General features: G+C 41.6%; 18 protein-coding genes across 18 annotated transcripts; 11 read left to right on the forward strand and 7 right to left on the reverse strand.

Moving 5' to 3' along the window:
* Positions 1 to 8,245: 8,245 nt before the first annotated feature.
* On the reverse strand, positions 8,246 to 10,493 carry EAF02_011826 (uncharacterized protein; the record flags this gene model as incomplete). The annotated part of the gene is made up of 2 exons (XM_038907873.1): positions 8,246 to 9,675; positions 9,764 to 10,493. The coding sequence occupies 2 exons, from the start codon at positions 10,491 to 10,493 to the stop codon at positions 8,246 to 8,248; spliced, it is 2,160 nt and encodes a 719-aa protein (XP_038752382.1).
* Positions 10,494 to 12,967: 2,474 nt separating this feature from the next.
* EAF02_011827 (uncharacterized protein) lies at positions 12,968 to 13,858 on the forward strand (the record flags this gene model as incomplete). Its single annotated transcript, XM_038907874.1, has 3 exons — positions 12,968 to 13,067; positions 13,121 to 13,314; positions 13,370 to 13,858. 3 exons carry the CDS (start codon positions 12,968 to 12,970, stop codon positions 13,856 to 13,858), a joined length of 783 nt encoding a protein of 260 aa, XP_038752383.1.
* A 1,776-nt stretch (positions 13,859 to 15,634) lies between these two features.
* EAF02_011828 (uncharacterized protein) lies at positions 15,635 to 16,837 on the reverse strand (the record flags this gene model as incomplete). Its single annotated transcript, XM_038907875.1, has 2 exons — positions 15,635 to 16,279; positions 16,367 to 16,837. 2 exons carry the CDS (start codon positions 16,835 to 16,837, stop codon positions 15,635 to 15,637), a joined length of 1,116 nt encoding a protein of 371 aa, XP_038752384.1.
* A 2,424-nt stretch (positions 16,838 to 19,261) lies between these two features.
* Positions 19,262 to 20,528, reverse strand: EAF02_011829 (uncharacterized protein; the record flags this gene model as incomplete). The annotated part of the gene is made up of 2 exons (XM_038907876.1): positions 19,262 to 20,394; positions 20,486 to 20,528. The coding sequence occupies 2 exons, from the start codon at positions 20,526 to 20,528 to the stop codon at positions 19,262 to 19,264; spliced, it is 1,176 nt and encodes a 391-aa protein (XP_038752385.1).
* Positions 20,529 to 23,290: 2,762 nt separating this feature from the next.
* Positions 23,291 to 23,580, forward strand: EAF02_011830 (uncharacterized protein; the record flags this gene model as incomplete). The annotated part of the gene is made up of 2 exons (XM_038907877.1): positions 23,291 to 23,455; positions 23,530 to 23,580. 2 exons carry the CDS (start codon positions 23,291 to 23,293, stop codon positions 23,578 to 23,580), a joined length of 216 nt encoding a protein of 71 aa, XP_038752386.1.
* A 1,235-nt stretch (positions 23,581 to 24,815) lies between these two features.
* EAF02_011831 (uncharacterized protein) lies at positions 24,816 to 25,316 on the forward strand (the record flags this gene model as incomplete). The annotated part of the gene is made up of 4 exons (XM_038907878.1): positions 24,816 to 24,902; positions 24,969 to 25,048; positions 25,101 to 25,157; positions 25,208 to 25,316. The coding sequence occupies 4 exons, from the start codon at positions 24,816 to 24,818 to the stop codon at positions 25,314 to 25,316; spliced, it is 333 nt and encodes a 110-aa protein (XP_038752387.1).
* Positions 25,317 to 33,135: 7,819 nt separating this feature from the next.
* On the forward strand, positions 33,136 to 39,053 carry EAF02_011832 (uncharacterized protein; the record flags this gene model as incomplete). The annotated part of the gene is made up of 3 exons (XM_038907879.1): positions 33,136 to 33,283; positions 33,342 to 33,649; positions 33,702 to 39,053. The coding sequence occupies 3 exons, from the start codon at positions 33,136 to 33,138 to the stop codon at positions 39,051 to 39,053; spliced, it is 5,808 nt and encodes a 1,935-aa protein (XP_038752388.1).
* A 1,109-nt stretch (positions 39,054 to 40,162) lies between these two features.
* On the reverse strand, positions 40,163 to 41,936 carry EAF02_011833 (uncharacterized protein; the record flags this gene model as incomplete). The annotated part of the gene is made up of 2 exons (XM_038907880.1): positions 40,163 to 41,250; positions 41,312 to 41,936. 2 exons carry the CDS (start codon positions 41,934 to 41,936, stop codon positions 40,163 to 40,165), a joined length of 1,713 nt encoding a protein of 570 aa, XP_038752389.1.
* Positions 41,937 to 45,275: 3,339 nt separating this feature from the next.
* On the forward strand, positions 45,276 to 47,044 carry EAF02_011834 (uncharacterized protein; the record flags this gene model as incomplete). Its single annotated transcript, XM_038907881.1, has 4 exons — positions 45,276 to 45,524; positions 45,577 to 45,692; positions 45,757 to 46,370; positions 46,434 to 47,044. The coding sequence occupies 4 exons, from the start codon at positions 45,276 to 45,278 to the stop codon at positions 47,042 to 47,044; spliced, it is 1,590 nt and encodes a 529-aa protein (XP_038752390.1).
* A 2,216-nt stretch (positions 47,045 to 49,260) lies between these two features.
* EAF02_011835 (uncharacterized protein) lies at positions 49,261 to 50,837 on the forward strand (the record flags this gene model as incomplete). The annotated part of the gene is made up of 3 exons (XM_038907882.1): positions 49,261 to 49,348; positions 49,436 to 49,891; positions 49,969 to 50,837. 3 exons carry the CDS (start codon positions 49,261 to 49,263, stop codon positions 50,835 to 50,837), a joined length of 1,413 nt encoding a protein of 470 aa, XP_038752391.1.
* Positions 50,838 to 51,550: 713 nt separating this feature from the next.
* EAF02_011836 (uncharacterized protein) lies at positions 51,551 to 52,987 on the reverse strand (the record flags this gene model as incomplete). The annotated part of the gene is made up of 3 exons (XM_038907883.1): positions 51,551 to 51,928; positions 52,032 to 52,353; positions 52,433 to 52,987. 3 exons carry the CDS (start codon positions 52,985 to 52,987, stop codon positions 51,720 to 51,722), a joined length of 1,086 nt encoding a protein of 361 aa, XP_038752392.1. The 3' UTR covers positions 51,551 to 51,719.
* A 479-nt stretch (positions 52,988 to 53,466) lies between these two features.
* Positions 53,467 to 55,935, reverse strand: EAF02_011837 (uncharacterized protein; the record flags this gene model as incomplete). Its single annotated transcript, XM_038907884.1, has 6 exons — positions 55,889 to 55,935; positions 55,446 to 55,818; positions 54,786 to 55,397; positions 54,518 to 54,736; positions 54,162 to 54,448; positions 53,467 to 54,101 (listed from the first exon to the last, which is right to left on the reverse strand). The coding sequence occupies exons 2-6, from the start codon at positions 55,556 to 55,558 to the stop codon at positions 53,467 to 53,469; spliced, it is 1,866 nt and encodes a 621-aa protein (XP_038752393.1). The 5' UTR covers positions 55,559 to 55,818; positions 55,889 to 55,935.
* Positions 55,936 to 57,254: 1,319 nt separating this feature from the next.
* On the forward strand, positions 57,255 to 58,735 carry EAF02_011838 (uncharacterized protein; the record flags this gene model as incomplete). Its single annotated transcript, XM_038907885.1, has 5 exons — positions 57,255 to 57,597; positions 57,660 to 57,737; positions 57,801 to 58,001; positions 58,229 to 58,533; positions 58,688 to 58,735. 5 exons carry the CDS (start codon positions 57,255 to 57,257, stop codon positions 58,733 to 58,735), a joined length of 975 nt encoding a protein of 324 aa, XP_038752394.1.
* Positions 58,736 to 59,134: 399 nt separating this feature from the next.
* EAF02_011839 (uncharacterized protein) lies at positions 59,135 to 60,502 on the reverse strand (the record flags this gene model as incomplete). The annotated part of the gene is made up of 5 exons (XM_038907886.1): positions 59,135 to 59,222; positions 59,280 to 59,672; positions 59,746 to 60,180; positions 60,230 to 60,320; positions 60,379 to 60,502. 5 exons carry the CDS (start codon positions 60,500 to 60,502, stop codon positions 59,135 to 59,137), a joined length of 1,131 nt encoding a protein of 376 aa, XP_038752395.1.
* A 1,500-nt stretch (positions 60,503 to 62,002) lies between these two features.
* EAF02_011840 (uncharacterized protein) lies at positions 62,003 to 63,250 on the forward strand (the record flags this gene model as incomplete). Its single annotated transcript, XM_038907887.1, has 2 exons — positions 62,003 to 62,740; positions 62,808 to 63,250. Exons 1-2 carry the CDS (start codon positions 62,251 to 62,253, stop codon positions 63,248 to 63,250), a joined length of 933 nt encoding a protein of 310 aa, XP_038752396.1. The 5' UTR covers positions 62,003 to 62,250.
* A 637-nt stretch (positions 63,251 to 63,887) lies between these two features.
* On the forward strand, positions 63,888 to 64,444 carry EAF02_011841 (uncharacterized protein; the record flags this gene model as incomplete). The annotated part of the gene is made up of 2 exons (XM_038907888.1): positions 63,888 to 64,285; positions 64,333 to 64,444. 2 exons carry the CDS (start codon positions 63,888 to 63,890, stop codon positions 64,442 to 64,444), a joined length of 510 nt encoding a protein of 169 aa, XP_038752397.1.
* Positions 64,445 to 66,078: 1,634 nt separating this feature from the next.
* Positions 66,079 to 67,501, forward strand: EAF02_011842 (uncharacterized protein; the record flags this gene model as incomplete). The annotated part of the gene is made up of 5 exons (XM_038907889.1): positions 66,079 to 66,334; positions 66,394 to 66,434; positions 66,494 to 66,644; positions 66,712 to 66,817; positions 66,868 to 67,501. 5 exons carry the CDS (start codon positions 66,079 to 66,081, stop codon positions 67,499 to 67,501), a joined length of 1,188 nt encoding a protein of 395 aa, XP_038752398.1.
* An 860-nt stretch (positions 67,502 to 68,361) lies between these two features.
* On the forward strand, positions 68,362 to 69,402 carry EAF02_011843 (uncharacterized protein; the record flags this gene model as incomplete). Its single annotated transcript, XM_038907890.1, has 3 exons — positions 68,362 to 68,557; positions 69,006 to 69,020; positions 69,167 to 69,402. The coding sequence occupies 3 exons, from the start codon at positions 68,362 to 68,364 to the stop codon at positions 69,400 to 69,402; spliced, it is 447 nt and encodes a 148-aa protein (XP_038752399.1).
* Between the last annotated feature and the right edge of the window lie 502 nt (positions 69,403 to 69,904).

A 69,904-nucleotide genomic window follows, 5' to 3' on the forward strand; every position in this document is an offset into this window, starting at 1 on the left:
TTTTTGTAGTAGATTGTAGGTATGAGTAATTAGTAGCAGATATCTTCTTAGTATAATATTAAATATATAAGATTTCGAATTTTGTAAGTATAGCTTCTAGATATTTTTTTTGATTTAATATGAGAGATTTGTTTGCTTGATTTTTTATAACCCTAATGTCTAGAATCTTGCTAATTTCCTTCAGATTCTTGGTATTGAAGTATAATGAAAGTATTATAGAAAACCAATTGAGTTGATCTTTTGAGATCGAGGAAGCAATTATGTTATCGATATATATTAATAGATTGAGTTGATGAGTAGTGTATATATAGAGATATGGATTAGTAAGATTTTGGGTGAAACCCTAATTAATCAATTGAGACTTTAGAAGTTGACTTCAATCTTATTTAACTTGTTTAAGGCTATATAAGCTTTTCAATGTGTATAAGATGTATTTATCTGATACCTTGAGTTCTTGAGGTGGTGTAAGGTATATCTCTTCCTTGAGATGGGATTCTATAAAAGTATTCTTTATATCGAAGTGTTAGTATTTCGAGTTTTCTTTTGTAATAATCGCTAAGAACAAACGAAGTGTATCGAATTGCATTATAGGAGCAAAGGTTTCGTTGTAGTTTTTTCCGAGAATTTGATTAAAACCTTTTGCTATTAATTGTGTCTTAAATCTTTCAATTTTATTATTCTTTGTCTTTATTGTGAATACCCATTTTGTTGAAATAAGATTCCCTCTTTTTGATAGAATATACTCTTCCCAGGTACCATTTGCAATCAATGAATTAATCTCTTCTTCAATAGCTTGCTTTCATTTTTCTTTATATTTGGGGTCCGAGATCGCTTGATGATATGTAATAGGAATGGGGATTCCTAGAATTTGTTCTACAGAAAAGGCTGTATCCTCGTCTGTAGGGTTTTCTAAGATTACTTGCAGGTTTTCGGATAGTTTTGTCTTAATACTCGTATCGATCCTTGGTGTAAGTGGTATAGAGATCATAGCATGTTCGATAGTATTTCTATCTGGGTCTGCTATGAGCATTGCTATCATTGCTCTGATTAGTTTCTGGATATACTCATCTGATCCATTGTCATCTCGCTTGCGTTTTCGAAAAGAGTATCTTTCAGGAGTATCTATATCTATAGATATGATCGGGGTTTTAATCGAGGGTTGAGTTGTAGGTACAGCATCTAATATCTCTGCCTTTATTGTTCCTGAAGGTAGTATTGGGTCCTTAAATAGATTGATCTCGATGATATTCTCTTCGCTATTTTTATTGAATTCCTGGATATTGTTTATCTTAAATACACTAGGGATTATTATCTTTAGGGTCTTGGGAATAGCAATATCTTGTAATGAATCAGGTGGGCATTCTGGTTTCTCTTGTATTTTGTAAGGTTTATCTTTAGGTCTCTTATCAGGAACAATATTCTCTATATCTTAAGGATTTAATACTGAGTTCCTTATTCTCAAGTCTAGATCTTCTCTCTTTTTGGATTTGTTTATAATCATTCGGCTTGTTTGTATAATATAGTCTAGTTCCGGTAAGTACATTTTAATGTGTTTATTAGTTGTGACCGAGTATCCCACAAAAATACCTTTTCGAGCTGTATCTCATAATTTATCGTATCGTTGATCTTTTGGGATTGTCTTTGAATTGATATATGTATAGCATTTGCTTCCCTATATTCTATAATGATTAATATCCGAGATTGATCCTGTGAATGCTTCGATCAGACTGATCACACTGTTGTTGATAATCGATTCAATATTTGTTCTGTTCTTACAGTGTATATCATATTCAATAGCTTTGTCCCAGAATTCCAGTAGCAATCCGGATTCCTTTAGTATAGCTCTCATATCAGCTTCAGCAGTATTAATATTTCTTTTGGTAGTTCTGTTCTGATGAGATGATACTATAGTTGTTAATTCTGATTGGGTTCTAAAGTTCCATTCTTTAACAACTTGAATTAGCTTTAATGTATTATCAGTCCGAGCAGCTACTATCTTGTCATCAATATCGAATTCCAATTCGATTTTCTATTTCTTCAATCTTGATATAATTTCATCTTTTGTTTTTAGGGTCAAAATCCAATTCACTTTTGTTTAGCTATCTATAATCAATAGGAAATAGCGGTTTCCTTATAATAATCTTAAAAATAGACCAGCAATATTAAAATAAATGAGCTCTAATCTTTTTGTTTTATAGGAATTGAATTATTTCGAGATTAGATTCTTCATCTTGATGAATATACAAACTTTGTATACAAAGATCTTAAATAAAACTTTGATTGACTTTCCTAATATAATAACTTTATAAAGATTCCGTATTTTCTCTAAATCAAAATAATTAAATCGTTTATACTATAATAGATAAGTTTCTAGATCCTTTTTGGTTTTGTTTAAGAAGGTATCTAGAGTAATCTCATTTAACTCAATATCACTAATGATCTCTGTGTTTGGTAGAGCGATATCTTCATATCCTTTTGCAATATCCGAGATCATATAAATTCCTTTATCCATTTTTGCTTTGATAATATTTATTCCATTCTTTCGAAAGTATATACAATCTGAATTGAACCTGCCCTTAAATCCAGTTTCACAGATCTTTTTGTCAGAGAGGAGATTAACTCCTAATCCCGGTACATACAATGTTTTTGAGAATAAAACCATGCCCCCATTTTCCAGTTTTATTGTAGCAGTACCTATCTGATTACAATATATAACTTCCCCACCAACTTTTATCGTCTTTCTCTTTATCTTCTTGATATTTCTAAAGAGAGAAAGTTGATTAGACATATGTGAGGAAGCATTAGTATCTGTATACCAATGAGAAGGGGTAATCTTATGAACAAGCTTTTTGGATATACAGCATTCTTTATTATCAGATTCTTCTTCGCTTTCTGATGAATCAAGATTAACTGAAAGGCTCTCGCTATTTGTAAGGTAAGCTTGGTTGCTCTTCTTAGAGAATAATACTTTGGTTGTCTTTTTAAGTGTTGCTTTTCGTTGCTGGGCTTTGTAGTATTTGCGGATCAAAGCTTGTACAAGTAAGAGATCTTTGCAATCGCGTAAAAAGTGTCCTTTTTGCTTATACAGGTGACAAGTAGAGGATTTTATATCATCATTTTGTTTTTGTTTTCCAAATAGGCTTGATCCTCTGTATTCTCTTTGTCGATCCGGGATTACATACTTTCCACTAGCGATGTAAGCTTGTTCTGTCTTTTTGATACTAAGTTCTTTAGCTGTAAAATACTTAATCTTATCTTCGATTATTAATATGCTTTAAATGCTTATAGCATTAATCGTTGTTTGGTAATCAATTGATAGGCTTTTTGTAAGAACTAAAAAGAAAACTTGATCTTTATATAAATCTTTGAATACAGGATTAACTACACCAAGCTTGTATCGATATTCTTTAAGCTTATTTCAAACTTTAATAATAATCATCTCTAATTGATTTGAGAATTTGAAAATAAATATCTAGATCATCGTCAAATACAAGTTTACTATAATATCACTTGTTCTCGAATATTTGGATTTCAGGTAATTCCATAATATATATACTATATCATATTCATCGATTAACACTTTATTATCATCACTAAGCAATCTACACATATATAAAAGTACACTAACTTCGTTCTTTAAATATACAGTTTTCTTTTCAATATTGAGTTTGATATATATTATTATAATACCTTCAATGATCAAAAAGATCTCAATGCCATCAATCTTCATCCCAAGTTCTCTAATCCTTGTATAATCCTGAAACATGAATTCAATTGTATAAAACCAATCCTTTCCTTTCAATTATATTTTCATTTACTGGAACCATCTCTCGTAAATCTCTTAAATAAGAATTAGAATACACTTGGCTTGCTCCTTGATATCGTCCATTTTAATATCTGTGCAAAGAATTTGTAGAGTTTTTCCTTTTTTTTTTTTTTTTTTTTTTTTTTTCTGTATAGATAATGCCATATAGATTTGTGATTGTAAATATATAAGTATAGATAATATTACATGCTCTTCAACTCCACGAGTTAGTAATAATGATCGATTATAATACCACATACTGATCGTAAGATAATGCCATGCACTCTTCAACTCCGCAAACTAGATATAAAGTAATACCGCGTACTCTTCAGCTCCACAAGCTGGATATAATATTGATCACATCAATTCTATCCAGAGGCTATACTAACCAAGTCTCATAACCTATTAAAAGATTAGGTAGAAGAGGCTTTTATATTGACTATATAGTTACACATATAAGCATATTGATCTCCCCATAGTATTATATGAGAAAATCAATATGCCTGTCTATGGTTCGTCTAATCTAGCCCGTTTAGGTAGCTGTATTACTAATCACTACACGTGCTTAGCACCGGTAACTTCTATTCCTTTTAACAAAAACAAATATATTCAATAAGTATATCGAAAATCGATCCTACTTTTAGGTATATTGCCTTTAATATCTATAATTATATTTATTAAATAAGTTGATTGCAAGCCAGAAATACCAAAAGAGAGCTTTACTTATATATATCTTCATTGTCCAATTTATCTTTCTTATCATCCTTCTTCTTGCCAACAGAATCACTATTATTTTTATTATAGCTCGACTCCTCCTCTTCCTCAACAAAACATTTGCTTTATATAACAAAAAAGATAAATGCTTTCTTTACTACAAATTATAAAAAAGTATATCAATAAAACAAATATAAAAGAAAAATAAACAATTTATTGCTATATGCGCATTTTCCTATTACTTTAGCTATATTGATAACAACTTATTTTTGCTATTATATTTTCTTAATAATATAAAAGGTATATTGATTATTAATTGAGAAATACAAAAAAGATAAATAATCAAAAAAGATTTAAAAGAAAAAGGGAAATTCGGATAATCTATATACTTCAAAGGCTTCACACTATTACTAGGCTATAAAATGGTTTCCTCCATTTCCTATACACTTTTTTATTACAAAAAAAGTAAAATTTATACACATATTTATTTATTACACTATATTATAATATAAATAACAATATCTTATTAGGATTGTCGATATATCTATAGATTAGGTAATTATAAAGCTTAAAGATAAGCTTTTTCGAAAGGGGAGGTAGTATCACAGATTATATCTAATTACAACTGTGATCGCTTATGTATACATTTGTGTATATACACAATTATATATATATAACGTGTTTTATCAGCATGTGGCCCATATCAGCATGTGGCCCACTTTCACCTCAATTCACACCTTCAAACCTATATTATTCAACCATTATTGAATCAATTGATTAAAACTATTAAGAATCTAATAATCTAGGATCTATTACATTGTTTTGACAAGTTCTTGAATTGTGACCTGGTTTTCCACACTTACTACAGCACCTATTAGAAAATGCTTCCCCATTAGGATTTCCCTTATTTTGACGCTCGTCGCGTTGAATCTGAATATCAACCTCTTGCTGAGATAATATATCAAGAGCCTCTTGTCCAGTAAGTACTCCTCCTTGGCGTAATTGGGTTTTTTTCGCGCGTCGACGCTTGCTTAATGCCTCATTTGCCTTTCGAAGTGTACGAATCTCAGCATTCAAAAGTGTATTTTCATGAGCTAATCTCTCTGTACCCTTAGCTAGAGCTAATACAGTTTCGAATATAGGTGTAGGGGAGCTTGATTGATGACGAGTTATTCGAGATTTAACTAGTGTTGATTGAGAAAGAGCTTCAGTTGGATTGTGAGGGGTTTGAGAGATCCATTGGTTTAGATCGAAAAAGGGGGGAGTAGGTGTACGAATTCGAATATCTAGTTTCGAAAGCACAGCTTCAGGATTAAAGGGTATTAAACCTGCTCCTCGAAACCCTGATTTCACATTCTGAATTGTGATTGATTCTTCGTATGCAGCTTTAAAAGCTATAAAGAATTCAACCTTCGAAATATGATTGATATGTGCCTTGATAAATCCATTAATTTGACCACCATATGAACGTTTCAGATTGCCAAAACAACCCACATCAAGTGGTTGAGTTAAATGACTTGAATGCGGTGGTAATCCTAAACATACAATATCATTCTCTTTACAATATGCCTGAAAAGGATCTGATACATGGCTTTCATGCCCATCTAGCACCAACATTCGATATTTGCCCTTTCTTCGATTCTTAGTATGCTTATTGAAGTGTTTCAACCATTCTAAATCTGTTTTATTGTTTGTCCATCCATTAGATATAGGTTTAATAGCCCAATCTACAGGAAAACCGGTTTCGGTATACCAATTGGAAAGATGGACCTGTCCCTGAACCACTAGAAATGGGGGTATAGTTTCACCCTCCCCATTACCACATATGATCGCTGTAGCCCATTCTCTATTGCCTGGTTGTATTACCTTGCTTCTGCCATTTCGTTCAGCACTAGTTACTACCATTCCGGGGCATATTATACCCATCATAAAGCCCGTTTCGTCGAAGTTGTAGAAATCGCAATCGAGAATACCATATTTCGCTCGCATATTCGAAACTAATCGAAACCACTTTTCAACGAGCTCAGGATCTTTGTAGAGAGCTTTTTGAAAGTCATAAATACGATTAAAACGCGTCTTTAATTCGATTCGACGCTTTACGAATTGATGCGCTCAGAGCTTCCCAATACACTTTTCATTTCTCGATTCAAGAATATGATTCGCTATATCTTCTATATTTCTTAATTTAGGTGGAAATCCTTTCTTGTCCATATCAATTATATATTCAGAAATGATATTCTCTTCTAGTTCTGAAAGATTATAAGATTTATATCGATATTCAATACGAGGGGATAAACCATCAATTCTATGCCGTAGTGTTGTACGCAGAACATTGTACATATTAGCGATCTTTCGAATGCTTAGTTTTTTGTCTTTTTGAATAGCTTCGATGGCAAGGAGTATACAAGCTTCTTGATTCTTCGAATTCATCGTGGATTGTTGATAAAACGCGTATTGAAAGAGAAAGGTGTGAATTGAGGTGAAAGTGGGCCACATGCTGATATGGGCCACATGCTGATAAAACACGTTAACTAATATATAGAAATACTCTATAAACACTTTGCTCCCAATTCTATAATTGTAGATTCTAAGGATAAATTGTACTCTGCTCTCGCAGTTCTTCTAAGGCAAAGTGTCACACTTATATACTATATACTCATATACTAGCTCATGACCTACGATAAATATTCTTAGATAATCAGGTGTATTCCAATATAATCAAAACTAATCATATACTATAACTAATTCCAAGCATATATTAGATTATATATGATTTATCTTTTATGATATAAAATCACTATTCTCTCTTGAATACATAATTCTGTAATATAAAGATTTTTTGTATATAAAATTATAGATATTTGTTTATTCCAAGTCAAGTCAAATCTATCGATCACTTTGAATAAGAATCATCTAATTATTTAAGTTATAGATCTTTAATCACTTCATCTTTAATAGCCTGGGATTTATCTGGCTTAGTAACCATATCCCCGTGGCATAGTATCTATCTCGAATCTTTCATCCCGTCCCACCCTCTTCATCTCTCCTCCTCAGTCGTTAAAGCCTCATTTCCAATTCAAACCCCCAAATTCTCCAAATCTCCGCATCCCTCTCGCTTCAGAATTTCCCTGATCGATATACAAAATCTAACCTACCTACCTACTTCGTCTATCCATCACTCGACATCATCACAAGGAGATACTACTCACAGATATACAAACGCCTCGGTGTATTTTCTTTCGGTTTATTCATCATCGTATTCAATATCTACATTTAAAATCCACCACCAAGTCCCACAACTTGACACTCATTCATGCTTCGTACTATAGTACTAACTCAACACTCCTTCATGTTCACCTTGTTCTCCACCTTCCATTTCACCTTGAGTGTTGAGCCTGCTCACATTCTCTTGACTGCACTCGGCTAATTTCTTCCTCTCCGCTTCTTCTCATAGCAGCTGAGGTATGTACAATATGCTGTGGTATGTTCCTCTCCGGTTCCTCCTCTCCAAACTCGTTGTATCGCATCATATGGTATAGCATCGTATTAGTGATCGTTCCAGTGTATGTAGTAAATGCTCAAATCCGAACGCCGCTCTCATGCATGTTGTAAATGTAAATGTAAACTCCCTCATCATTTCTATTCATCACTCAAACCATCCTCGGTTCCTTTCTTCCATTTCGATACTCCACCCATCATATTAATTTGATTTCTCAATCCTTCAGATCACTCAACAATCTCCTTGCCCTTTCCTTTCCCATCCAAGACAGGAGAAATGGATAATTCTCCACCAGCATCATACTCAGACCAACTTAGTACATGATTTCGTTTTTTCTCCACTCCTCCGGACATCTCCATCATCTGAGGAGGAGGTGTAGGCGCCACAACTTTACATTCAAATTCAAATCCTGGATGTGTATACACAGGCTCTGGGTTCCATGCCCCAACATTTGCAGACGTCGAGCTGGGAGATCCCATGCTAGATACCGAGTCGGTGTTTGCGCGATGAGTTTGAAAATTCTGCTTGGTTGCATTGGATTGCGTAAGTTGGGAGCCTTGATGTGAGAGAGATTGAGGGAGATCTTCCTTTTTTCCGTATAAACTGGCGTGGACATGCATCTGTGCATTTTCGTTTTGTGAATTTGTGTCTCGTTCTGATTCCCGAGGAGCGGGTCGCGCATCCAAGCCGAGTCCTATGGGGATACTATGGGTGCTGCTTTCTCTTCTTAATTCCTTACCGCCATTTTCCTCTTCGTGTAATTCTTGGCTTGTCGAATTCATCCTTTCTCGACCCTTTCCTTTTTGTACGTTTCTTTGTCCTAGAGTTTGGCCGTATCCTTGTCCTTGGGTCTTCAAAAGAGCTCTAGCACGTTCTTCTTGCGCCCTGACCAACGCATGTTGATATCCCATATTCTGTTGATGCTCCCTACTATCTCTATACATTTGATATGGATTTTGATGTTCATTTGTGCTTGCATTGATACCTTTCCCATGGCGTGCTGAAGCTAGCTGTTGGGCATATTGGTGTTGCGCTTGTTGACGTGAGTATTGATTCTGTGCGTATTGAGATGCTGGTTCTTGATTCATATTTGGTTCCGGATTGATCGAAGAGGAATTTGACGAATTTGAGGAGTTTCTGCGGCTGTGAGATTGTATAGGTCGACCGGATAGAGATAAGGGTAAATTAGGAGGCGCATTTGGATACCAATATCCTTGTGCCTGTCCTTGAGCAAGATCCGTCGATGCACCCAGAGTCACACTGTGGGAGGGCGTGCTCATCGCACTGACAACACCCTCACTTCCACTTCCACTCATTCTCTCACTTCCTCCGACAGAAACACTTCTTCTTCCGATTTCCCTTCCGTCTAACTCACTCATGGTAATACCCATACTAGATCGATGTGTAGGTCGCGGACTGGGCATTCCCGGAAGTGGATGGAAGGCTGGATGGGAGGATTCGGGAGGGGGTGCCAGGGATGATTTTTCAGGGTCGTGGGAAAGTGGCCTGTCATTTTCGTCATCTTCTTGGGGCTTGGGAATGAGCGAGGGATGAACCGTTGGGATCGAGTGGCTTGGGGCAGAGACTGGAGATTCGCTCATTACTGGCCCACCCGGTGGTGACTTCGGAGGTGGAGGAGCACTACTGGTACGAGTTCCTATTTTGGAAGGAAATGGTCAGCGTTCATATCACCACCAACGAGGCATCATAAGAGAAAATGCGACAAATGAAAGTGAATAACTTACTTCCACCAAACGGTGCGAAGACATCCCCCAATCCCAATCCAGAAAATCCAGGACTTCTCGTGCTTGTACTACTAGGTGTTTGTAGCGTCTTTCCCGTCGTACTATAAAACTGAATAGTCTCTGGATCTGGACTTTCACGATCGACAAACATCCTTTCTCTATCCTGCCTTTTCTTTTGGCGAAAACAGAAACAACAGAATGCAGCCATTGCGAAAAAAATTAAAGCGACACTACCAACGACTGCTCCAGCTATGATTGGCGTTGAATTTGATGACGAGGTGCGAGGAGTAGTTTGTGCGACAGTGGTGGGGGAGCTGGATATGGTTTGTGTAGGTGCACTGACTGGATGGTTGACGATTGTAGTTAGAAGGATGGTGCTTGGTGAGAGTGTCTGCGGAGTAGTCTGTGGAGTTGTCTGTAGGATTGATTGTGAGGATTTGGTAGCTTGAGATGATGTGGTTGATGTAGTAGTAGAAGAAGAAGTAGAAGAAGTGGAAGATGTAGAGGATGTAGATTTAGAAGAAGGGGTAGAAGTAGTTGAAGTACTCGATGCGCCAACTGCAGCGGTATTTGAATCCGGACATTCTGATACTGAACATGCATCTACAGAACAACAGCCATGGAAATCATTCGCCTTGCAAACATACCACAGTTGTCCTTGTGCACATTCTCGAGACTCTCGTATGAAAAGGGATTGATTGAAGTTTTGAGCATCTTCATTGAGATACATCTTGCAGACTTGACGGAGAAGATACCTGGTAATTGAAAGAAGAAATCAAACAAATATGAAATAAAGTCTTGAATAACCTTAGAATCTCAAACAGGATCAAAGAAGAATTGAAGATTTCAAAAGTTGTTAATAAGTGTGTGACTACATGGATGACTTTTCCAAAATATTTGTGTGTTGAGTTGAACCGATATGACTGATGATATCAAAATTGAATGAATAGAAAGGTGAATTGAGAAATCATGTACTAACCGACCTTGATTGATCGATCAAATCAGGCAGTGCTTCTCCAGGACTTTTCCTGTTCTTTCAATCTCCTCAAAAGTGAATCTCCAATAACCAAAGCATGCGGAGTAGGTATGAGTACCTAGGTATGGTTCAAATGTAAAATATAATGAGTCCTAGATATAACGTGATATGAATATATTGAGTCAGACGCCTCTATGGACCAAAGACCAAACCTTGGACCAACAATAAAATTCAGCAAAATGATGGAAGAATTTTCTAATTGTAAATACCTAGGTAGGTATGTAAATAAAAATGAGGAAAAATCCAAGGCCGAGTCAGGCTATGATTATGGCTCATGAGACAAATATCTAATATATACCTGGGTAAAAGGTCTCTCGGTAGGTCGTTGGCATGGCACAGCACAGCATTGTGCCACTACTGACTTTTTGATATCCCATGTTGAGAGTTCTTGCCTCGATGCTACTCTACAGATTCTTACATGGGTGGCCATTGGATATCCTGCATATGCAGTGCCGTAATAAATACAAATTTATCCGACATTCATCAAACAGTTGCCGATGGATCTCTAGAGGGAAGAGTATTGATGTGATCAAGGGTAATGGATAACCTAACCACGTCTAACTTCCTGTCATCGATTTGGATATCTGCCGTTGAATTGAATAAGAGCACAGCCCGAAAATTGATCAACCCTCAGTCGATGGGAGCATGTTCAATCGGAAGAGATCCCCCGCGCTCAGAAAAAAATGGCTGAGCGGACATAATCGCCAGATTCAGGTACAGCTAGTCTACATCGAGTAACCATGGCGCTTAATGCACGAGAAAATGATTGGCTGTGGAATTTTCCCCAAAATAATATTGGCTCAGTCCCCCCTTTTTAAAATGTTCCTTGGTAGGTAATGTGGCACAATATATCTCAGCCTCTGATGTAACGTGGACCTGGGAACACCGGGCAGTCCAATTTGTGGCAGATAGCTTACTTTCGTATGGAATTCCACTGCTTGCCTCATATTTACAACCAGATATCGCACTTCTAGATACCCATCCGAGTACACAAACTAACGAAAGCCAATATGAAATATAAACGAAATCAATTCATAGAATAGACGCATCTTCCCCTCATCAAAATAAGCACAGCACTCAATCTTACCAATGCAATCCATCATACTCCGCGCATCTTTATGACTACCTAATCGAGATATAGAAAATACAAAAAATGCATCCATGGATACCCATGACACCTACCCCTCTAATTACATATATAACCGCATCCCGGCACAGAAGCGCAGCAACTATTTCTTACTCCGCGTTTCAGTCCCATGATTTTCAAAATGTAAGGGTGACTCTCATTGGATATCATCAAATGTAGAAGCGCTGTGTTCGCCGAAGTATACCGATAGTTTGGTAGTGTACTCTGTTGATTTTGTGCTTACAGTAGATACATAAGTAACGCTACCTAGGCTGTGTTCATATATTGTATTATGAGGTACAGCATCTAGAAGTATGCATGATTATATTGCGAGCTGCGCAAAGTTCTGGGGAGCGGGAGGTCCCTATAAGGTTCTGAATACGAAGCCCAAGACATAAATCCCTCCGAGGTCACGCTCCAGGTTCTAATGAGAGAAGATCATATCTGAGATATGGCATCGAACGGTGGAAGTTGGACTTTGAACCCTCGTCGGTTTCATTTCTGAGTGTCATCTTGTCTTGCCAAAAGCTCTGATCCCAACGTGACTTTATCACTCATGACATTGAGCTTATAACCTCACCCTCCAATCGATTTCCATGATGTCGCCAAATCGACCAAACGGAAAACCCATATTTGAAAGAGAGGAAGAAGATGTGGTTAAGGAAAGCGGATGAACTGAGGTGAGTTGGTAACTAATCATTGCAATTGGCTGGTAATATACAGTTGTATCACGTGAATTTCTACCCAAGGATCACATCACCCCAACATGATCTGATCCAAAGCAAAAAACGAACCACTCTGACAACATAGCGAGATAATTGACTGCCATCATAATGCTCAATACTCAAGTCTTCAATTATTTTGAAATCGCAATGCTCCGATGGGCTGATATTCATCATCCTACGTGATTAGTCTGGAGTGTATATGAACTTCATGTCTACCCAAAATGTCTGTATTTCTCAAACTATCTAGTCTCATATACCTAGTATGTTCATGATTGCTATTTAATTCCACGTCCACACACATTTTACGACACATAATCATGGATTCAAGATCTAGACTACACATAGATCGAAAGGAGCTTTATACAGATCTAGAAACACGAATTCATTATCTACACTCTTTTCTTGACTTCAGTTCACGTGAGTACACAACACTCCATTCCTCTTGAAATCTGCTCAAACTTTCGAAATAGGAGACATAGAGGCCCTCATTTATGGCTCAAAATACATCAAACAACTCATACCAGCCGTCGTGAACATCGTATACAGAAAACTTCTTCAATATGACATTACATCACGAGCTTTTACCTCTCGCAGCACAAGCTATGAGGGTCCGCTAGACGAACTGCCGGATGAGAATAGTCCTCAAATCTTACACAGGAAGATGGTTTGTAGACCTGTATTACCATGCAGTTTGTCGATTAGGCTGACATGCTTCCTAGTTTCTGAGAGGCTATCTCCAGAAACTCTGTTCGGATCCAAGCCAAATGGAATTCTGGGAGTACCTCGACAAAGTCGGGATGATGCACGTAGGACGTGGTCGAAAACATCCTCTTCATGTGGAATATGTACACATAGGAGTTTGCTTGGGTTTTGTGCAGGATATTATTTTTGAGGCGGTCCTCTCGCACCCGAAATTGAGGATGGAGAAAAAGATAGCGATTGTGAAAGCGATTGGGAAAGTGTTGTGGATTCAAAACGATCTTTTTGCAAAATGGTATGTGAGAGATGGTGATGAGTTTGCCGAGGAGATGGAGGAGGTGATGGTGGAGAGGGAGGGCTGGTTGAAGGGGAAGAAAGTCATTGATGGAGAGGATAAGTCGGATGTTGAAGACGAAGGGAGTGGCGAAAAGACGCCCCTCGAGGATGAGAAAATGAAGGAAGCCCCAGCTTCTTGTCCATTCTCTGGGTTTCAGTTCAAGAAACAATGATAATCTCCTCAATCTTTAAGTACCAGTGGTATAGTTTGAGACTCTCCTCCTAAGATATTGTGCTAGCACATCTCGAAGCCTATCGGAAGGAAGAAACTAGAGAGGTCTCTCCTTGACATACCAGACAATTCCATCCAAATACCCCAGTGAACCAAAACACCAAGGGAGGTAGCACAGATAAACCATGAAACATCCGCCCAACTTCCCTCAAACTAGGAATATTTTTCTCCGTCCATATGCACAAGTTCACGATTTGGCCGTGCGGTTATCAAGTCATTTTGCACAGTCTCATGAAAACCAAGATTTGATCAACGATCATATCGATGCTTCAAGCAGTACAATTCATCCAATGCTACGTTTCTGCTGCATATTTAGTCTTCCAAAATTTATTGACCATTGTATCAGCAAGTCATCCCTCTCGATTCATTCCACGAACTCCAAGATTCAATCTCTCTAGCTGATTTCTATTGAGCCCTTCCTATCTTCTTCACTCTGTAAAAATATCCTTGTTGACATCATCGTTCATGCTCATAGACAATCTAAATCAAGACATCCACAGCGTGATAGGAAAAGGACCTGAAAACATTTCGAAACATGTGTCACAGCTTACAGATTAAGGGAGATAGAACTGTCAAAGATCCAATCGGATTTATAGTCATATAACTATAATCAGAATTATGAGTCTGATACCGCGCCAGAGATTGCAAAACTATCGGAGAAACTTAGAGAGTGGAAGTGTAAAGCAACACAGTCAAAAGGTAGGTACCAGATAGATCACAGACAGGAGAATACTCGCCGATGATCTGGGAGTATGGTCGACGTGCTAGCTAATGCTGCTTAACGAGTTACATGAAAACCAGGCGGTAAGACCACACTATTGTGCGAATAGTGAGGAAGGGGGTTGCGCTGGAAATGAGAGGAGAATAACGATCAGTATTGCGGTGGGGTTTAGCGAGGGGGTACGTCCAGTCCGGGTTGAGGGATCTTTTTGTACATACAGATACCGTGGTATACATAGATACTTTTCTTTTACTACCTACCTAACCTAGGTACCTTTGTATACGCAGATTCTCAATCATCCCATGAAGTTTCACTAGTAATTCATAATTCAGAATGTGGTTTGTGACTCGAGTGATGTATATTTACTTGTAAGTCTCAACAATCATGATCAATGTCAGATGACCTACCTAGTAATCTTACCTAGCCTAGTATGTCTGGCGTAGAATTCAATATGAAATCCTCGATTTCCAAATATTGCACCATACGTAGAACTTCGTCCGCTGTCACTATCTTCCCTCTTAAGCTTGCTTTTACTCTTCATGTCCACCATGTGTATACATTGCTACCTGATTCTATTAACCCGATATTGCACAATACGCTCTTAAGCTTCACTCAAGTCCAGACATTTGAAAATTGTCTTCTGATTTTGTTAGCGGTACATGATTTGATCAAATCAGCCAGCATACGGACTTGCGATCGCATGTCTCGTGTATGCCTGCAGAGTCATCTTGAGTTGGGGAGTCTGTAGGATATGTTATTTTTTGAATCCCAGTAGAGCACCAATAGCAAGACATTTAGTTTAGTTTAGCATCAGCGCCAGAGATATGATATCGATGTGAATTATGGTCTATGACAACTAAGAAAGATGACTGAGGGTATCTCTCGGTCTTGATTAAGCTTTTCAAATAATTACAAGTTGTAATATTAGAGTTATTATGTGAGAATACATGCCCAAAATGTCTGGAGTATAAATGAATCTGCCAGCACTTCAATACCTCATTGGCTCTTTTTCTCTCCTTCTTTCGCCCTTTCTTCCTCAAAATGCTTCACCGTAATCTTGATACCCTCATCTAGCGGAACCAATGGTTGGTACCCTAACCTTCTCCTCGCCTTATCAATGCTGTAGTATCTTGTCATACAACTGAACTGAACCTTCATTTTTGTTAGATTTGGTGTCTTTCCAACAATCCAAAATAGTCCCTCCACAAATCCTGCTAATCCTAATCCAAAGTCCTTTCCAATAACCCACACATGTTCTGTTCCCTTTGTGGATCCCGCGGCTGCCCATACTGCTCGTGCCATATCCCAGAACGGAACGGGTGATCCATTGGTGATGAAAAATGCTTCACCATCTACGCGCTCAATATCTAATGGAGTTGTGTTGAGCTTAGCAGTTGCTAGTAAGGCAGCGGCGGCAAGGAGATGCGCGTGTGCAACATTTTTGACAAATGTAAAATCGAAGAGGTTGGTATTATCGCCTAGTTGAAAACCAGTGCGATTGGTGTAGTGAACATTAAGGAGGCCGGGTATTAATTGAACGTCTCCAGGACCGAAGATGCCAGAGGGACGAATGGAGGCGGTCAGGAGTTGGGGAGATTCTGGTGCGCGGTTTGCGGCTAAAACTATAGCCTCTGCTTCGGCCTGTTCGTGCCATTATATTAGTATGGGAATTTGAGAGTAAAATTGGCACAGCTGGGTAAAGAAATGGGAGGAATTGAGAGACCATACCTTCGTCCATGAATAATATTCGCGTTGTAATTTCTCGGGTATGACGGGCCACCTCTCATCTGCATTAACCAAATCGGTTGTGTTATCTGAGATGATACTGGCACTGCTTGTAAAAACTAAAGCTTTCACTCCAGTCTTTTGACACGCCTCAACTACACACTTCGTTCCTTCTACATTGACTTTGTGGAATAATTCTCTTGTTCCAGTAATTGCGACAGGCGATGCTGTGTGAATAACGACGTCTGGCTTGATGGAGTTGAATATTGAGAGAAGAGATTCGATAGAGGTTATATCGCCATCATGGTAGGTAACCTCTCCTGATGAATGTCGATTTCGATTTGTACGTAGGTCAAGAACGGAGATTGTGCAATTGTATCGATCATGGAGGAGGGATACAATGTGGTGGCCTAGAAAACCGCAGCCGCCGATCACAAGAACGCGACCAAGAGGGGCTCTCTTTTGAATAGACATTTTTGAAGTAATTGAGTCAATTGAAATTCAAAGGGGACAATTAGTAAATGTGGAGATGGAAGTTAATGTTTGTTCATGGGGAAGAAACTGGGGATCGGAAGACGGAAGAACAAATCCCCCGGAAGCATGTACCTGACTCTACGTAAGCGAAAAAACAGGCGGAAATTGACCTTTTTGAACCTATCTCAATATCATTTATTTATCGAATTTTAATAAATATTAAACCCTAAAAAAAAACTCTATATAAATCTCAGCCTTCTTTATATCGATGATTAGAATCTTTTAGTTTTAATATTGTATGAAAAAGAGATTCGAATTGTTGAAGTTCTTTCGAATGTTAATCAATTCCCACCTGTTATTTCGCTGATGTAAAGCCTGACTTTCACAAGACAAGCTTAAGGACTCAACTTCAACCCAGTCATCAGTCAAGCTCCAAATTCACTGGTATGGAATATCCCTTAATTATGAAGACTATAATGTTACCTTTCAGTTCATTGAATGATGATGTTATCTCTTCAGAATTATAAGAAGCTTGAGCGCGAGGGGATTGCCATTTCCGAGTGGAAATATAATCAAGTTGATTGACAGTACCGTATAATGAATGTCGTTTACCATTAATGCTGCCCGTTTGATGCAGATTTTACGGCTTATTTTCGAAATCGATGACCATATACTCGACTTGGAATATAAAAGGACTCGATGTCCTTGAGACCTTGTCACTGTCTGAAAATCGGTCTTTTGCGTACACTTCGAGCGAATGAATGCTGCGCACATATTAATCCAATTCACGGCGCGTTCAAGAATTCTAACTCTAAGGACATGAAAAAAGAACCATGAACTCCATGGAAAAGACAAAAGCGATTGCGAAGCCTTACCAGTTCTCTGATACAACGCGGGTGTATTGTGAGAAATGCATCCTTCATAATAGACAATTTGATTTGCTGAAGCTCTCCATTTTCTTAACTTCATTTTTGCGTTTCATGAATTGATTCCTCAAGGCTTCTTTTCGGATTTCCATCACGTTGGAAATCCCCGCAACCAGGGAGCCCTAGGCAGAGAATCATGTCCCAACCAATGCCTGGTGGTCGCTAATGCTTTATCCATCTCTGTCGTAGCTGTTCTCGCTGCTTCAGTCTCCGTTCAAATCCTAAGAAGCTTTGGTGTTTAATTTAGTATGGTGAAAGTGGACTGGGGGCTGGGGTGGGTGATATCGTTGAAGAACGAAAGCTACAGAAGACTGCCATTCTTTATAGCGACTTGCAATCACTTTTTATTCTGGACTCATCGTAAACGATGCTAGTAGCATCTGCAAGTCAGAGTAATGTCAGTTAAGCGAAACTGGAGAACTATGTAGAATTATGATACTCATGAGATTATAAAATACATGCTGAATTACTCTAACTGATGATCTGAGATATTTATAGCTTAATCAAAATAGTGCTAGTCAAATCCGTCGTTTGGTGCGTGAGTACTAATTAGCTTGTATTACCTACATCACTTCCATCGCTTCCGTCGCGTGACAGTGTTATATACACGAGCTATTCCCCAGGACCCTCTCCTTCTATTAACCTTTTCCATTTTCACTGACATTGAGACACGAGTTGTTGGCCCCAGGTTCAAATATTCATAACTAGAATACTATCGAATATGCGAAACTAATGTATTGATTTATTTTACTGGAATTTTAGCTCGAATGTATGTTCTAACATAATGAAAATTAACGTCTTGCCTGTACATGGTACATGAATCTTTATTCACTCCAGCTCCATAGACTGCATAGATGACCTCAATTATCATAAATTACCTATCCCACCTCGCTCCAGATTTCAATTCATTCGTTGAATTGTCATAAACACTTTCTCTCCCCCCCGAGCGCTGATTACCTTGGTGGGAACACCCGCACACTCATACTTTGTTCAACTAGAAACCAATTTTTGGGCCCGAAAACTATCATTTGGTTTCTATCATACAAATTAACACTGCATAATGATTCAAGGGCGCAGATTTGAGTATGAATATGTTCACTTCCACAATAGCAAGAAATCAAAGCACGTTCCTCGAGAAATATCTTAATTCATTTATCCTAATCCATTAACCCAGACCCAAATCTCAATTTTATCTTCTCAATCCACCCTCCTCCCCTAATCATATGTGCATGTCATATCATATCATACCCTCCCGCTAGATGTTTATTAAACAAAAGTACGCATCGAAACAAACAGAACACCTCCAGAATGTTATGTGAATATGAAAAGTATACCTATGTAGCCCAATGCCCGTGGACCAACGCCAAAGGGTCTCCAAAGAGTTACGCTTGGTAATTAGACCCTATCAATAAAACACGCTCGTGATATCTCATCAAAATGACCACCTAAAATTCAGCCTAAATCAAGCTCAAACGCTCGTAAATTATCGTGTACGACTTCAAGCAACAATACTCCTAGCAACACTGCCACCCCATTTGAATCTCTTCAATCCGCCAGTCCCGCTTCTAACCACTTCTCTTCCGCAGCTACCATCACTCATAGAGCCATTCCATCCCCCGAGGACCGATGCTTCTTGCCTTCCCACTTCTCGACCAATGACGTATCCTGCACCAAATCCAACTACTGAGACGAGAACGACTACGCCTGCACTCATAACCCAAGTCAGTAGGGTAGGCGAAATAAACGCCTCCTCGCCTTGCACCAGTTCTCCCTTCTTCTTCTTGAGAGCTCGAGTGTTTTGTTTTGTTTGACTAGCTTTGCGTTTGATGGCTTCATCTTGCGAGTCTTGTGATGATCCACTCCTTGAACGACTTGATGATAAGGGTCGTGATATATTGGCTGTCGTAGGAGGTGCCGTACCAATGAGTTCTGATTCAGGAACTATTCGGAGTCCCATTGGTTCATTACTGGTGGCGTTTTGAGCGGGAGACTTGGGAAGACCTCTTGCCGCAGCTGCACAAGAGAGTAATGTTGTGAGACTAGCGCGTAGAGCGGCATCATGATCTATAGGGAGTCGTGTGTGATTGTTGAACGACGTATTCCGTGAAGTTGCGTGGTTACGCGATGGATAAGGTTGTGGTCGAGGTTGTGAATGAACTTGTCGGGGGAAATATGAGCCATGAGCAGGAGCTTGGGTTCGATGACTCTGGGATTGTGAAGAAGGAGGATGAGAGAAAGCATTCGGCTGGGGTGTGAATGGTAATGTTGTCCCTCTTCCTATTCCTAAAGCTGTACCATTCTCATCTTCATCATCTTCGAATTCTGCATCATATGTTGCGTGAGTCGTTAATCGTGCTGGAACGGCGTCTGGTGGAGAAATTTCATTGGAACTGGTTATGATATCTATATGATCTGGTTCCGATTCCGATTCTTCATATTCCTCTTGACTACTCGTGCTTCTTTGTCTGTTGCCATTTGTGATTATTGGGGGGCGTTGTTGATTATGAGATCGTCTGCGTCGCCGAGTGGTAGGATGTTGAGATACGCGGAGACCGGTCGTTACAATTTCGTTATCGATGGAGGAAATAGAGGACGAAGATGGTTGTGAGGATATTTCGACCCACGATTCTGCTGTTTTACCAGATTAGATACGAGATTAGATTAGATTTGTGGAGAGGATATGGGGAAATGGAGAAACTGAAATTAATTAAAGTCGAAATACCTTCACTGCGCAATCGATCTGATACAGCATTTGATCTCGCCATGTTGTTCCTATTTTGCTGATTCCTAACTGCGTCTGCGTGTCGTGAATGTTGATTAGAAGGTTGTAATGTTGGCATGGCGAGGAATGAGGTTGATAATGGTGATGTGATATGATATGATGGCTGAGCTGATCAACACCGGGCGGGGGTCAGGGTTCATAAGATAGGCACGAGAAAGTCAATACGGTCAGATGTTCGGTATATGTTTCAAGTCGATTTTGTTGAGAAATGAATATTTATTATTCAATATCTTTGAAAATCATCAAATATATCGTAATAGTTTTCTATCGACAGTAATAGGGGTTGTGGAGATGGAGACCGCTTCTTGGAGGGGTTGGAATCTGGAAACTAGAGCCGGGAAAAGGAGTGAATGCTTTGTTGCCTTTGTTCTTGACGTTTGGTATTGCAGGTGGAGAGATAAGTATCCAAGGTTGGCGAGGCACTTTATTAGATGGGTGCTATACATGTACCAGAGTGGGCTAGATTCTTTCCCGAGCACAAGCGGGAGCGTATGCGAAAGATTAGATGTATCCGAGAACTGCAAGAGAGTGGATTTGATGTACAATTGATAGCGGGTGTCTTATGAGGATATATTTTTAACATGTGGTACAAGAACGAGAGTGGAAAGTGTGATAAAATGGTCAACCTTATGTAATAAGAGCAGTGAACGGTGTATGTGGACAATATCGGTGGCTGTATATCCCCCTTTTAGGGTCAGATGTTACCTTGACTTCCTCCAACAATAAAGCAATACTTGTTATCATCGATTTTGATGAGACTGAATTATATAGATTGGTTGGTGCTGAGTGAGACATTGAATCATGAGCTTATCATCAGTAGAGAACATGGCACTTTAAGTATTCTTGGATCTCACGTGGTGTGGTTGAAGCCTGGTGAGTGGAAGTGAGTACAAACTAATCAAAGTTCTTGACGTTATGGGTGAGTAGCGAACAAACTTGACTTAATCCGCCCTCCCTCTCTCAATAAATCGACGACAAACAGATATACCGGTATCATCGACGTTGTCTATGAAGATATACTCGTATCTAAAAATGTCTAATGCCCATTGTCTTAAAGCAGCGTTTGCTCTGGAATGATTGCTACCCTGGCCTTGATAAAGAGGCGGGCAATTGCGATAAGCCCACCGAATCTTTTCTCCATCCCCTTTCTCTTCTATCTACGTAGGTACTTCACACCAAATCTTGATATACTGATTGATTCAGGATGCGGGCTTGAAACCCATTCAACGCAAATTCTAGTTGTGCGTTTTGATTTCCATCAAACCCACGACTTAAAGATACAATGTCTAATTCTCTTTATTTTCTATTTCGCCATTCATACTTCATATCAGGGGATCACCCGTCGGAGAACCACATAAACTATAATTAGGGTCTAACCTTACCGGAATGATCAGATGTATGGCCCGGTGTTCAGTCTTCGTCACATCGTGACAGATCAATCACCAAGGAGTGAGTTTGGATAGAGTCACCGTGATTATATGAGTGACAAGTATGAATCATCACATGTTTCTGCCATGTTTTTGGGAGTGACAGTTTAAAAGATTCATGTTAGATTCCTTCACAAGACATCATGTTGAAACAAACCGAATTTTAATTTTTTAATCCATTAACTGTAAAACGCAGTGTGCAAGTGCAAGCGCAAGTGCAATGGCGATATATACTACGAGGTTGGCAGGATGGTATGATAATGCTAGGAAGGCAACAGTGTTTTCATTGTAAAGTTTTGTCTACGGAATTTCAAAGGAGGTGAGAATAAGCTTAAATTGTGGGACTATCTTCCACGTTGTTTCTTTTATCTGCAGCGCCATAAGCGTTTGCGTCAACACAAACTTCCTGGTTCGAACCATTCCTTGCAAGTTGTTTGTATTGTCTGCCATATCTCCACCCACGATCAGACGATATTCCCACGCCAATGAATACCTTTTCACCGAGCTCTTCTTTCGCAATATGTCTTCGAGGCCAGGGTATGAAAACTATGAGGGAAGATTAGAAGATAGAATACCTCCAAAAACCAATTTCCGAAGACTTACCTGCGCCGGAATTGCTGGCTACAACTGAAAATAGTCAAGCGCCCTACTGAGCCTTTGCTTCTCAACAACTCAATACATTTTGAGGGTCATATAGCCCGAGACCATAAGATTGTCGTCTAAGCCAAAGAATAGGCGGCTTGTTATGTTATCGCTAGCTGGAACCTCTCATTCACTTCGGACTGCGTTGAGCTGTGGTGATTATTCAGGAGCTTTCATTTTGGATGGCTATAAGTAACGATATGTTCTCTTCCCTCAGACTCTCCTCGGTATTTTATGTCCCTTGTTAGGTTCTTGGTATTTCCCAGTTTCCCAGTTTTCCTGTAGCATTTACACAACCATATACTACGATTGTCGGTAAGGTAAAAGTTATTCTTCACATTAGTCGCTCGACGTCGTTCATATCATTGTATGCTAGGTAGATGCCTTTGCAATTGGTGTAATTCGTTTCCGTGCCTTGTGTTCAGTCCGCAAATGCACAACCGTGGTTTGCCACATGCCGTGTAACCTTTGTTGCAAGTTGCATCCCCGCTTCTGTGCTACCCAAAGTCAGTATAGTTCGGCATGTTGTTATCATTAAAACCCAGAGAATGCATTTGTGTGATGGATAAATGGAACAGGCGAAACAAAATTGCATAAATCTGCTCTGTGCAGCATCCTGTTGTGCACTCGACCCATTGAAAGTAGATTATCTATATAGGGCGGTTGTTTTAAGTGCATGGCATTTAGTCGATACGCACTTGTAATTGTGCTTCTCATATTTAAAGCCCAACATCAGATCAGCCCAGATGAGCCCGGTGTTATGAATAAATACGTTATCACTCCGCAGTCGTCTTGGGTTCATGGTGTTCGCAAAATGAGTGTTGTCTATAATGCATCTGTAGTGAGTCCTCTAGATTACTGTTTACTCGAGAGACTTTATCCAAGCATTTGCATGCTAGTTTCAATTGATTATAGAGCTATGAAATCAGCTTTGAATCTGTAGCAAAAGTTGCTCCAAAAAAATGAGTATGGGGCAGTGTATAGATTTACCTTGATGCAATACGGCTATTTAATCCAGGCAATCTGAGATCTATCAGTGGAATCTTCAGAAGGGTTTTTGCCGTCTAGAATATCACAGGCAAACTGTACTACTATTCTGGGCGTTTTGAGAGAGCTGAAGATGTCTTGCAGTCTTTACTAGCTGCACTGATATGTGCTCATTTCCCCATAAAGTAATTTTTTCTGCTATCATTAATAACATTATGTCTCATAGGGACTGGTACGAGTCATAGACACCATTCAATATGCGATATGACATCGGTAGGTGTGATTGACAGTGCTATGTGGCATGTAACATGAAGTAAAATAATTATGAAAATGGCTTAGTGCTTCACAACCGATTTCAAAGTGATTGCAATCAGAATTAGACTCCACCCATTTTAGTGAAATGGAACATGGTCGAAAAGTAACAAATCTAGAAAATCCTGTTGCAAGCAGGGATGCGCACCGGGGTTAGATCATCCGGGCTCCCTGGGTTTTCGGGTATTCGGATGGATATCCACCCTGTCACATATCATAGGGTGACACAAATATTCTATAAAATATCGCTGGGTAGTTACTTAAGTACGAGTATATCCTCAAGTACGATTATATAATACTCATAAGATCGAAGAGTCTTAATGAGAAAATAAAATTTCATGTAATCAGTTATATGTTATTAGATTATTTCACTGTGATAACACCTCAATCAATTTAAGAATTGGATGTAATCTTATTCTTAGATAAAAACTATAGGATAACTGTATAACATATACTTCAGATCTCTCAAGTGCCCACCATATTTTCCGCTTTTTACCCGGCTATAGAGTAGGGTAAATACCCAAAGACGCCGAGTAGTATACTGGTGTGCATCCCTAGTTGCAAGCTTGGAAAACATCACAACTCTGCATTGAGCTGATTGCTTCGAGTCGAATTAAGTACAATCATGTGTTTAAACTGCATCAGAACGAGATATCGCTACAGAAAGATCTCACGGTTAGTTTAACCTCAAAGGAGATGTCACTGCAGAAAATTCTCACGGCTAGTTCAACCTCAAAGCTGAGCATGAAATAGACGATCGACAGATTGACGAGTAGAAAACACATAAATACCTCACTTGCACCCATTCACTCTTGCTTCTCCAGAGCATTCCAAACTCATAAACAAATACATTTCAAAGTCAAAGATTACAAATCTTCCTTTCACTTCATACACCTTTCAAGATGGCAAGCGAATCTTCTGCAACCGGAATCGAGCCTCGAGAGTATCCACATGATTTCGATGCAATTACACCTCAATCCACAGCTTGGGTATGCCAGCAGCTTGTCTTCCCCTTATTTCTATGAGTTACAGCTCAAGATTAACATGAAAAACAGGTCAAGTGGGACGTTAAGGGTGGCGGAGACCGCACTCATGAACCAAACATCAACACCAACTACCATCTCGAAGGTAGTCCGTAAGTTAGGACCTTTCCAACAAACAAATTTCGTTGGCTAACAAGCTGGAAGCAATATTCAAGGTATCGAAATTAAAGCTACTGTCGGAGTCAAATTGATCTGTTGGTCGTAAGTGATCCTCAAGAGTTGTCGGGAATGAGAAATAACCGTTGTTCAAGTGGTGCCCCTGGAAATGGCGCTCCGAATATTACATTAGATGGACCTACCAATGGTAAACACAAGATTGATCCCAGAAGACTTGGGGGCTACCGCGTCGAAGTTAGTTGAAACCCTTTTCAACATTCCAGTAGACACTATTTGGTGCAGTTTTCGATAGGACTTGCTATTGCAGTGTCACTGAGTAAACCAAAACTTCTCGCTGCAAGCTGATCCTGGTTATCATATTGATCTTTTTCTTTTTGATCTCCTCGAATCATGTCTGTCATATCGTAGCTAGTTGTAAGACCACTGTCATTACTGAATTAAATTCACACTATTTTTGAAATCTTACTTCCATACACTCCTGATATTGTGCTCGATGGCTCTTAAACGAGAGTTCATAATAGGCCGGCGAAACAAGTAAACCTAGTGATATCTCGGCAGCTCCACGTGTGTGAAAGAAATACGGACACATTTCCGAGGTATTGTTGGGTTATTATATAAATACCATACCTTGAGAAAATGAGTTACTATACGGAATTTTGTAAGTTTTTTCCATTCCTGCCTGTGTTCTCTCCTCAATTGCAATCTGAACAACTTACTTCTGTTCAGTCGTCCTGTTTGATAAGCCAAAAGATCTATCCTGAAGGGGAAGGCGGATGAACGAACTATCAATTTCAGACATTCACAGCGAGAAGGACTTTGAAAAAAAAGACAGTTGTGTTTCTCTTCTAGAAATATGACCTGACAGCCGAAGAATATCTTTTCTCTGACCGCTTCCTCTTAAACAGCCAGCACATCGATATCCATCCCCCCCTCTATTTCCGCCTGTTATACTAAGAAATTACGACTTGCGAGAGGAGGGAATCCCTTACCATGAGAATAGACATTAAATTTCCAACATTACTCGCCCAAAAATCGGAGGAAAATTAGACGTCGTTAACAAAGTCACGTAAGAGAAGAGAACTTCATTCAACTTCTCACTCAGCCAAGCTGAATTGAAATTGATCAGACATCCATTATGCCACTTTATCCTTCTATTCTCATCAGAATCTTGAAGACCTCAGCTCTTTCAAAAGTCTGCAATATGGCACAATATTGCCGACGTATCTTTAGAAGTCGGAATCTGATTTACTACTGAAATCTATACAGTATAATCATCACATACATATTTACTAATCTCCATCTTCTGCATCTCTGATGCCAGGGATTCTCGTTCACTTCCATGGAGAGTAATGATACTGCTGGGAATCACTAAAAATGCGATTTCCTCTTTCGTTTTATGGAGTCCTGGATATGCCAGTCAGTAAGGGTTAGATACCTAGATACCTAGACACTCATCACTCTCGCTTTCCAATCGACTCGAAAATAATGATTTTGTTTCATCTCGATAAAAACACGCCTGCTACTTGACCTTTCTTACCAAAACACATTTGAGGGATTCGTCCTCGCAAAATACAAAGCTACAATGATATTTATCTCAAACGCCATTTACACACCCTTACCTTTTCGAACGCCCCTCACTCATCCTTTCATTTGAACTATCCACATGAAAATGGCTGATGTTCAATCATCTGGTGATATTAGAACTCGATACACGATCCCAACCCCTCTGAGGTTTCCTCATCTCCTTAAAGACTCGAATTGCAGACTTCTACCAAAGTCCGTACGGGACCTACATATACTAGACCCCAAACAATCTTTGATAATCGAGTATATGGAATGTACATAGTTGAAAGTTTAAAGGTCTGTTTTGGGTTTAGCTTATGTGACTTGGAAATAGCTTATCAAAACCTTTGAGTTTTAAACCACATGATTATAAGCTATTCACAACCTAATAAACTTAACTTTATAGTAGCTTCCTGTGAGATTCGCTATGTTCATCAAACGAGTGATGATTAGACTAAGGATGATCTCAAACTTTACCCCTCGCTGTCTGTATAAGAACTACAGTGTTCGAGTCTCAATCATGGAAGAGAAGGTAAATACAGTCCGGCTGTAGAGAAAAGGACACTGCAACCTCGAAGTAGATATTGATATAATAATATGAGAATCAAGATGTATTATTTCAAGCGATTTAGACGACTCTTATCCATTGCCCAACGAAGCGCGTACCATCATTCTCCACTGCTGACTAAATCACAATGATGGTGCTGCATTGAAATTTAACATAGATATAACCCACCGAATCGATAAGCCCCCATTTCAACATGGAAATCTTGATCTAGAAGCTCAATTCACTCGCCCGATTTTCTGTTTACCAAGGGCTAATGTCAAAATGCACACAATGTCACTATTTGGCGACGCATTATCAATTACTGCACGATTCTCCCATCTCTGCTGCGCTATGTAGCGGTTCTAAAAGCACGATAGCGAACTGCTACTCTACTCCATGTGATTAGTGCGCAACTCCAGAAGTTGAGAACAAATCTTTGGCTCTGTTTCCCGTTTTCTGAATCTGAATCTATTCCAGATCTTCCTTCCTTGATACCGAAAAGCCTCTTGAGCTACCTATTCACTTGTCAGAGAGTGGAATGGAGGATATTCATCCGAGCTATCCACTTCAGGGGTCTCGGGGGAGAACATTCATCGGAAGAACATTGAATGACTAGGAAAGATAGTTCAGGTAGACAGGAGCTAGAGATTTGTTGCAGGTGGGTAGTGAGAATGGAAGATGGGATAGGTTTGATTTCCAGAGGTAGATAGATACATAACGTCGGTATTTGTTTAGAATTATGAATGTGTTAATCAAGAATGGTTGTGTGTAGGGTTCATAAATAAATATATTGCAAATTTATTTAAGATAATATTGATTTTTCAGGCTAACATTTGTATCCCGATAAAATTCCAGACTTATTAATAATTAGGGGTTTCATCTGATTCGAACAACGAACCATCGAAGTTGTTCTTTGATCCGAATAAAAATGAGGACTCGAAGGTATATGAGTCTTGCTACATTGCAATAAGCATGCGCCATGGAAGCAATAAAGTCTAGGTGAATAGGAATGAGAAGATTGTAATGCGATGACTATTTTTGGTATAGTACACTGGTTTCACTGTGCTAGATATTATCAAGTTAGGAGTTTATTCGTTCGGAGAAATAGAGATACATCACTAGACATAAACACTAACACTAGCACTAACTATAGAATACCGAGTAAAGGTACTAGGCATTTACAATAATGTACATTGTCCCAATGAAACGACAAACATCTCTGAACTTTCTACCTGGGGAAATTTGTGATCTATCCCCTATCCTCCGCAGGCGAAAATTTGTGCCATTCTGTCCTACCCAAAGATTCGGGCATCGATTACCAAAACACAAATATCGGAGCTTTCGGCTGACCCTAAATCTGAGACATTCAAACTATCGGGGGTGACATTATTAGTTGAAAAAATACCATACCCGAATGATATTCTAGACTTTGCCGTTAAGTCAATGCTGAATCATTATACGATTATAAAATTAAACCCCTGGAATAAGTCATCCCAACTTATACCCATCGATCCAGGACAGTCCACCCATCCCGTCGTACCAAGAAGGAGCAAAAAAAAAAGAAACAGTTCGTCATCCGGGAGTCTCAGCCCCAATTCCCAACTTTCAAAAATTCGAGCGACGAGCTACGAATCACGAGATTGGAAATATATGCAAGTATTTATTTGCCTCACTACCCTATACTCCACTCTACTCCACTAATCAAAAGCTAGTCAATGAATGGTATGGGATAAGAAGCAAGACATCGAGACACTTGAGACATTGTACTACTCATGCCTTGGGCCCTTGAGCCCTCAAAATTCAATTCGGACAGATTGCATGCAGAATATCGAGGAAAAACAGCGAAAGAATAGTAAGCATGCCAAAAACAGAGTTTGAAACATATATGTTGTCAAACGGTGAGTTTTTCATGCATCACCGTCCCCTCGTCCTTTCCTCCACATTCCATCCACAAATTACCTAGACCTTCACCCTCAACGCATTGGCACTTCCTAAGTCTGACGCACGTGACTCAACGATCTTCATGGCTATCACCACGAGACCAATTTTCGTGGTACTGTCGTACCCCACATAAGATCTTACCGGCCGGGAAACAGTGAGCATGTTCCCCGGTTCGTTGGGTTTGTGATGTTATTAATTGATTTTGATCCAAGTGCGTGGGATGGATTTTGGGGCTTGGAACGCGTGGGTTTCCAGGGTTTGGAAAAGTGGAAGGGGGAGAGACAGTTCAAAGAGGAAAAAGCTAAATGTGAATGGGAAGATACTCGTACACTAATAAAACAGCAACCAAAAATGCGGAAAGCTAAAAGAGAGGAGTAGACGAAAATCAACACTAGCACTGGCATTAGCTAAAGAATATCGCGCAAAAGTAGTTAGAGCAAAACTTAGCCACGGAAGTATCGGTATTGCTATAAGGTGCGAACTGTGCATGGAGTGAAGAACCGTTTGGATGTGCGCGAACAATTGAATCAAAGCCGCGAACTCAAATTCCGATATTCTAGACTCAAGAACCTCGTTGCTCGTATGCGTATATGCGTATACCGGTATGCAAACTCCCACAAGACCCTTAGAAGATCATTCTCGAAAACTACTCAATGTAGATTGATCCCCAACAAAAATCCAGAAGCACTTGCATAACCTTCAACTGACTAGATCTCAACCACCCGAGCCACCCTCTGTGTTATACGTAGTGATGATGGTGATGATGATGGCTTAGGTAGCGCATGCATCTAAAGTGATCTGATTGACCAGCTGACTGTTATTTCTCACTAGCTCTGGTAAGTTTTGGCTTCTTTGAATTTAGTCTGGGGTCTTGAGTGTACAACTTCTTAGTTCCCGTTCAGAGCTCGAGTGGCTAGTTGCTAGGGAGTCGTATAGATTAGTTGCGGCTTGCTCTAGGGTGAAGGGTAATATGTAGTGCTCGGTTCCAAGATTTCTGGGCGGAAGGAGGTTATGTTGGTTGGATTGGCGTTGCGAGTGAAGGGTGGTAATTGGTAAGTGAGTGAGGGGAGGTAAAGTAAGCTTTGATTGAAAGTGTGTGGGATGATGATGTTTATCTTGAAGACGGTAGTGATGTGGTAACCTTTGGACAAGCATAAATAAATAAATTTTCAAATATATGACATGGACTCGAGATGGGTAAGTTGTGGGTAAAGATTGTTGCTGGGCGAGCTCTCGGTTGCTATTCTTTGGAATTTGGCGATTGTTAGACAGGGGTTCCGGGGTTGGGGGTTGTCAGAAGCTTGATCAGGAAATGCAACGAGATGCTACTGAACCCTCGGGATGGATTTGTTTGTAATTTACCGTAAACGTGAATGAAAGTAAGCAGGGTTTGGTAAGTACTTGAGTATAGTCGAATGAAATGTTTTGGTAGTGACAAGGTAGGACAGCAACTCGAATCCAACCTGTGCTTATATGCAGAGCAGAGAGAAAAAAGTGGAAAAGGGTAGAATCTCTAATGTTTCTAAATATCTCCAGCTAGTACAAAAATCTTGGGTCAGGTCACCTAATTCACAATCGAACTAATTTGGTTAACATTACCATACGTTTCTGTAAAGTGGTGCGAGTGGCATTCCTGATGCCCCTCGTCCAATCCACGGACCTGGCCGAAGTCGTAAAGGGATCGAAGAATCAATCATTTTATGACCAGCATGCAGATCTCGAAAAGGATATGGAAATCGCAGATGACGAAGAAAAAGTTTCAAAATGGGTCGAGAAATAACGTTGTGATACGGCAATGTAATTTGGATAATAAGTGGATGGATATATGCGAGGTTGCAACCAACTCGTCTTTTTTCCCTTTCAGGGATCTAATGAGCAAGATACCGGTATGCAAATGGATAGATGATTTCCTTGGGGGCGAATTGGCTTTTGAGGATTGAATGATTGAACTATGGTTATGTATGTGATACTCCGTGTGTGTGGGAGAGCGCCAAGTGAGAAGTTGTGGTCGAGGTTGATGGGGGTCATCGTTCGGTTGTGATGGAGGGAGGGGCGAGCTTAATTAGATATGTATTCTCGACGTGGTTATATGTTTAACGATGGGTTTGGCATATCGGGTATACAATTGCCAAGTGGTGAAAATTTTTTTTTTTTGTTCGTTGTGTAAGTTTGACAGTCGAACGGTGAAAAGAGGGGGAAAGAAAGCAAGAGTGGTGACGATGAGTTGTGGCTGGAAAGGACTTCAAGGGCTGACAGCGAGGTAGGTGAGTGAGTGAATTTGCGCGTGTGATGGAAGAAGTCAAACCTTATTGTCGCTTTGACGTAGCATCAAGACTCAAACACTTTGACTAGAGTGAGGGGAAACAGTCTAGAACAATTAGCTGGTAATGGTGAACAGTAGTATATCTTCAAGTTTTATGCACTGTTAACGGGGAGAGGGTATGGGTAGGTAGGTGATGGGGTTTTGTGAGGTTCTTCGAATTCCACTTCATGTCATCTTACATACACGCATTCTGCTCGTAGCTCGTGCAACAGGAATGCCAACGGATAGTAGGACCCTTTTTACTCAAGAATCATCCATAGGTGGTAAGAATACATGCTGTGTCCACTCCGGATTCCCCAAACTCAATATTGTAAGATCTTAGCTATTCTTATAGATATCCACATCGACATCTAGGGTGAAATCACAAGCCCAGCTATTTCATTTCCTTATATCTACCAACCATATCTATGAATATACGAATGTACGAAGACTAACCTCAATGCCAGATACTAATAAATACTAATTATCAAATACCAAATACCAAATACCAAATGCCAGAACCGATATACCTTCTCGCTCACCCCATAGTACAGAGTTGCATTGCCCTTTTGTCCTGGTCTCGGTAGCTAGAATTCACCAGCTCAACTCCATCCAATTCAATTCAATCCCGTTCAATGTTCAATGTTCTTTGTCTAAACTTAGGTATTAATTGGATTTGTTGTCCTTCGTGATATATTTTCTTCAATCCAATTGGTTACTTCCCCTCACCTGAGATCTTATGGGTACCGGTATCCATATCATATCTCATCATATCGTAAAACGGAGTAGGTAATCAAGCAAATCAGATCAGATCTACGAGCATTTTTGACACAAGGGTTCAGGACAAGTCAATATTCTATAGGACCTAGTAGTGAAGGGGAGATAATACCTAGGTCCCTACAACGTAGATCGTCTCAAAACCTTGCTCTCAAAAGAAATCAGGGCAAGAAGAAAAGAAGAAGGAAAGAAAAGGAAAAAACATTCGATTCTCATACTCACTCATTTACTCACTCCCGAATTATACAATCAAATCAATTGGGTGGTATCACGATAACCCAACTCTCACACATTCCTGTGGTGTTTGTTTTTTCCTCACTTGGACAAAGTCGATTCAAAGCGTTGCAACCAACACCACCTGGGCAGTCTGTACCATAATAAGCAAATAAGCAAATACCTAGTAAGCAAGCGACCTTCCAATGCTCTTCACTTACCTATGAAAGAGAAAGAGAAAAAGTTAAAAAAACGGCATCTCAACCTCAGGTTTCCCGCTTCAAATCACACTCACTCCATACATCCATATACATATCACTCTCTCACACCAAACTCAAACGGATTAGTTCTGCCGTAGTAGGATACCTAGCATCAACCCCGACCACGCCAGATAAATTTATCCCCCCCAACTACAACCTCTAAACCGTTTTTCAAAAAATACTTCCATCAAATCCTTTTCTCCTCCCAAAATTTATAGAAAGAGACATCAATATCAACTGTTATGATGTCTTCTTTCAATATTGATTGCTAGCTAGGTTCATTCCTCGCGGTCGAGTCGACTGAACGCTTTTTCCCCTCCACGATAACACCCGATCTCAACCAACGAAGACGCGTACAACATCAATGAAGTTGATTGAAAGTCCAAGGGCACCATTCAATAGTCAATGTTGACGCAAAGGATTGATTCTTAGGAATCCTTAATTTATAAACTACTCAAGATGGAGGGCGATCAGAATCAGGCAATGTTAGCACCACCTGCCGTGTCGCATCTGCGTGCAGAGGCCGGTATGATGGAACGATCACTCAGTGCGGATATTCGAGAAGAGAGAGAAGATCTCAGACAAGCAGCAGAAGAAAACTCTCAATGTCATCATGGATCTAAGTATGGATGGCACAATAAATTGGGTCAGCCCCTCATGGTCAGATGTTATTGGTACAACTTTGGATTCTGTTCAAGGGAAACCAATCGCCGACATCTTGATTGGAGACAACAACCGGAGTGTATTCACGGATACTCTGGAGGAAATGAAGAAAGATGATTCTCGCAGTTACATTGTAAGATTCGCCATTGAGCTGGGTCCGGCTTCAAGGTTATTACCACTAGAAAATCTAGAGCATGTCAAAGAAGGCGAAGGCGAAGGTGCGGCGATTTCGCAACCGGGACCTGCTACAATTGATCTGGAGGGACAAGGTATCATGGTACACGATCGAGGATCCGAAGCAGGCAGTCATGTAGGTTCTTGTCATAATCTTTGATCGGAAATGGACAGCTAATATTATGCAGACAATGTGGATGATCAGACCTTGGATAGCGCCACGAGAAATTCAAATAGACCTCGCCCCAGTTATCGTCGAATCTTTAGGTACTGGAGCACAAGTTCTTGCGAAATATCTCACTACCGTTGCAGAACATGGTCTGGATGACCCAGAAAATCATGCCCCGCCATTACCACTTCTTTGCCGAATCTGCGAACGTCAAATCCCTCCTTGGTGGTTCGAAAAACACACCGAGTTGTGCCTCCAAGAACACAAAGCTGAGATGGAAGTACAAATGTGTCAGGATAATTTAACGGAACATCGTCATGCTATCGTTAGAGTTTTGGATGCGTTAGAAGCTCGTCAAGCTCGGCCGAGTGCGGGAGAACAAACTGTGATGCCGACTCCACCTCAGGCTGAATACAAAGGATTACCGATTGGTGCCAACTCAACTACTTCTTCTGGTACAGCTTCTCCAGGGACACCCACATCGGGTAGATCTCGATCAAGGTCTACATCAGGATTTGGTCATGCAAGAGGACGATCCTTCGCTCAAAGGCGACCTCATGCTCGAATCGTCGAATTGTTATTGGACCTTTGTGATACAGCCATGGAAATCAACACACCCGCGATCAAAGAACCATCCCCTCAAGCTCCTGGAGAGTTTCGTACACAATCTCCTCAATCGGAATCCCGCATATCTCAAGTTATCCAATGGCAATCACCAAGTTTGAACGCTGTAGATCAAGAAGGCTTATCGATGCTTTGTGTGGATAGTGAAGCCGTTGCGCGTGCAAAGGTTGAAGCTGTCATTCGTCATCGAAGAATTATCGAATACTCAGAACGCATCCGTATGGAATTTTCGGCAATTGTACAAGATTGTATAGATGAGGCTATCAACAAAGCTGCCCGACTTGCAGCTGGTCAACTCAGTGATTCGACAGAGGAACCCGAAGAAACAACACCGGCTAATGAAGAGGGATTTTTTGCAGGTTCTTTTGACGGACCACATGGACCCTCATCACTGGCAGCAGCACTTCGAGCTGCTGAGCTTGGGACGAGCATGGTACATGAAGGTCGGCAATTATCATCTGCTGCCATTTCCTCTACCAGATCTAGTAGTCCTAAAGAATGTCCAACCCCTCGTTCACACCAAGGCGCTTTGAGTAGCATACTAGGACAATCCCGGGAAGCAAGAAGGGAATCGATCTTTTTCGAAAGTGATACGGGTGCGGAGAGTGATGGTAGCGTCAGATCATCATCGGTCATGGGGCGTCCGCCAAGAACGGAATCGCCAGTTTCAGAATTTGGAGATCTGCGTCGACATGCAAGTTCCCGACAACAAAACAGGCGAAGCATGGTTCTCGGTACTGGCACACTTTCACCCCGAAGACAAGAGTCTCCCGTTCGGATGCCACCTCCATCATCCCCATTGAGAATTTCCAAACCCCGCATCTTGCCGATCGCCCACGAGGGTATTGTTTCTCCAACTGCATCGCCGATGCTTCCCGGAAGCGAATTCAGCTCGCCCGCATTAGTTCCGTCACACCATCGACGTCAGTCTTCGGCTGCTGGATCAGACCCACGCCCACCACCATCGCCCCGATTAAATTCTGTTAGCGCTCCACAAGCACGTGCCGTACCACCATCGATCAAAGATTTCGAGATCATCAAACCTATTAGCAAGGGAGCCTTTGGTAGTGTTTATCTATCGAAGAAGAAGTCAACTGGTGATTACTACGCTATCAAGGTACTTAAAAAGGCCGACATGGTTGCCAAGAACCAAGTCACAAATGTTAAGGCTGAACGTGCTATCATGATGTGGCAAGGTGAGAGCGATTTTGTCGCGAAGCTCTATTGGACATTTTCAAGCAAAGACTATCTATATCTAGTGATGGAATATCTTAATGGTGGCGATTGTGCATCTCTCATCAAAGTTCTCGGAGGTCTTTCGGAAGATTGGGCGAAGAAATACCTTGGTGAGGTAATCCTTGGCGTTGAACATCTTCACAGTCGTGGCATTGTACATCGTGATTTGAAACCTGACAATCTTCTCATTGATCAAAAGGGTCATCTCAAATTGACCGATTTCGGTCTGTCGAGAATGGGCTTGATTGGACGTCAAAAGCGTGTATTGAGCAGCGTAGCGAATGAGTCTGCTCCAGATCTGCTGAAACAAGGTCCTTTTGCCCGAGCTACCTCCATGAGTTCCTCTCGTGCCTCATCATTCGATTATCAGGGCCATCATTCACCCGGTTCAACACCTCAAATGACCCCAGATGTTGGTGGTAGCTTAGGGACACCCTCGTACTTCAATTTGAGTCGTGAAAATACCATCAACAAGGATGCCCGACGAAAGTCTGGCCATAGGCGTGACAGCGGCGGCAGTGATGCATTAACTTCTATGTTCAACCAATTTTCTTTGAACGAGTCCCAAAACCAACAAGCGCTCAATCAAAGAAGAACACCTATTGAAGAATTGAGCGAGAACGAGGCTGCTGGATCACCAGACTTGTGCCTTCAACCAATTACGAGCCACAGTTCTGATGCTAGGCACAGTACACCACCACAAACTAGTACAGGTATGATGCCACCTCCAATGGCTCTTTTCGATCCTGATGATAGTAATCGTCGGTTTGTTGGTACACCTGATTATCTTGCTCCCGAAACTGTAAATGGCCTTGGTCAAGATGAAGTAAGTGATTGGTGGTCTGTAGGATGTATTATGTTTGAATTCATTTATGGCTATCCACCTTTCCATGCCGGCACACCAGATGAAGTTTTCGAAAACATCTTGGCTCGCCGAATTTCATGGCCGGATGAAGGTGACTACGATGTCTCAGATGAGGCTAAGGATCTCATGAATAAGCTTTTATGCTCAGACCCGCAGAAACGACTTGGGGCCAACAAAGAAGAGAAGTTTCCTACTGGAGGCGATGAAATCCGAAGCCACCCTTGGTTTGAAGGCACTCAGTGGAACAAATTACTCGAAGACGATGCACAATTTGTTCCCGCTCCGGAGAATCCCGAGGATACCGAGTATTTTGATGCGAGAGGAGCCACTCTGCAATCTTTTGCGGAAGAGATGGAAGATCAAGCATCTACTCAGCATCCCACACCTGGTGCCGAATATCCCGAACGCCCTCATGATGCTTTATCTCGAGTTCGGAGTCAAGTCAATAACGTCAAACGAGGTTTGATGCCATTACACATCCCACCCCACGTCCGAGATATGAAGAGCAGGCGACTGAGCGAACCTGTTGTAGCAGATGACTTTGGCAATTTTACTTTCAAAAACTTACCAGTTCTAGAAAAGGCAAACAAAGATGTTATTCAAAAACTACGACAGGAAGCCATGTCTGCCACAAGCAAGCCAGTTGTCAGTCCTGGCGGTGCTAACAACGTAGTCACATCCCCAGCTGCATTAGATGGAAGCCCTGTATTGCCAATGCCAATGCCAATTCAAAGAACCTTGTCAAATGCTAAAGCTACTGCTCGACCTTCGTCTCCTTCTGGATTTAGTCAAGCAGATGCTTCTCCAAGTAGGGCTTCACAACCTTCATCGCCGTTACTTGTCTCATTTATTGCAGGGCAGAATAACGAAGCTAGACGTAAAACTTCGAGCAATTCCTCGAGCTTATCACAGCAATCGAGCAACAACCTTGCACCACCTGCTAGTTTTATGGATGGGCCTAGAACATCGCCTGGGCTTCATAAGACCACTAGTTCTGCCGCTTCATCGCCTATTAAGATACGTGGGTCTGCACCTCCACCACTTTCATTATCATCGCCAGCAAAACCACCTGCCACCCCCCGACAAGGTAGTGGTACCTCATCATCATCTAGAGCTCGCTCGCAAACAGTTGGATCACAAGAAGGAAGCCCTTTACCAGGCGAGTTTTTATCCCATCGCAAGCGACGAAGTCAAGTATTCGATATGTCACCTTCTTCTTCAGACAATGAAGGAGAAAAGGCTAATGCATTACTTCGCGTTCAACGTCGCCGTCAAAGCTCAAGGCGGATGTCCCAGATTACCTTATCTGATGGTCCTGCTTTTAGACCTTTGGATGTGCTTATCTGCGAAGATCACCCAGTATCACGAATGGTAATGGAGAAATTGTTGGAGAAATTACGTTGTCGCACAGTTACGGTGTCAAATGGTGCTGATGCATTGAGATATGCCGTCAGTGATATTAAATTCGATATTATCATGATGGAATTCAAATTACCTCAACTCAATGGTGCAGATGTGGCTCGAATGATTCGCGAAACAAAGAATGCCAATTCTCAAACTCCCATAGTTGCCATCACTGGATACCTGAAAGAACTTCAAGCACCTCATCAATTCGATGCTTTAATTGAAAAGCCACCGACAGCGTCGAAGCTCACCGAAGTCCTTTGTAGATTATGTCAATGGAAAGAGCCTATATCAAGTTTGAACTTCTCTCCGGCATATCCTCCGCCGTCTGGTCTACGCCAGGAGAGTTTACGTCTTGAAGACAGCCCTACTTCTGCTTCGTCTGGTTTTGCACATATGCCAGCTGGTAGTTTTAGAGGTTCAAGTCGCGAAGATTCTATCAGCTCGAGTCTTTTTGAGGATACCGAGGCTTTTCCAACTGATGATCTTCCTGTTGTCATTAATAGGAGGCCTACAGGCGATTGGGATGAGACTGGACTTGGTATCAGTAACGAAGTTGACATGATTGAAGATAATGAATTACCTAAACTTCCGCCACCCAACCTTCTTCCAAGCAGCCCTTCTCCAGTGCGATTAGAACACCGTCGAAATCTTTCTCGCCAACGATCATCTGAAAAAATGAAGGCGAAACGGGAAATTTTGGAGAAGAACCGCCATGAATGTGCAGAATCTGGTGATGATGAGGATGAAGTTTTGGGTGATGTTGCTGTAAGAGAAAAGACCAGTCCAAAGGCTACCACTTCTCCAAAAACACATCGTGGCTCTAAGCTTGGTACAGAAATGATGCGTACGAACAGTCGTGGTAGTGTTGTGTCTGGGACTGAAATGTTGAGTTCTGACTCAATTGAGCCTCCACCTACCGTCACTGAAGAAGCGATTACTTCATCACCAACGTCAGAAATTCCCCCAGCATCCGAGATTTCCGAGGCCACTTCAACACCTCCAGGTAAATCTCAGGGCACCGGCGATAAAGAGGTTGATTTATTTAAAACGCCAAAACAATCACAGTCGCAATTCTCATTTATAGATGAAGAACATACTCCTCGGCCTACTTCAAAGTCATCACAAACAGTTGTCGATGGTAATTTCCTTCCTACGCCTCGACCTACTTCAAAGTCTTCGAAAATGGGTGAAAACGACGATTATCTTCATGTGGGTAAAAGTTTAAAGAGAGATCGGTAAACCTTATGTGGTAACTTCTACTGCAAACACAACTCAGCTTAAACAAATATTTTCTTTTCAATATCATATTATTTGCCTTCACCAGGCACATTACACCTCTAACAGACTTTTTTCTTTGTTCACTTTGTTAATTTTATTCGAAGCGTACGAGCTTCTCCTTTTTGCCTCTTTGGACTCGACATGCCGTAGTCTACATTAACTGAACCTCATGACTCAAGCGTGGCGTTTGGGAATGGGTTGGGTGGGAGATTATGCATATCATAGGGCGTTTTTTTGTATTTTTGGCACTCTTTGATCAAACATGAATGGGCTCGACTTTCACAGAGCAGATCGGATTGTGGGTTGATTGATGTTTCTTTTGTTAAGGATGTGGGGGATGGATGGTTGGGGAATTGGGGGAATAGGGAGAAATTCAAATGTTCACGCGGTTAAGTGGTCAATATCTTTTCATTTGACGAGAAGAATGAGATAAATTGCTGCCACTGTTACATCTGCCTGGGACGTCAATAGCTGCTGACAAGGAAGATTTTGTAGATTTGTTGGGTTTTGGAAGAGGGTCAGTGTGAGGAGACGGGAGGGGAGTGTATCGATGACTGAATACATCGATTGGCGATGTAGACTGGGAATTTTACTTTAACATAGCCACACATAAGACACGAGGAATACATATGAGCATTGGCATTAACAACCACTAATGAGCTTTGTTAAGCCTGGATATCATTATTTGCTTTGAGGAACACGAAATTTAATGGTTGGTAACAGCGTAGAGGATGATTCAATATTGTCGTTTCTACCAAAGAGGTAATACAGATAGTTTTCTTAGGTGATAAGCATTAAATAGCATTGGTGGCAGAAATTGTATGAGATACAGGGTACGAGAAGATTGCATGATTTAGTGGAGCTTGTTTACTAACACAATCATCTTTCTCTAAACCCCGCTACCATAGTTTATGACACACCCTATGTCATTTATGTATTAGACACCATCCTAGAGTTTTCATCAATACAAAACCCGTTTCGAAGTTATGTTCCCCCTGTACTCATAGATGGTTCAAAGCAGCTCACCTCCTATGAAAACCTCTAAACTAGCCCACATACCAATCCTCCATCTAAGCACCACCCATAGCTGCGCTCATGAAAAGCTTCTCCCTCTTCATCAACAAGCTCAACACTACAGTCAACGCTCCCGCCGTAATCACCATAGCATAAGTCTTACTCATACTCTCCACAATCGCCTGAATGACCTCCTTTTGCTGCATCTCTGTCAAATTCTTCACAAACTCACTACCCGCCCCCGCAATCGCCTGCTGAATTTCCGCAGCCGGCAAATCAGGCAGAATCGCTTGGATTTTCTCCTGACTTCCATTTAGGAAGACGGAATTGGCAATCGCGAGAGCGATAGTCACACCGCCCACTTGTGCACAGGTGATGAAGCCGACGGCGGACGAAACTAGTTCTTCGGCAACAACGGCTTGGGCAACGGAGAAGGAGGCTTGAGCGAATAAACCGACGCCGAAACCGATAAGGATGGTGAAGCCGTAGATTTTGGCAATAGAGGTATCGGGGGTGACGTCGGCGAACATGAGGGCTCCGCCGGTGAGGACGAAGACTCCACCTGCAGTGTACCATGGCATGTAGTAACCGTATGCGGAAAGAATGGCACCGTTGGATATGACGGCAAAGATCATCAGGATGATGAATGGCAGAAGACGTACGCCTGCTTCGAGAGCCGAGTCGTTACGGGTGAATTGGAAGAAGATTGGAATCATATAAATAGGGATGAAGATGGCGGTTCCTCCAGCAGATGTCATGGCGAAAAGAATAAGCATTGTTCTGCTCTTCAAGAATTCAATAGGGAAGATTCTGCGGCTGGTCGTGGTGAAGATAGTAAAGACTTGTTGGATGCCGAAGATGATAAACAAAATCCCTGAGCAGACGAATAAACCGATGATCTTCCCAGAGTTCCAGGGGTAAGTTACACCGCCAAATGAGACAGCCATCACACCAGAGACAAAGGCTCCAATAATAAGTATGCCACCGAGGTAATCAACCTCTTTTGCGCGATGGAGGAGTGGAACACCCGGGCGGGGATCATAATTTGGCAGGAGGAATAGGTAGACTGGAGCGCAAGCTGCGCCAATGCAAAGATTGATGTAAAAAGCCCAACGCCATCCTGCAGAGGAATCTGTGAATGCACCTTTGATATTGTTAGTACACTTTCCTCGTATCAGTCAATGAAAGGATGAGCATGAACCTACCTCCAATAATCGGACCAATTACAGTGCCTAAACCCCAAGTCATTCCAGTACCTCCAATATAAAGCGGTCTCTCATGGATAGTTGTAGAAGCAGCAAGTAGTGTCATAACACCCACATACGCACCACTACCGCCGAATCCACAAAGTGCCCGTCCAACAATTAGAGCAGGCATATTGGGAGCACCACCGCACAACGCAGAGCCAGCCTCGAAGATAATAATCGAAATGATATATGTCCATTTCGCATTGAACTGACCAAAGATCTTTCCCCATACTAGATTCGTACTAGCTGCGCCAATAAGGAAGCCCACACTAAGCCACGAAAGTTTACTAACATCATTGAAGGTAACGACGATGTCAGCTTGGACAACTGCCACAATGGTGTTATCGAGAGCGAAGAGAAAAGAGGATGAGAGTATTGCGGCAACCACCAGGGCCCACCTCCAACCTGTAATCTCTCGTACTGGAGGAGCATCCTCGGTTTGTTTAACTTGTGCTTTCTCTTGATCCATCTCCGAGATGGATGCCATCTCAGAGGAGATGCCAGTTTGGTTGGGTCGAACGTTTAGAGACTTTGCTGAAGCAGCAGAAGACTCTGCAAGTTTCTCTGATGTAAGATCCGACATTGTTTGAATCTATCTGAGCGTGTTAGTCCATTACATCTTGAAATTTCTAGCAATGAAACATAACTCACCTCTTAGTTTAATAGTTAAAGAGACTTTTTGAAACTATGTTGAGAACCACCTACCATACATCTCAAACCTTCAACATGGAGATGGTCACACAATATATAAAATTTCAAGGAGAGCCGAGAGGTATGCTTAATCTTGGGAGACAAGGGTCGGACAATGAAGAAAGAAATACTTGACTGTGCTTCATAAGCCGTGAGATTCATGAGAAAAGCCTTGCCGTTTTAGTCGGCATGACTCTTAACTTCAATTGAGAGTTCTAAGAAGCGTCTACTCAGCGTCAATATCAATGTTCTTTTCTCCATAATAGTTCTGAACTTGAGCTAGTTGCCATCCAAACATGGGATTAATAGTCGTAGAGGATCAAGGGTTAATGCATAGTGCTTACACTGGAAGCGACAGACCCGCAAGGCCATGGCTATTGACCTACGATGAGCTAGGGAACACAATCAATATCAAGTTATCAATTGACCCAACTGATCGGACTCCATAGACTAGAAATAGTCCGCGCGGAAGAAATGTTAAGCCGGAGGTGATACCGGATTTAAGAACAAACACCAGAAGTGGAGGAATTAAAAGATATCTGATCGGATTTTGGGCTATATCCGAAATGCGGAGGAATTCGGCGGAAGGATTGAACAAAAAGAAAGTAATCATTAAGCAAAGCTAGAATAAAAAAGATGCTTTCTCAGCAGGCAGCGGCTACGTGTCTAATTTTGTCTAAAGAAATATCACTTTTGCATTTACGATACAACTTCCATCACTAGAGGCAATTTCGCTGGAGCCGAGTAGGGCTGACATTCATATCAGGACCAGATCCACAAAAGACAACTCCATGAAAGTCTCCTTAGCACGTGTGTGAGCGATATCGTCCTTTATTCATACTCCCAATAGCTGTGATACACATTCTCATCGGTGGCACTATTCTTGATCGAACATCCGTACAACGTCTAGTACATTGCCTCGATTCTTCTGCCGGCACCTTGATTCATCGTCATTTGCTAATAGTTTCAAACAATGAGGCGCCAGACTTTAGCATGATCGAATTTTCCAATAAATGTACCAGCAACTTTGTACGTAGTTGATACGTGTGTTGACTCCACGCATTGTTGCTGACTGTGTAGGTAAATTTCTGCGGCTCGTTGTGAAAGTATGTGGGGGATGGGTGGGATCATCTCATTAACAGCGAAAGGGGGCTGAAATGGGGGGAGATTGTGTGTTATCATGGTTAATAACCAGAGAAACGAACCCAATAGCTTTCAAGATTGCATTACAGCATTTCAAACATGGAGAAAATAACGTGAAATGGGCATCAGACTCTCCACTAGAAGGGCTAGATTGCTCAAGATTCTTTAGATATGCCCCTTCGTGCGGAATTTCGCAGCTAAGTAGATTATCGCTACCATGCAATTGGACCTTGATACGCCAAGTTTGTAGAGATTCATTGGCCATTGACGCTGGGAAGGAAAATGTACGTGTTATCATCTTAAAAATCACGTCAGCACTATCAAAAATGACGGATCCTTTTGTTAAATTCAAATCCAGTCTGTCATTACCTGACTTGAACCTCTTCGCTACGAAATTAACCTGCCATTGATATGCCGATTTAATAAATTTCGAACGTTCCCGGAATTTGTAATTCATTCGATGCCAAAATCCAGCCCAGATGTGAATCAACGCGTCCATTATTTCCTTATCGCCATCCTTAAACAGCCAACTGTGCTGGACTCTCATTATTTTTTTTGAGATCTTTTGCTTGTAAGAGACTGTAAGCCATTCTTTGTAGTAAGGCGAATGTTTGAACGTCGAGGGTCTGAAGGCGTTGAGTATTTTCAACCACATCTGCCTTGTACTACCTACACATTGCCCCGGATCCCCTCACACACACATCAAGTCCTGCACTTGTGTAGAAACCCTCGACTTTCAATTGTATATTTTGTACTCGTAATAGCAGTTCTGGTATAATTTCAAGCTTTGTGAGAAATTCAAGTGAGAAGGACATTCTGCAGATCGAAAAATGGGTGGCTTTTCCAAATGAGCCGCTTCGAAGACTCAGAACTCAAGTCCGGTATGGCGATTGATATCATGTCGGCGTATTTCTCTACCGCCAGGCCAAATGAGAATGTGCTAATATTGAGCGTTGAGGCCGTCGTGTTAATAGCAGGAGGATGTGGGTGATACCGCTTGATCGAATATTCGTTCTCCATTTTGGACTGCTGTAAAAGCGTAGCAAAGCTCTTCTGAGGCCGAACTAATACTAGCCATGAACGATTGAGGTCCTAGATCGCATGCCTTTGTCTTTTCGCGATTAGATTTTTGGGCTGTCGCCCCTTGAGCTCACGCTCATAGAGCTCTTCGTGATTAGCTTCAATTTATACTATGAGCATTCACCCAGGGTATGGTCGTAGTAAATGATCATTGTCTTGCAATGGCAGACAGAAAAGCTGGGCATCATATTGTTGATTCATAGCTTGTTTGTGAAAGCAATTGTTTGTTGATGGAAAGGTACCTGCCCAGTAATACCTGAACGAGCTGAGGTAAAGTCTCCAAGGTGGATAACATAATCACGTGGCTTCTTATCGATTTAACATCCCAGGTGCCGGTAGTTCTAGACAGATGATGAGGTAATGAAGTTCGAAGTTCAAAGTTCAAAGCTTATCATCTGCCGACGATATCCAAATGTAACCTTCCCTTTTGACCTTGTTGTGATGAAGATTATTTCCTCTTTAGTATAATTCTCGAATCTTTTCTCCAATTGTGTTCAATGTTCCCAAAGCCCGATGTTTTCCCCTCATTTCATATCTCTTGCCCCTCCCCATTGATGAAGAAGAACTGATAAGAAATGATAAGATATGATCCAAGAAGCATATACTATCAACGTATTATCAAACTGTATCGAATATCTTCAAACATGAGGGGCTTGAGAGGGGAAAGAGTGATGATAACACTTCCATTCATAGTCAATTTTGTGGACTAGTGATGATCTTCAGATAGCATAGACCTCATACGTGCATGACCTACTTTGCTGTCGTCCAGTATTTGTACTACAGCTCCATCACGGTGATGTCTGTAATCCCTTCATTTCTTCGTTATTCGTTCAATCAAATTATCACCATACATTACACTTTTTTTTTAGCCGACTGCATCTTTCACTCTTCGACACCATCGCCAATCAAACATTTCTTTCGTTTGTTTATCACTAGTAATATTTGATCTTTTCTTTACTTGGGACAGTCGAAGTGTTAGTGACTACCCATTAAAGTTATCATCTACACTATGGTGGACTTAATCGATGAAAAACATCAATCTACCGACTCTGATGATATCAAAAAGAAGTCACAAGACTTGGAGCGAAATGTTACCTTGGGTGAAGGGGAATTGCAAGATCCCATGTTCAAGCATGCTGATCCCAATGACGGCGATGAAGCGCTTAAAGCTTTTGCTGGACATGACGGTGAAGTTATTGTCATGACGCCAGAGATGGAAAAGGCACTGTTGAGAAAAATTGATTGGAATTTGATGCCGGTATGTCTCTTATCGAATAATTCCCATCGGAGTACTCATCATACATTCGCAGATGCTCTGTGTTGTGTATGGGCTCAACTATCTCGACAAAACCACACTTTCCTATGCGAGCATTATGGGGATGAAAACCTCGCTGGATCTTAAGGGCGACAATTATCAATGGCTGGGGTAAGAGCGTTCTTAGTTCGGGTTTAATCGCTTTGAGAAATTTGTTGATTGATCCGTTGTACAGATCAATGTTCTACATCGGCTACTTGGTCTGGGAGTATCCCACCAATCTTCTATTGCAGAGATTGCCACTCGCTAAATGGTCATCATTCAACATTATAGCTTGGGGTGGGACCTTGTGTTGCATGGCCGCGACAAGCAATTTTGCGGGTGCCGTCGCTGTGCGCTTCTTTCTGGGAGTCTTCGAGGCTGCCGTGACTCCTGGTTTTACCCTTTTTACATCCCAGTGGTATACGCAAAGAGAGCAAGGCCTACGAACTGGAATATGGTTCAGTTTCAATGGTTTCGCTCAAATATTTGGTGGTATCGTCGCTTACGGCATCTCAGTTGGTGTTAAAAAACACGGATCAACCATTGCTTCATGGAAGATTGTGTTCTTGGCCATTGGTCTGTTGACAGTAACTATCGGTTGCATATTTCTATACTTCATGCCGGACAATCAATTGAATGCCAAATTCCTTACTCCGCAAGAGAGACTTATGGCTGTTGAGCGTATTAGAAAGAACCAACAAGGTGTGGGCAACAAACACTTTAAAATGTATCAACTGAAGGAAGCTCTTGCCGATCCGGTAACTTGGGCGTTCGTATTTTATGGATTAGTAGCAGATATTCCTAATGGTAAGAAGGACCTCAACGTTGAATGCCGTTCGGTTACGGTCAATCGAAACTGACAAAATGCAGGTGGAATTTCCAACTTTTTTTCCCAGCTCATCGTTTCATTTGGCTACACTCCCGACGAATCACTTCTTTATGGAACTCCGGGTGGTGCTGTCGAAGTTATAGCCCTCATTGCATGTGGTTATCTTGGAGATAAATATGGACACAGACTTCTGATCTCCATATCTGGTCTCTTGATAGCGATGCTAGGCATGATGCTTATAGTTGCCCTCCCTTTATCCAACGACAGTGGTCGATTGGCGGGCTACTACCTAACACAAGCTTCACCAACGCCGTTCACTGCACTTCTCTCCATGATATCGAGTAACGTCGCAGGTTACACCAAGAAAACAACAGTCGCAGCTCTGTATTTAGTTGCTTATTGCATAGGGAACATAATCGGCCCCCAGGTATTCAGACCAGCAGACGCGCCACGGTATAAACCAGCGGAAATAACCATCATTGTATGTTATGGAGTGTGTGCCCTGGATGTGGCTTTCATTTCTTGGTACTACAACAGGATGAACAAGAAGAACGAAGCGATCAGAGCCGCGCCAGGTTACAAAAAGCTAGATAAACAAGAGTTTCTTGATTTGACGGACAAGGAAAATCACGAGTTTGTCTATGCCCTATAATTCTATTAAGCTCATGATGCCCTTGAATTCATATTCAGTGCATAGACTTTCAGCTCCAGTCTCATTTCATTCTTCTATTGCTTGATATCTTTGGAGACGTATCGGGGAAGAAAGATAGAGCGTATAATTAATCAGAAAGAGTAAAGACAGAAGGCCAATTTCAATAGGCTGAAGGAAAGCTACGACTTAGTGCAACCTACCATATCAATTGGCATTGGTCACTGCTTATGTTGGGAAAATTTATAGGAGTTAGACAACACACAAACTATGCCAGTGTACCATACCCGTGCGTGCATCTGCCAAGAATCACCTCCTCGTCCGATTCTAAGCTTTTATGCCAGCAAAATTGTACCTCGGGGCATCACCATAATAACGAGAACAGCCGTTAAGATACAATGGAATGTTACCATTCATTGCATAGAATCTCGAATGGGGCACAATAATTTTCGCTCAAAGTGGGAAAAGGTTGTTAGCATTAGATACTCATGTTGACGAATTAGCATCAAGATAATGTTGCAGCCTGTGTTTCGGTGTAATCCCATAGAGATTATAGGATCTGTGAAAGTCGTATGAGTCTGAGTAGTATTGGATCCTAGGTGGCAATCATGAACAAATTTTGCAAAAGGAATCCGGGTCTATTCTTCCATTTGGGCACTTGGTAGGTTTCTCATATCACGCGGCGTTTTGGTTTGGGATTGGGATGACTGCATCGAGAAGGAAGATATTCGCAAATGCTGGGCACTGAAATAGATCGAATCATCTAATGGAATTGGATAAGGGAAGAACAACCACACCAGGAAAGTCCTAACGCGAGAATTTCACTTGATTCTTTTACTGTGGCCCCGGCGAGCCGTAGGTTCAATTCACATGGAAAATCGAAGACCTAGAGACATGCAAATGTTCAATGTTGTACAATCTTTTTCAAATTCAACACAGGCTAGAACTCCAAAATGTTCTAAAAGTGTGGAGAAATGAACTACTGGCCCGGTACAACGCGATCAACCACTGTTTCTTCTCTGATTTATGTCGCGTACAGGGAAATGATCCATGTAACCATGTATTTAAGCTCCAATCGAGCATCATCTCAACACTGATGCCGAAACCATTCCTCTTTCAAACAATTTCTCCGAAGCTTTAATTCTGGCATTCCCAAAAGAATTTTCCGCTCAAACAGTCTTTCAGATGCAATTGGACCGCATACGACAACATCTTGTTTCTCGTGTCTTCTTCAAGAGACATTCGTACCTGGAGTATGATTTTCTGATGCCAAGTCGAACCAGTGGCTTCGAACAGGATAGCTGAAAAGGCGTCGTTAATTCAAGCCTCATTCAACTAGTTTTGGGGTTGGTAGGACCTGGAAGCGGACTATGCTTGTTTGGCGCAGTATCAATCATGCCTTTTTGGTGGATTTGGACAGGGGGGTGGATATCATCCAACCAAAGTTCTCCAATTGATCGGGCATCTCGTTTGGATAATATATCTACGAGGTACGAACCCTACTCGTCTGCATTTTACTCCTGTAGGCCGGCGAAGTGGTAGTTGGCCCCCGGAAAATTCTTAAAAAATGTCGGATAATTAGGACTATAGAGAGGAGGATTTCAGCAGTCATTGGCATGCAACTGCTTTGTGCAACTTACCAGTTCCGGTATTTTACTGTCTTTGAAAGGATCAATGACTAGGAGGGGTAACTGTAATCCACTAAATCTAGAATTTGCTAAATGCATCCCCATGCTCGTCCAGACTTTCGGGCAGGATGGTCTGTCGGAATATTTACCAGGCACTTCACCCTTTACCATTCCTGTCACTTTCTGAGCATCTTTACTAGATCGTTTCGAGATTTCCCCGGTAGATACACTTCGAAACCCCAGCACATACATATTCAAAAGCTGGATGCCTACCCCATGCCTGTAGGCCGAAAGTAAAACGCATAACACACATCTCGTTTGATTTATTGATATGCAAAGCATGTATACCTGTATGATGTATCTTTTTTCTAGTAATCTAAGGTTGGTGGTAGTTCCTTCATCTAAGCTTTGGTGTCCTTCGACTCCAGACTTTTCTCTCGTCATTAGTGAACCACTATTTCAGCCTCAACCAGCAACTAAAATGTATTTTCAAGACAAAGTGCATCGTAAGACATTGGCCATGTGACGATTTTGAATGTGGTTTTCGTCAGTTAAGATTTGGTATTGGTACTGGAAAGGAGAGAAGAAGATATGCATCTTCCTCGATTCATTGCTGCAGCTCTGGTAGCAAGACAATCTGTGATGGTGTTGCCTTCATCATATTGTTCTCCTGACTGCCGTAAGTTTGATTTACTATTATCAGATACTGTAAACAGATCAAGATAGCATTGAAGTAAAGGAGGTCACAAAACTGATGATCATGCAGCGAAATGCAAAATCGAAGCGTTGGCATTTAATAGCACGACGTCTTGTGCAGAAAACTCAAAATTTATCACCAGCTGTGGAAACTGTCAAACTTGCGTGTTGACCTATTCAATTGAAAATCCGGACGTCAATACCGATCAACAAGAGATAATACCTCTCATCTCCACGCAATTGAATAAATGTCTCAACACGCCGGGGGGTGGGGAGATACAGCAGTACGCATTGCAAGTTTCAAACTTAACAGCTTTGTATTCGCGAATAGTTGGAACTGGGTCTTCCACGACTTCTGGAGCGACGGCAACAAAGACGAGTTCTTCGACTACGACTGGACTAGTTAGTTTGGTGACAACGCCTGCTAGTAGTTGGTCTGGGAGTTTAATGAGTGATTCGGGGGATTGGACAACCGTTTTGAGTACAGCTACTTGGGCAAGTGCTTATTTTAGTGCGCTCTCTGAAGGTATAGAACTCTACTCTCTCTCTCTTTAATCTTAAGCCCATCTTGATAAATGTATCTTACTCTAATTCTAAAAACAGCATCGATATCTGCCATGAAAGCATCCTCATATTCCAGGGCCTCCATAACCTCTATTTTATCGACTCCAACCTCAGATTCCATATCAACATCAATTCCCACCCCAACTCCAGCCACTAACTCCGAAACCAACATCACTTTCAATTCCACTATTCCCCAGACAACTGCCAGCACCACGCCCCCTTTAAACAAGACTTGGATAATAGGCCCCATAATTGGCTCACTTCTCGGCATGTCTACCGTGTTCATAGTAATATTTTTCACTCGTCGCAAACAACATCGCGAATTTCTCTTTCAACAACATCTTCTCCGCTCACGCCATATCCCAATCGATATAGAACCCTATAAAAATTTCGGCGGTCTTCATAGTCCAGCAAGTACGAGTAGTCATAATAGTTATGGTGATGGATATTTGGGAACCGGAGGAAAAGCGCAATTACACGGAGAGAGTATGGAGATGAGAGAGTTGCAAGGGAGAGAAGTAATGGCGCCAGTGGAATTACCGGCTAGGGAACCGGTGGGGAGTGAACTGTTGACACCGATTGGGAAGAATTTTAGGAGGAAGAGGAAAAGGGAAGCGAGTCCTGTGTCGCCATTAATTTCAACGGGACTTGAGGATTTAGGCGAACAAAAATATGAAAAGGGGGAGACGGATGTAGGGACTTTTAGTATACCGCGGATAATTTTACCCAAAGGAAATGCCAATGAAGTAAGAGACGAAGGGGAGGAAAACGATGAAGACGAAATAGTCGAGGAAGTCGAATGGCCATTGCCATTGAGTCCTTTACAAGCATTGTTCAAAAAGACAGAGATGAGGGATGGGAAGGCAGACGCTGATGAGGTACGGCATGAGACTTATTACCATCCCTGAATAAGGCTTGAGGTGAACTACCGACAGCATGAATGAAATAAAATCAGAGTCTCATGAGGAGCGAACTGCGGCTCAAAGCAGGCGCTACATGAAATTCAGATCTCTCTTGGTTCTGGGTCCCGCCGATGAGTCCTGAATCATTCGATCCAACAAAGATTTAAAATCGGAGGGAAGGATCACGGCATGAAAAATGTTTATTGCTGGTCATCTCAACTGCGCGAAAATCTCAATATCAAAGATTTATACATACCGAATCTCAAAATGTTAGATCATCCCGAAACAGGCTTCAGAATATAACAAAACGGACCTTTAAACACGAATCGGCTTGAAGCAAGTTCACATGCCATATACTTATATCATGTGACATACCAACTAGATACAACACTTCCACTAATACCAATACCCAATTGCATACACGCTTTCAAAAAATGCATTTTCCATGTCACAACAATTTATGTACAATCAAAGCGAGTGAGAGAGTGAGCGAATTAATACCCCTATAGTATCAGTTTTTCACAACATTCTCACGGTGGGAGTGTTCGATTTGGCTTTCTTCAATTTCCCATATGATGAAACGAGACGTTAGCCAATAAGAAAATAAGAACATGCCTTGAGTTTTTGGTGTTTTCTTTCGTAACTTTGGCTATCTGAGATGATGTTGATGAAAGCTTGCAGCAGGAGATGAGATAAGTTGTTCGGCAATTTTTGTTGATATCAAACGAACGAGATGATGCACGATCTGATAATGCAATGTAGTTATATTTCTGTGAACCATTTCACTAATTCCACTCACTCTAGTCATCGACTTGTATCAACTTCAATACGAAAGATTAGAATCATATCATGTGGCCCATCCATTAGCCACCTTATCTCCTTCCCTCTTTAAATCTCCTCAAAAAACTCCCCCAACAATGCATTTGTCTCATCACTCTTCTCTAATTGAATCCAATGACCACCTTCCCATCTTTCAACTCTAAAATCTGGAATGTAAGGTTTCATTTGCGAAGGAAAATCGGCGCCAGAGCTAATGAAATTGGTGGACGTTATGAGGAGAGTTGGTTGGTGAACAACTGTGCGCTCTTTGGGGATTGCTGAGTGTGGAATTTAGTTTTAGTTATGAATTGAGAGCTAATACAGAGGAATAAAAAGGATAGAGGGGGATGAAGGATGGAAGAAAAGGGAGGGTGATAGTACCTTTATCGTCATCTTCGTTAATCCCATGAAGTTGCATAGTATACCAATTCTTTGCAGCACCAAAGCCGCCATTTTGGGGCGAGAATGTATTTTTGAATGTTCCACGTCCTGATTGTGAGATATGTTTCAGCATCGATTCTTGCATCACGCTTTTTACATAAACATAAACAGAATTATCTTCACTCACCTCACTCGTTACAAAATGCGGATATGGAGCTAACATACTCCCCTCAAGCCATTTGCGAAAGCCGCCAGTGGCTCCCATATGTTCTTTGCCTAGCTCATTGTCAAGGCTATAATACAGGGACATAACAGATTCGGGCTATGTTGATTATCTGTTAGAACTTTGCCTTTGGCATAACCGGACGCGGGGAAGATTAAAAAAAATCGTAAGATCTTACATTGTTGTCCAACAACTCGGTACTATCCTCCTCATCCATCAAAAAGAAATATCCAAAGATTTCAAACCCAGCCATCTTCTTAACTTGAGCATTGATCAATTTCACCATGTCGAAATTGAAAGCCGGTCCATCAGGTGCCTGGTATCCCACATCTAGAAACACTAATTTCTTGAAAATTTCCGGATGATAGTTCACCATGCGTGAAAGCATAGCACTCCCCCAATCATGTCCTACACCCAATACTTTATGAGATTCAGAAATGGAGTGTAAAGACAAAATTTCATATAAGTCCGAGGCCATGTCTTTGAACTTGTAGAAATGGGCTGACAGCGGTTTGGAGGTGCCGCCAAATCCAAGAAGGTCAGGAGCAATTATTCCATAACCTTTCGCGGAGAAATAGGTTATTTGATGGCGCCAGTCATATGATGAGGAGGGAAATCCATGGAGAAAGAGGATATAAGGTTTTGAGGGGGATGAGGGCTGAATATGAATGTACGAGTAGGTAAATGAGCGGGTGGTGGTATGGGTTCTTGCTGGGAAATTTGAAGATGCCATTTTGTGAAAAGTGTTCAATTTTGCCCGGAGAAGAATATAGTGGCAATTATTCTGAAGAAGACGTTGAATAAGTAGGTATGGATATACATATACTTATTGTACGACATCAACCTCTTCATGCATGGCCAAATGATATATCTCCGGAAAGTGTTCAGGCGTACGTGATTGTGATTGGACACGGGGCTCGTGTCACCCAGAAAATCCGAGTGGGGTTATCGTGGTTCGGGTTCAAAGAGCCCGGAAAACCAAGGGTATATGTGGGGAAGGGATTTCCGAGGGATTTGGTGATAGGAAGGGGGAAGGTGGATATGTACCAAGATATCAGCATGTCAGCATGGTATAAATCCTTTATGTGGATGTCAGTGAATGAATATGTTAAGTAAAGTGGAGTTAATTGTCAATACCAGTATCTGTGTATTATTACAGCATCCGAGATGCATCACACTCTTCGATTCCCGCGGAACATTGATTAAAAAATTTCAAAAAGAGTTGGGATACATATCCCAGAGTCCCATGTAATCCTGCGACCAAAGATCTTCCATCTCCATTGGCATGAAAGCTGACATAGAAGCCATTTGATCTGTCTCTGATATTGGCTGTTGTTGTTTTTCTTGGAAGTCATCGATAGAGTTGGAAGTAATGGTAATGGGCGCATTGAATCCCGGCTTACGATCCACCCATGCTTTAAACATCTTCATGACCTTTTCTGAACACGTGAATATGTTTTCGGAATCACTACTGGTTCTTTCCCAGGCGGCCTCAGCTTCTGATTCTTTCAGACTTTGTCCTAGCACATCCAAGATTCTTCCAGGCGCACAAACCCTCCTGACCATGTCGGTATCCCATGCTGGATCTTTAAGCACCGTCAAACGATATAAAGGGAAGAAAACTCCTCCGAATTGTTTCCATACTGGAAGTGGTAATCCTATAAAATGTGAGGCTGGTGAGTTGAGGAGGATGTCGAACCAAGATTTTATGGAGTTGAGACAGCAATGAAGTGATTCTATTCGAGAAAGTGAGGAATCTATAGATGAAGCTTCAGTGGAGTTGGGAAGATAGATAGCAAACTCGTGAATCATCACTTCCGCGCCGTAAATTTGAAGGTTCAAGGCTCCTTGGAAGCTGTTAGCACATAGTTCTAGGAATGAACTCTCTACCTCTGAGGTGTACATACTATTTTCGTTCAAATGCGATGGTATCTTTTTTTTGACCTCCGCTAGTTGGGATTTGAGAGTTTGGATATAGAGCATAATAAGAGTGGAACTCCCAGGTTGGTCTGGTGTGCCATCACGGATGAGATTTATATATGATTCTGCCGTCTTACGCACAACGTGTTGAAGTCGCACCTGGTTGATTAGAAGCTCATCAGATGGATCTTTTCTTTCTTCGAGTTTTGATAAACATTTGTCAAGATAAGGACACCAGACTACGCCTTCCAATTTCTTGTGGAAGGTTGAAAGACTAGAAATCTTGGAGTTAGCCTTGATCGCTTTAAGCCTGCCATATCAGAGGGAATCTTTTTAGACGAACGTTGAGGTTAGGTAGTAGCAGGCTAAAACTAGCCTACGATGCTCCATATTTCGAGTCAGTGGTACCTCCATCATTTCATGATGACGAAATTCATGTTCCAGGCCCAGAATATGAGACTCGTCACTAGTAGGTTGATGAAGTTGTAAATCAATCACAAGTGTAACGATAAGATTGGAAAATAGAGTCATGAATGGCGCGGTTCGTATTTGATACTGGCCCCTAGAACAACAGTGAGTAACATGGGTTCAGCATTAAGACTATAGCTTACCATCCAACAAAACAAACCAAACCCAGTAACAGATCTAAATTTCTCTTTCCCTCCACAACAAGTTCCCGGGCTGCAATTTCTCGGATTGATTTGCCAAGTGTAATTTGTCGTTGGATGACCGTTGATGACATTGTCATAATACATAACCAAAAGAAGGGGCGCTCTTGTCGCAACTGGCGGGCAGTCATGCCATCTTGAAACTGTATAAATGGGAAATGGGGAAGATTTCTAGTACAAAATGAACGGAAATATATTTCTGCTTCTTCTGTTGATGGTTCCGCACCCTCTGGTAAAGTGTATGGATACGTTGGGCTTGCGCTCGATGCTGGTGTGGGAGGAAGATGAGCCGCACCTGAATCAATAGGTGCAACTTCATCGGCATCTCTCACTGAAGTGTTCACGGCAGTAGAATGTAAATCTGATGCATGCTTATCAGAGGTTCGAACTGTGAAACTGTTGAGGGCATTCTCGACAGCTGGATTATTCGGCGAAATAGTCCGCAGCAAAGATACAAGCCCGTCTAATCTTTGCTCAAGACGTTCTGCAGTCACGCGTGGTTTCTGTCTCCGTTTCACCGGAGCAGTAACACATCCTTTTTTGAGCCTACCACATCTAGACAAGTTAGTCTATGGAGACACAGGGACTTCGTGATAGAGATACCTCTCACAAATTCTTTGGTCACTACCAAAGTTACATTTAGTTTTTGCCTTAGCACAATTGAGACAAGCTCGTCCGTAGGGACCTGAACGTTCCGTTTCCGTAGATTCTGTCATTTTTGATCTTAGATTTGTTTGGAATGGGAAAAAAAAGAAAACGAGAGACAAATCATGGGGATGACGAAGAAAGTAATTGTTAATTTGTTACAATGGACAAGAGGGACGCTGCCGCTCGGGACAGTAAAACTCCCGTGTCCATCGGAGATCGGGGTTTGAATCTCCGGGGATTCTTTTCTTTTATCCAATCAGCGGTCGTTCCTCATAGAACCATCCCTCGTTCTGCTCTCGAACTTCGATTTTTCAGTGACACTTAGGAACTAAAGATATTCAAGTCAACCTTGCGCTCATTATAGAATACAGATAACGACCTTGGATATGAAGTATTACCAGAATGATAGACCGGTAGAGCCCATTGCTTTGGACGCAATGTAGACTGTAGCTATCAACTTGTGAAATAAGTAATCGGTCTTCGGTTTTGGGATTTTGTCTCCTTCACAAAGCACTCTCTCTCTCACATGCGTCTTTATCATAAGCGAGGTATAAAACCAGAGCGATGCTATTCGAAGAAGTCGTCGTAGTCGGAGGTGGGTAGTTTTACACACAAGCCGCCTCTGAGCTTCCAGAGCCCGCTTTCCCCAAGCAATGCGTGTCAATGCGAGCCCTATGTGAATTTCGCCTGCTTTTGGAAAGTTTTTGGAGTAAATTACTTGATCCGTAATCATATTTAATAGTCACTCGGGCATCATTTCTCACTGCCAATGAAGGCGAAGTAAAGCACGTTGTCCTCCATTCATCTTACACTGTCCAGACAAATCCAGAATCTGAAGTTGGAATATCTCACAAAAGTTTGGAAGCCGTTGTCATCACCTCGGAATTGTCACATATCTTTATCCTTGCAGCTCCTTTCTACCAGCAAAATGATTTTGAATATCCTAAAACATACTTGTATCCATCTGTTAGAAGACGGGACATTGTAAGCTGTGGTGGTTATTAGCCTCGTACTACCATCGTTAGTTGTATGAAGCTCTTGACTGCCTCCGATTCAAGCACCCAGCGAGAATGTGTTTCAATCACCAATTGTAAAAGATAACGAAAAGGCAAGCATCCTGTTGAAATGGTCCTTCTCTTCCTCAAAGTTTGTGAGGTAAAAGTATATCAGGCGAGAATTTCAAGCTGTCTAGTTGATCAACTGATTGAATGGTTCATGTTTGCTGATAGGAAGCCAGTGACGATTCATTTTTCGTGTCCATGTCCCAACCGGTTCGAAAAGTGGGTGGCATGGAACTCGAATTAGTTCTTGAGCTTCTAATATTCTAGGTGAGAACGCGAAAGAAACCCAAGAAAACTCTTGAGCAATTAGTCCCTTCGTGTATGACTTTCACCTCAATTGCATCTGGGGGATTCAATCGTCTACCTCTTATTTTGAGAATCAATAAAATACTGGCATGCAACTGAATGTTGAAATATGAGGTTACCCATGGACAAATTATTCCGTAACCCTTTCCAGGCTCTATGTGTAGAGAAGAACCCCCACAGAAATATGATCAAGACATGCACCGTTACCCCTCTTTGCCCCCACCAACCCCGCATACTGTGCTAGTCCATACATATCTGCAGTCGTCGATCACACGTCACGTATCTAATCATTGTATCCATATAAACTAGACGGGTTGGTAGAACAACTACATCTTGTATTTCAACCATAATTTCATAGTATCACTAATTCTTAGAAGCTAGTCTTATAGCCCCAAAGATGCCATCCTCTTTGTCTCCACTACCCCCAACCCCATCGTTCTCCTCGCTCCCTCTCCAAGCTAGTGGCCCCCGCGGCAATGCATGGGGTCTACACGGCCCTACCGACCAGCTCGGATGTCTCAACCGTCTCACTCCCGAAAACACCATTGAAGCTGCCAAGGAAATAAAATACGGCATTCGAATATCTACCGACTGGGCTTTAAACAAACCCAAAGTTCCCTGCTTTGGACGTGTACAGTTTGAACAAAAGATCATACATAAAAGTCCAAGAACTGTGAATGATGACGTGCTGGTATTGAATACACAAAGTAGTAGCCAGTGGGATGGATTTAGACACTTTGGTTGGTTCTTTAAAAATGGATTCGAAAATTGGCGAATGACTCTAATTGGACAATTTATACAGGATATCAAGACGCAAAGGTTTACTTTAATGGGTGTACCCAAGAAGAAATCCACAATTCAACACGAAATGGAATCGACGGCACGTAATCTCGCATAAGGCCTCTATACACACGGTTCACCTGCTGACAGCCTCTGCTTGTAGTCTGGGTAGAAAACGGCGGCATAGTAGGTCGTGGTGTCCTTCTTGACTACGCATACTGGGCCGAGTCCCAAGGTCGTACTGTCAACCCTCTAACAACAATCAAAATACCCCTATCTGAGATCAAAGCTGTGGCTGAAGCTCAAAATGTCACATTCCGTCCAGGTGACATCCTCTTTATTCGTACTGGGTACCTTCGTGCTTGTAAGTCTTTCCCATACTCTGATAACATTGATATAGAATCCGAGATTTCCAATAGTCTGGATTTCAACCCGGATATCAAATAAGATGCTTTGAGTTTCTAAATCCAATTAGAATAACTTTTGCAGATCGAAATCTTCAACCCAGTCTACAAATCCAGACTATTGGCCATTGATCCCCAGGTCCTCTTGTATCATATAGAATACTAACGCTTCTCCCGTCTCGTTCAGTTGAAGCTCTGTCTTCTTCCGAAGCGGTTACCCTCGCCACCGCTTCCCAAATGACAGCAATAGGCCTTGAGGCCTGCCCGGAAGTACTAGAATGGCTATGGAGTCATGAGTTCTCCGCTGCTGCTGGAGACCAACCCGCTCTAGAATCTCTTCCTTTTGACCTTACAAACCAACACTGGATGCACGAATGGCTCCTTGCTGGATGGGGAATGCCAATCGGGGAGCTATTTGATTTGGAGCGATTGGGAGAGGAGTGTAGAAAATTGAAGAAGTGGACTTTCTTTTTTAGCAGTGTACCTTTAAAGGTATGTTCATGAGCTCTCTTAGCATGGTTTGTTGTCTTCACTTTAGTGAATTAGATTGCCATTTCATTTGTAATGTGTTGGAAATCAACCAACTTTGGAGATGCATCTCGGTAAACGAAATTCACAATCGATGCCAATGCTAACAAATGACGAGGTACCGGGAGGTGTTGCGAGTCCTCCAAATGGCGTTGGTATCTTGTGAGGCATTACTGTATTCAAAATAGCAACCTGCTCAAGTCATTCGATTTGGTCCTGTTCATGTGTCGGAAATCTTCCTTGGAAATGAGAGGAACAACTAGCTTATGATCAATCTTATCACCTGCAAGATCCTGCAAGAATCAGTACAATGAAAATGAGAACTTTATTGGAAGTAAATTTTATGAATAGTGAATGGACGGCATAGAAGCTCGTTCTGAGCTTAATGTACCTAGGTAGTAAAGGAAAAACGGGTATCTATATTTCCATGAGAGTGATTATAATCTACACTAATAATACCCAATCATCATACATCATGCATCGCGCTGGGTTGCGCTGCACCCATTAAAAAATCACCCTCTAATACGAATGTAACCTATAACAAGATTGCTATGACAGAGAATGTCTAGCTTGGAGACACGTCGATTGGGTCCGTCACGAACCGAGCCTCCAAAGCATCCCGTACTTCAAATTCCTCGAGTGCGGCCCCAAATCTACAATTGTTAGCTCATTCAGACCTGATATAAAGACAAAGAAACAAGCGCACGTACCCGTAACATCTGACTTTAGGTAAAAGCTCTTCACTCATGTTCTTCAGGTCAACATCCGTTAATTCTAGAAATCGCGGATGTCCCAATACCATACCCCATGCCATAACCGGTGTAATCTCCCCATTCAAGTCCAACCTCTTACTCAAATCTAACAAATTAGCTAGATCGCTCTTGCTCAAGTCCCACGTCTTTTGTTTTGGAGGAACCCCATTCATTTCATCTGATTCATGACTATGTGGCAGACAGTGCCCAAACGGTATGTCTGGGTGCATCTCCATTTCTGGTTCTGGAGGACATGTAGCCATTAAAGCATGGCCAGAGAAAAACTCTCCATCAGCATCGCTGGATCGTTCGACTAAGAACTGCATGTGGTCCATACAGGGTCTCTCGAGTCTGATATCAGTATCTTGCCGTTAGCTATTGTCGGGGAGGCGATAAGAACGTTTTGGAGGAATCTTTGCCATACGTTAAAACAAAGTCAATTCCTGCTTGATCATAATCCACACCTTGAACTGGTTGATGCGCCATGCTGCTATCATTTCCATTGTAAAATCGGTGCGCTCCTCCCAGTTGAGGTGATCCAGCATCGTAATAGGTACTGTTCGGATTTGAGTTCGAAGAGTGGCTTAGAGGTGGAGGACTGAATGATAAAGAGCCTGGCGCATAACTGCCGGCCTGGCTATCACTCGATTTATATCCTAGACTCGGATTATTTGTGAATTCGTCGACTCCTCCGCTGCCATTCCACGATATACCATGTTGTGCGAGGAGTTTCTTTAATTGTCGATTTTCTTCTGCGAGGGATTGTTTGCTTTGAGTGACGTTGCTAAAATTTTCTTTTAATCGAAATACTTCTTGCTCTAGGGCTTTGATGTATAATTCCTTGCGCTCACGGTGGGTTCTAGGAGACATTAGTGGAAGTCCAAATCCTATTCCTGATACCAGCATACCTCTGAGCTTGTCGATTTAATTCCTGCCTCCTTGTTAAAGCAGGTTTACTGTCGGGTTTGGGCCCTCTTCTTTTCGGTGTCGAGCCGTCGACTGTTCTGAAATTTAGTTTCCAATTGGAATAAGTTGGGATGAATCTGGAGAATCATACCCCGCGTAGACTTCTTTTCTGTGAGGCCCTTGAGGAAACTCAAACTTGACGAAAGAGGTGATTTTCCTGCTTCTGATTGCCCACTGGCATAATCGTAATTTTCGGTTTCTGCGGTAGACATCATAGCGCAATTTGATAAAGTTGAGAAGAAATCAAAGATATGCCTATCTTATCAGCGTTGTTGTTGTTGTTGTAGATCTTAAGGTGTGCGCGGAGAAGCGATGAAGGGGCGAGGTTGTCGCAAGTTGGTTATTGATTGATTAACAGCGTGGCATACCTACAGTAACTCGATAGTATTCTCTGAAATTGGATTGAACAATTATTGATTATGTTAGACCAACAGTTTCAATCTTTATTCTGGAAATTGTTCGCGGGGCAATGGACATTCGAAAGCCAAGTTCAATGATTGGATTGATCGAAAGAACGGGGCCGATAGAGATATCCCCGTTATGATGTAGGTATTTCTATATTGACTTTGCAATGTTTGGTCGACGCGATCAAGTCTCTCTCTTGAAGATCATTGAGGACTTTTGGACTTAAACAAGGTCAGCAATTCAGGAAATAAGTCAAGAATCAAGAACGAATACGCAAACGGCAGCCGCGCACTGGCTCTCGAGACTGGGAAGGTACTAGGTACGCTTACTACATACTTCGTAGGGACATAAGATCTTACCCAGGTAGGTAGATCCACTATTAGCACTTGGACTGTGCTAGAGGTCTGGCCAAGGTATTCGTATTCCATAAGAAACCTTGGATATCGTGATTGATAAGTACTGGCTAATTCCGACTACGACTATGTACGTACGATGGACTCGATGAGTGACGAAGTGGTATAGTGCCGAGAGGACTCGACGTTGTATTCGGCAGCAGTTTGTCCTCGGTGCATATGGTCAGACATCAATATCCGGTAGAGATCATCCAATATACCGACAGGGCTGAGAGTTTGAGGAGGGTCGGAATGGTTATGGAGGAAATTTAAGAGAGAGAGAGAGAGAGAGAGAGAGAGAGATGTATTTGGTTATCGATGGCAGCCTTGATGCATACCTATGATTGAACGCATTTTGAACGTTCAAGATATATGATGGCTGAAGTTGACCGCCACGGCTGAAAGGGGAGGGAAGTCGGAAGCCAGTCGTTCCGGCAAGTGCCACTCCGTGACTGGAAAAATTGGTAAAGTTGGTGTGGCGACCACTTCTGCATAGTCTGGGCGTACGGAGAAGTTCTTAAACTTCACATGGCTACAAGTTAGGGACAAGTTAGGGACAAGCTTGGGAGATGCCCGGTGAGCTCTAAATTCTGATTATGAATTGTACGTGAGGTCGAATCATCTATCTCCGGGCAAAACTGTCGAAGAAGCTCACATTTGGATTAATGTTTTCCTTTTCTATGTGTACCGTACCTAGTCTTGAGTGATGCAGGTAATGATTCCATCTCCCGCCAAAAATGGAAAGATGCTCACTTTGATCATAAACTATCCATCGTCCTCGTTTGTTATAAATCTTGACCTTGATCTTCTACGGTTAATTGAATGGTGGATTGGCAAAATATCTCCACATATAGTATACAACATCCCTGAATCCACCTACGTGATCAACATCGAATTTATTGTCCCCCCTCGAACATTTCCATCGGCGCTCACCTCTCACGCGACCCAAATCAAATCCCCATAAATGCATCTCATCTACCTACAAGCACTCAAGGCCAAGCTTGTGGAACTGATTTGAGTAACGCTTGGTTATTTATGATGCCCGTGTGCTGAGCTCCATATTTCCATGAGTAAGCAACACAGAAGTAATGAATGAGGTTTGATTTTCTCTTGTGATGTGTTGTCTGCCCCTCATTCCTCGTGTATGAAATTTCAAGACAACCACCATGAGTCTAGATGTTGTATACACGAGCATTCGTGGATTTCTCATTGTGTTACCATGGGCCCTCGAATTGGTCCTCATGGACCTCATAATCTCTTTCCTCTTACCCGTCAGTTATCTTTTCCCTAACTGGGTATACAATGCGTCGTCGTTCGTCGCCTTTACAAACTGGAATTGGATCCAAGTCATTTTTGAGGTCTTCAACGGAGGCAAGATTACCATTTCTGGCGACACTCTTCCGGAAAGCGAAACCGCGATTGTCATTGCAAATCATGTCAGTTGGACCGACTTCTATATGATTCAAGCACTTGCTATCAGAGCTGGCATGCTTGGGAGGTGTAGATGGTTTGCCAAGATTGAATTGCGATGGGTTCCATTACTTGGATGGGGAATTTGGGGGATGGGTATGCCCATGGTTAGTAGAAATTGGCTGAAGGATAAGAAAGAGTTGGATCGAGTTTTTGCAGGAGTTGTAGTAAAGAAATGGCCACAGTGTAAGCTATGCGTGCTATCTACCCCCACTTAAGGTAATTTGGCAGTGCTAACTTATCTATCATCCAGGGCTCATCAGCTTTAGTGAAGCGACACGATATACCCCCAAGAAATACGAAGAAGCAAAAACATGGTGTAAACAAAACAATCGACCTCTCCCCAAGCACCTTCTGTATCCACGAACCAAAGGCTTTGTAACAACAGTGCAGCACCTGCGAAAGGCTAAGCACGTCAAAGCTGTTTATGATATGACGATCGCGTATTCACATCATAATAAATGGCATCAAGCACCAACCATTTGGGAATCTCTTAGTTGCGGGGACCTAAGCGGAAAACGAGGATACAAATTTCATGTTGAAGTCAAGCGATTTTTATTGGAGGACTTGCCAGAGACTGACGAAGGATTGGCAAAATGGTTGGAAACTAGATGGATAGAGAAAGGGGAATACTTGGAAGAAAAGAGGGAAGAATGGTCCAGAGTTGGTAACGGACATAAGCCAATTACGGCATAGTTGTCGCAGCAATGTCTTTATCTTTTCCCTTGTTTGGAATGTCTAGCTGGAGTAGATTAGACGAGCGCATCTGTTACTTTTTCCTCTAGATTAAATTCTCTCTAGATTGAATTCGCTCCAGAGTTTGAGATTGCTTGTAATATTTTTGCATGCAGAACAATTCTGGAATATTTGTTAGAGTTATTAGACAGGATAAGAAGCATTCCTTTGTTCCCGCCAACACCAAGCCTCGAGAATATGTCCCTCAATTCCCGCACGCAAATTATTTCCCGAACACAAAGAAAAGTTTTTCCAAAATGCTTTCTCAAAACGTTCCATTCCTCACATTCCAAAGCATTGGGGTGTGGTGCTACTTATTGTGCACTGAAATTGGAATAATCAGAAGTTAACAAAGGTATTCATGCTTCGTTCTCAATTCTGGAGGCAATCCTATATTTCCCAATCAATCAAATATGTCTTTCCTCATTTCCATTTCCATCCAATTCCTAATCTCAATCTTTTCAAAGATCTCAGCCATCGTCGATCACAACCTCAAACAGTATACCGAGACAGTCAATTGACTTCATCACATTCTCAAGCATTTAATCACCCAAACACAATACTCCATAAACAGTCTCATATATTGAAAGAAGACAAAATGCCAACAGGCGCACTTTCAATATCTATCCCCGACACACCCACTACTCCAACATCAACTACAAAACACTCCGCTACTCGCCCAACTTTCTTCCCTACAGTTGCTTGGTGGAGACTTTTCCCAAGGCCAAGATTCCCGAGCTATTATTCCTCGAATTATAACACTCACGGGTACAGAACTGACACTCATGACGAAAATGGAAGGACGAGAATGGAAGAAGGCTTATTGAGTGACGGCGAAAGAGAAGATTATGATGGGATGATTCCTAGGGTTGGTATGCAAAGTGACTCAGGTTCCAGTTATTGGAAACGGGACAGTGGTGAAGGGCGGAGGATGGGGAGGCTGAGGCTAACAGTGGAGATTTTTGGTGCTGTCGGGGTTGTTGTTGCAGTTGTTGGGTTAGTTCTCTTAGTTTTTGGGTAGCAATAGGAGAAATATATACAAGGCTGCGGGATGTGAACTGGAATGTGATTGAACTGATGCCCAGCGGTGAAGGTTGGTCAGCAGTTGATTGGGATAGCCAAGAAGTGAGAGAGATGTCGGAAAGAAAGGAGTAGGACAAGCTGATAAAAAGTGTGATTGGATTAATATGATGCCGATGCATACAAATATATGCTGGGACGAAACTACGTTAGATTTTTTTATGGGAAAGTTCTCGATATAAATACGGTTCCCATCCTATTGGACAACCCGCTTCCAGTATTAATACTCTGAAGAAAGTGAAAATGGGATAAAGTCAATCTTATCATGAGAGCCTCCTTGGGATTCCATACAAAGGCTATTCAGGACGAACTATACTTGGAATTCTCTGCCCAAATTCTGCCACTTGCTCCAAGATCACCTACTCATTACTGGCAATAGCTTGATTGAAGAGAATCGATTCCAACATCCAGCGTAATGTCTTTCAGAAATCTTACTGCATCATTCTCCGTCTCATCTAAGTATTCTTGATTTGGATATTCTAGCCAGTCCTGAAATCTAGATTCGGTTGCCCTCGTAAATCTTTATTATTCAATACATTTCTATCGAACTTGACTCAAACCATCATTCACCCATATTGCACTCATATCTCCCGGTAGGCGATGACATATTATTTTTGAACACATTTTCACCAACACGTGTGGTTTGTTGTCGTATAACACCAACTTGTGAAGGTGTTCTCCGGGAGTGAAAAATGGGAAAAGAGGATTGTGATTCCAATCGAGGCTTTGATGTATGGCGTGGTGTTCCACGTCTGTGCTTCGAACACTTGTGTGTGGGGTGCTTGGAGTGCGGGGTGTTGGCGGGGGCCGTAGAGGGATAGAGAGTAACCATATGATTTGGAGGACTCATAGCCCTTGATTAGTTTTCAATATTGCGAAGCACAAGGGCTCAATGTCGTCGAGTTGGTTGCACATTAGCATGCTTCTCCTTATCAGAAAGTATTTAACAAACCATATTATAAACAGCGAAAAACATTTTCTGCTGTAAGCTCGAAGCCTGTGAACTCCGTGAATCAATCGTCTTCCAAGTTTTATGGTGTGGCTGGAGTCATGCGAGCAATGGAAACATTATTTCCTAATACGTGTTAGCCTAACCCAACATCCTTCGCTATTTTCAAACGTAGTAAGCACTTAAGTTCTCAACAATGCTTTGGAATCATTGCAGGATAGCCATTTTTAATGTGAATCGTCCTATCACCATGGTATGTATACACAAGATGCCAATATCAATAGGAAATCGGCTTCTGCAGCATGAAACTTTGGAATCACAATAACTTGATGCGATATTCCTCACATAAAAGCTGATTTAAAAGAGTAAGATCATCATTAAAATGACCAGGCTATGGAAACAAGTAACTCTGCAGAGTAAGTATGAAAACCATGCAAGCTGTTGGAAATCAGACGAAAATTGCGAGGGTGAAAAGCACTTCAGTGTGATTTGCGATGATATATTAAGTGACAGCAACACGGCCTTTAACAATTCTTTTCTCTTTTCAAATTCAAATCAACTCTGGATTCTCATTCACAACTCATAAGCAACATTTGACCCAGGTCGCTGCAGTTTGAAAGGACGTATTCCCGAAACTCTGAATCCTTTTCTGTATTTCAAACCATCCTACAAAGCTCGGTATCTCAATAATCTCCCCTGCATCTCCCGTATCAGGATCAATCCTACAACAGATTAACATACCTCAAGGTCGACCTTGACCATGCATCTCTTTCGAACCTTTCTCCTCACTCCCATCATTCTTGCAGCTTCGACAATCACTCGACATCATTCTCGAGACGCAGCAGCATACTTTCTTGACAATAATCCCAATGGCTCGACCATTATTGCTATGAGGATATCCCGAGAGGATGGAACTCTTTCCCTACCTACTCGAACTTCTACTGGAGGAAAAGGGATGCTCGGTTTGAATGCTCCAGCAGCAAATTCAACCGTAGCCCCTGCACCTGGAGATAAAGGTGTGAATCAAATTCAATAAAACATTGAAAAGGATCTTCATACTGACTCTATGATGTAGATACTTTGTTTGGTCAGAACTCCATAATTGTATCAGGAGACGTAAGCAAATTCCAAGATATAAGAGAATTGGCTCACGAACTTTAACTGATATGAACTAGAAGCTCTTCACTGTCAACACTGGAAGTAATACATTGGCTATGTTCTCAATTGACTCGAACGATTTCTTACATCCGCGTATGGTTGGTAAACCGGTGGATACCATGGGAGAATTCCCAGTCGCCGTTGCTTATTCGCCAAAACTCAAGACTGGTGAGTCCTAGGATACCTCTTGATAGAACCATTCATATACAAGAGCCAGTTGCTGATTATCCCTTAGCTTGCGTACTAAATGGCGGTGCCGTAGCAGGAATATCTTGCTTCTTGACTCATTATAGCAAAGGGTTATTAGCCAGTGGATCTTTCCGACCTATTGCCTTAAATCAGTACGTATCACTCCTTCTTCAATTCTCACTCATCTAATCCAATTATATAGAACGACCCCACCCGTTGGACCTGCCGGGACTGTCTCGGATCTTCTCTTCAACCCCTCTCAAACCACCCTCTTAGCGTCCGTAAAAGGTAACGGGCTTGCTCCAGGCTCATTCATCGCCTATTCTGTCTCCGAAAGCGACAATAGCATTTCCAGTATTCCCATCATTTCCAAGCCTCCACAAGTCCGCTTGAACTTTGGCATAAGTTTTCTCGGCTCTGACCATCGACTTGCTGTCTCAGATCCTGCGATTGGCGCATCGCTCGTTTCTATCTCGTCATCCTCTATTGTAACGTCAGATGTCCCGATTACTGTTGCTGGAGAGTCAGCAGTTTGTTGGACAGAATACAATAGGAAAAGAGGAGAACTTTATCTGATGGACGTAGGTGTTTCTAATATCACAGTAGTAAATGCGAAAACGGGGGCAATCAAAAAGGGGATCCAGCAAGATGATGCGGGGCTGGGGAGTTTGGATGCTAGGCTTGGAGGAGACTTTTTGTACGTGCTGAAGAGTGCGTCGGAGATCAACGTTATCAAGACATCGGGTGGAAAAACTATCCAGAGATTCAATTTGACAAATTTGGGAAGTAGACAAGGGTTTGTGGGGATGGCGACTTGGGGGTTTGGTCAAAACTAGAGGGAGGATGTGGATAGTAGGAGACGGATTGTTGGGTGAAATGAAAAGATTATGACTGTTGTCTAATTTATTGTTTAACTCATGGATTGAAAATTTTGGAAATTGGTGGACTGACAGCAAGAATTTTTAAAAAGATGGTTTGTCTTTGAACTGCTCATTTACCCCTTCATTTGTTCCGCTTAGATGAAGTGAACTCAAAGCAGCCAGAACTCAAAATGCGGGAGATCACTTGAGCTCATATTCTAGCCTCAGAATTTATTTTCACTCGAAAACCTATTGAACTGCAGATTTGATTCTATATTTATTTTTCGATGGCAAGCACTTCAGAACACACAGACCATTCTCATTCTGATTTTCCAGGATAGGCGCTACCATAACACCATGAATCTTAAGGTTACGACTTCAGCAGAAGTTGCAAGAAACGAGGCAAGATTCTTACTATGATAGACATCCCTTCTGTTTATGATGTAGATAAATACCTGTAGGTTTTTGTTGAATACAAAGAATGCCTAGAATTCTCAATCGATTCAACGTCTTGGGAATCCGAAAATAGAGCAGCCAACAGTGATCAGTTCAGGGATTACTCCGAACTCTTCCTCCAATGTCTCCAAAGTGACATCACGTCTCTTACTTGAAGTTTCGTGTTTGATGATTTTTTGAAGTAAAAAGCAAAGGAACATGTGATTCGGACTTCGGAAGCAATCATTAAGATTGAAACCGCTTGTATACCACGTGTATACGTACTTATCTGCATTGAATTTCCGGGGATTCCGGCATCAATGCCTCCAAAGTAAAGAAACTTTCGTATACTCGTTTCTGTTGTTTACCAACAAGTCCCTTGTCCGTAAGAAAAACAAACTATGCCGGTAGCTTCCATGGCTTTAACGCCATGTAGTAACTACCTTGCTCTAGAACAGATGGAAGTGGAAGAGAATGAAAAAAAATGTGATGAGTCTAACAAATCAACGCGTCCAATTCGTCAAAACTTTGACATCGCCACAGGGTCTAGGATGATGAGTTGGTTGTGTTGGTTGGTTGGTTCGCAAGGGATTTCACGTAGGTATAGATTCTATACGCGGAATCGATTCATTTCGAAAGAAATTTGAATCTTCATCTCTGAATACAATACAAGACACCACCATTTTCAACTTTCGCATCACTTAGACCAAGTACCATATCATCTCCTGTGGGGTTCACATATTGTCCACAATTGCCAACCGGTATCTAATCGAACGAACTCTTTTTCTACAGAGCTTCACGAAAAGTTGGGTCTCCTTACACTGACAGCAAGCCACAACCTCGTATCAGAGACGGATTTACGGGTATCAGATGAACTAAACCTTGCAAGTCGAAAGATACTATTTGTGGTTATAGGTTCAATAAGTAGCCGTGGGCACCCTTTGAAGATCTTCGCAAATCAATCCAAAGGTCACCATTTCCCTCACTTTCGTTCATTTAAGCTACATCATACCAGACATTTGAATTCAAACTTCACATTTTGAAGGTTTTATCTTAGTTGGTAAGTCAATATAGAGTACGCGAGTATGTGCTAGCGACTCATTTATTTTCAATTTCCATCTAACTGTCTGTTTTGGCGGGGTGATTGATAAAGCTCCAAGCTTTGGAAACAACAAGATTATCATCAATTTGCTAACAGCCATATAGATCTACAGTCTTTTCCAAAGATCGCGACATCCTCACATTACCACAATCAATTTACACCTACCTTTCTCGATTTTGCCTCATCGGTTCCATCTTGTAACAAAACATCAAGTTTCGCAAAAATGCTTCAGACCCTCGTAATTGTTCTCATCTGCATCGTGGCCGTCATTGTTCTGATCGGTCTAGCCGCATTGATCAACACGGCAACGAAGAAGACGGGACCTAACATTCCTGTCTAAGATGTATAATCAGGAACAAAATGAGAACGATGTCTTTCAAATAATTCCTCTAAGCCACGACTATTTCAAAGTGAAAGCCAACGATTCCAATCATCTCCTCGTTTCTCCCTTCACATTTCGATCTCAAGGCATGATGATTATGATCATATGCCATACATCAATCTTCTTCGTTCAGCGGCTGTCACGATATTATGTGGGTAACGGGGTGCGAATATGTTTCTAGGGCTCTGGGGTGGTGGAAAAAATGGCGTCAATAATGGATATCCGGCGTGCTTTTTATGTTCAATATGAAGATTGAGAAAACCGTATCTTCATTTGCATTTTGGGGGACTGCTGGATGAATTCTTCTGACTGGACGTCGGTTTCTTCTCCAGTGTTGGATAAGTACAAATGTTTGGCGTATAGATTGCTACATGGCTGGCAGGCTGGGCGAGTTTGAATCCCAGTATACCTCCTAAGCTCATTGAGCTCCACGATGGTTCCATGTTCTAAAGATTCATCA

The sequence above is a fragment of the Botrytis sinoallii genome, assembly GCF_014898435.1.
Source record: "Botrytis sinoallii strain Bc 23 chromosome Unknown BSIN_036, whole genome shotgun sequence".
Classification (NCBI taxonomy): Eukaryota; Fungi; Ascomycota; class Leotiomycetes; order Helotiales; family Sclerotiniaceae; genus Botrytis; species Botrytis sinoallii.